Consider the following 53,385-nt stretch of genomic DNA (forward strand, 5'->3'; position numbering starts at 1 on the left):
ATCCCCGCACTTCCAGCCGCTGGAAAAGCCCACATGGTCCCCGGCTCGCTCCTGCGCCCGAAGTTGGCCGTGCACGACCTTTGGGAAAGCTCATTTTGCTGTGAGGGGGTTAACAACTGAAGTTCAGTCCTTGTGTGTCACCAAAATACGTGAAGTGTTTTATCCCATTTACTCAGGTTAGCCTATTTTTGGTAGGTGAAGCACCCTTGTTTCTAGAGTAGGCTAAAGGTTTCTGTACGGTTGAAATAGACAGGCCTATTGAGAAGAACTCGTGTAACATTGTATAGGCCCTACCTAGTCAAAGTTAATTTGACCGCTTGGCTGTTGAGATGTTTATGTCATCGCTATAATTTCAGAAATATGGGTAGGCCTCGGCTATATTCACCTGGGAGTGGTTGGATGTGTTGTCTCCGGTCAGTTTGGACCATTCCTCTTTGACCTCGTCAAACACATTGATGACGATCCGCTGCAACACCTGGGCTATAATAAGGCAAGTGTATTATTGCAATATAGGTTAATATGGTACATTTGGGTCTAGAAAGGATAGCCAATAGACCTGTGTCGGTTACCTCTCTCTGAGAACGCTTTCAGCAGGTTGCCGCAAAACCAACCCAGCTGCTGCATTGATGACCTGCAATAATAACAAAATATTTATCTATATAGACCTATACTGCAATTTTAACTTTTAACTGCGAATGTGTTGCCTACAAGATTAAATGAACTATTATTATAGCCTAAGCAGCAAATTAACATTATCCCCAGGTTATTTATTTAAGAAAAATATATAAATTACAAGAAAAACGTTCTAATGAGATGAAATGTGAACCAAAAACATGGGGGAAAGAATTGTGACATGGACATAACCATATGATATTTATATGAAACATCCTACATGTTCTAACCTTGCATGTGTCCCGGGTGTTCAACACCAGAAGAAGAAAAACAGCGAAATAGAATAACAACGCACATAACATAAAGAGATGACGTCCATCTAGATGTCATAGTGGACAGTAAGCTTAGTGGACCTACGCAATGTGTAGGTCTACTCATGTTTAGTAGTGGGATGAGTCTACCAAAAAGAGTCCAATAGCAGTATTGCAATAGATTTTTAGCCTATTTATTTCACAATTTAAATTGTCAGGGGAATGGGAACAATAGCAAAACCATGGCAGAGTCTGTCAGCAGGCCAAGCTTCCTACAGCCCTAGCCCCACCCATTGTTGCATGGTCATGGTGATGTTATTTTAGTTTGCACTGATCAAGGCACTGTCCATGGTAGGCTACTGAATGTTTGTGCCTGGGGCTAGTAAACTGCTGTTGCAGCCCTCCTGGCAGCTACATGCTTAAATAAATTATGTTCTTTGGCAATCTATAGTGAACAAAAATATAAACGCAACCATTTCAAAGATTTTACTGAATTACAGTTCATAGAGGGAAATCAGTCAATTGAAATAAATTCCTTAGGCCCTAATCTATGGATTTCACATGACTGGGCAGGGGCGCAGCCGTGGGTGGGCCTGGGAGGGCATAGGCTCCCACTGGGGAGCCAGGCTTAATCCCTGCGGAGTCAGGCCCAGCCAATCAGAATGAGATTTTTCACCACAAAAGGGCTTTATTACAGACAGAAATACTCCTCAACCCCCCCCCCCCCCCCCCCCCCCCCCGCCCCGGTTGGACGTACTGCCAAATCCTCTAAAACAACGTTGGAGGCAGCTTATGGTAGAGAAACAAACATTCAATTATCTGGCAACAGCTCTGTTGGACATTCCTGCAACTGAGCAAGAGGACAAGTACATTAGAGTGTCTGGTTTGAGAAACAGACACCTCACAAGTCCTCAACTGGCAGCTTCATTAAATAGTACCCGCAAAACACCAGTCTCAACGTCAACAGTGAAGAGGCGACTCCGGGATGCTGGCCTTCTAGGCAGAGTTGCAAAGAAAAAGCCAAATCTCAGACTGGCCAATAAAAAGAAAAGATTAAGATGGGCAAAAGAACACAGAGTTCCTCTGCCCAGTGTCTGTGTTCTTTTGCCCATCTTAATCTATTCTTAATGTGCATTTCTTTCAATAAAAAATAACATTTCTAAGTGACCCCAAACTTTTGAACGGTAGTGTACATATGAGATGAGTAATGCAAGATATGTAAACATTATTAAAGTGACTAGTGATCCATTAAATAAAGTGGCCAATGATTTCAAGTCTGTATGTAGGCAGCAGCCTCTCTGTGTTAGTGATGGCTGTTTAACAGTCTGATGGCCTTGAGATAGAAGCTGTTTTTCAGTCTCTCGGTCCAAGCTTTGATGCACCTGTACTGACCTTGATTTCTGGATAATAGCGGGGTGAACAGGCAGTGGCTTGGGTGGTTCTTGTCCTTGATTATCTTTTTGGCCTTGATTACCGTGGGTGATGGAGCCGCTTGCGCTGCCTTACGGAAGACATCCTCCTTCTCCTGAAGATAGTGGCATTTAACTACTATGGGTCTGGACAGCTCCCCGTTCTTCAGTGCGGACTGTATGCTTCTGTCCGCATGGTCAAGGGTGGGGGTGTAATCGAGGCCTAGACTTTCCTGTAAAAGTTTAGCTATGGACAGGCTAGGCCGCATTCCGCCTACGGTCTCGAGTCCCTCTCTCATGCCGAAAATGTGACCGTTCCCCCGGCGCTGTCTGTTCTCGAGGTCCTCAACCTTGGAAGTGAGTTTGACGACATCTGATGATAGCCGGGTGACTTGCTATTCCAGTGTCACCACTTTGTCGGAGTAAATATTTGCGCCATCTTCCAGGCTATTCAGACGGATGTCATGTCTCGCTTCCTTAACAGAGTTGATCTTTATGTTGACCTCGGTGGCGAGAATAGCTATTTGTGTGGATAGGTCAGTGAATAGTGACTCCACCTTAGCCAGCAGTCTGTTCAGATTGAATGATAGGCGCCATTACCATGGCTTGGTCAGGGGGATCAGAGTCCATGTCAGGTGAGCTGAGCTGTAGTCAATGAACAGCATTCTTACATAGGTATTCCTCTTGTCCAGATGGGATAGGGCAGTGTGCAGTGTGATGGCGATTGCATCGTCTGTGGACCTATTGGGGCGGTAAGCAAATTGAAGTGGGTCTAGGGTGAAAGGTAAGGTGGAGGTGATATGATCCTTGACTAGCCTCTCAAAGCACTTCATGATGACAGAAGTGAGTACTACGGGGCGATAGTAATTTAGTTCAGCTACCTTTGCCTTCTTGGGTACAGGAACAATGGTGGCCATCTTGAAACGTGGGGAAGGCGGAGGGAATAACTACACTGTTTGTATTCGGCCATATTCCCAGTCACCTTTCCATGGTTAAATGTGGTGGTTCACGCTTTCAGTTTTGCGCGAATGCTGCCATGTGGAGATCATCTGTTCACCTACTCTGCGTCTCACAAAGACACGACAGTTGGAACAAAACAATCTCAAATTTGGACTCATCAGACCAAAGGACAGATCTCCACTGGTCTGATGTCCATTGCTCGTGTTTCTTGGCCCAAGCAAGTCTCTTCTTCTTATTGTTGTCCTTTAGTAGTGGTTTCTTTGCAGCAATTCAACCATGAAGGCCTGATTCATGCAGTCTCCTCTGAACTGTTGATGTTGAGATGTGTCTGTTACTTGAATTCTGTGATGCATTTATTTGGGCTGCAATCTGAGGTGCAGTTAACTCTAATGAACCTATCCTCCGCTGCAGAGGTAACTCTGGTGCTTCCTTAGCTGTGGCAGTCCTCATGAGAGCCAGTTTCATCATAGCGCTTGATGGTTTTTGCGACTGTACTTGAAGAAACTTTCAGTTCTTTAAATTTTCCAGATTGATTGACCTTCATGTCTTAAAGTAATGATGGACTGTTGTTACTCTTTGCTTATTTGAGCTGTTCTTGCCATAATATGGACTTTGTCTTTTACCAAATAGGGCTATCTTCTGTACACCACCCCTACCATGTCAAAACATAACTGTTTGGCTGAAACACATTAAGAAGGAAAGAAATTCCACACATTAACTTTTAACAAGGCACACCTGGTAATTGAAATGCATTCCAGACTACCTTATGAAGCTGGTTGAGAGAATGCTGTCATCAAGGTAAAGGGTGGCTACTTTGAAGAATATATTTTGATTTGTTTAACGCTTTTTTGGTTAGTACATGATTCCATATGTGTTATTTCATAGTTTTGATGTCTTCACTATTATTCTACAATGTAGAAAATAGTAAAAATAAAGAAAAACCCTTGAATGAGTATGTGTGTCCAAACTTTTGACTGGTACTGTATATTTTAGTTCAGTGTAGTTTCAAGCCCAAATAAATGGCCCTATGATGTGATTAAGACACCAGGCTTCCATTTCCCTGCCAGGCTATAGCCTATAGAATAGTGCAATGCCAGGCTATAGTCTATAGAATAATGCAATGCGATTTCAAATTCAAACTAAAGAGGTGACAGTACACACAGAAATCTTGGTTTCTTTGGGAAGGGTGATGGTTCAATGTGGAACCATAATGCCTCAAATAACCCTTTGAGCTCTTCAATGGTGCTTAGCAGTCCACCAAAGGGTTTTTAAACTTTTTGTGATAATTAAAATGTAGGGTAGGCGGCTCATTAGAATATTTTGGAGCGTGGTTTACTCATAGCTCATTCCGGTTGATCTAATCTGTTGTGTTATGCCATGACATATTATATATGACTATGACCAGTGAATGGAATTGTGTCAATTGTGAACGGTTGACTAAATCAGTCAGTGGTTCTCAATGACCTCCTCAGGGACCCCCAGCTGTTCCAGAGGTAGCTCACTTGATTCACCTTAACACAATAATACCACCTATGGAATTTTAACAATATAATATGGCTGTCCAGAATAAAAAACCCTGTATGGTTCTTCAAAAGGATCTACAAAGAACCTTTGAGATTGAGAAAGGTTATTTATAGAACCCTTCTCCATAAAGGTTATATAAAGTACCATAAGAAAGGGTTCTGTATATCCCCAAAATGTTTGTAACCATAGTGAAAGCCTGTTTTGGTGCTATATAGAACCTTTTTTAATGTTTCTTTCTAGAACCTTATGAACGGGTTATTTATAGCACCATACAGTTTCCATTTAGAACCTTATGAGCATGGTTCTTTATTGAACCTTAAAAAAAGGGTTCTATATACTGTAGCACCAAAAAGAGTTCCGCTATGGTTACAAGACAAAGAACCCCCATCTGGTACTATTTAGAAGAAAATTTAATTGTTCCTTTGAAAATCGAATCCACATATTACCAGCCAATTTCTCACCACAAAGGAGCATTATTATGCTTCGAGTTGAGAGTGATCGACATAGTTGTACTCTATCGCCCTTTGAATAGCAGAAGTCAGTGGTCCGGGAATTTGTGTGGGGGGCATATTAATATGCTCTCGTGCGTGAATGATCCTGTTTTCTTCTGCTGACCTGCAGTAACCTCCGATGCACGCGAATAGAGCCACAAGCCCTTATGTGACGCATTGCATTTCATCAAGACATGACAAATGCCCAAGGTAACATAAAGCTGAGCACAATAATAACTAAGAAATTAAATATTATAATATGGTAATGCAATTCACAAACGTAGGCATGCACAATCAAACAATGTTGAGTTATAGATGTTATTTTTAGGAGAGTCATGTCATGGAAAGGTAGGTTAATAGGCTCTTAGGATTTATTTGGTTCCAGACAAGGGCACATTTGGTAAGCATTCCAGTGCAAAGTATACGACTGTTTCTTTTGAAGGCATGAATATAAAATAGAAAACATTATTCGCTATGTCAGTCATAGTGCAGGTCTGAGTTCACCAACTCTGTCTGAACCCTGTTCTTCTATGCAGAAGACTGTGTTAGCCCACTAAGCTAAAGGCTACTTATCGCGCAAGCTGAAACACCTGCATTACACTTCACCCCCCGCTTTGACCTCTTGTTCCTCGCAGAGATCCATCCAAGTCAGAACACCAACGTGACCCTGGGCTCGAACAGTGTTAGCCCGCTGAGCTAAGGTGCAAAGGCATTTGCTCTGGGAGTCAATGCAAATCTTCAGGTCTCACTTAGGCAAGATGCTCTTCACATGAGCGTGGTTCACCGAACAACCCCTGTTACATATAGGCCTAATGGCTACCCCCAAGCCATTAGACTGCTGAGCAATTAATCAAATGGCCACCCGGACTATTTACATTACACTGCTGCTACTTGCTGTTTATTATCTATGCATAGTCACTTTACCCCCATCTACATGTACAAATTACCTCGACTAACCTGTACCCCCGCACAATGACTCAGTACCAGTACCCCTGAATATAGCCTCGTTACTGTTATTTTATTGTGTTACTTTTTATAATATTTTTTACTTTAGTTTATTTAGTAAATGTTTTCTTTACTCTATTTCTTGAACTGCATTGTTGGTTAAGGGCTTGTAAGCATTTCACGGTAAGGTCTACACCTGTTGTATTTGGCGGATGTGACAAATCAAATTTGATTTGATTTGTCTTCATGTCTGTCCCCCTGAGGGAACAACCCCATTAAGATCCTGGGGTTTGTCCAAAGGGGACGCTACCTACTGCACATAACTCATTAAAAGTGAGAGGTATTGACATGTTAAGTGCACCGAGCTGTCTGTTTGAACTACTGGCACACAGCTCGTACTCTCATGCATACCCTACAAGACATGCCACAAGAGGTCTCTTCACAGTCCCCAAGTCCAGAACAGACTATGGGATGGGCACAGTACTACATAGAGCCATGAGTACATGGAACTCTATTCCACATCAAGTAACTGATGCAAGCAGAAAATTTTGATTAAAAAAACGGATAAAAATACACCTTATGGAACAGTGGGGACGGTGGAGCTACACAAACATAGGCACAGCCACATGCATACACACACACTTTAACACACACACTATACACAGGTACACATGGATTTTGTATTGTAGATATGTGTTAGTGGTGGAGTAGGGGCCCGAGGGCACACATTGTGTTGTGAAACCTGTGAATGTATTGTAATGTTTTAAAAATTGTATAAATTGCCTTCATTTTGCTGGACCCCAGGAAGAGTAGCTGCTGCCAATGGGGATCTGTAATAAATACAAATACTACAGTATCACACTGCATCAATCAATTAACACCAATTGTTCCATCGACTCAAGCTTAATTAGCATATATGCCAGCTTCAACACTGCTTCATTATCATGACATTATCACACCGTTATCATTCAATTACCATACCATGATCATGTCATTATCATTGCATAATGCAGTGTCTTGGTGTATAGACCCTATTGGCGATCATGTCACGACTTCAAGAATTGCAAGTCAATTCCATACATTGATTGGGAGAGTAAATTAGCCTCATTCATTATACATGATCATAGATTGCTGAGAGGCGCAATGTTGGAATAGACAATTATCTTGCAATCACTATATTATTATTGTGAGAATAGAGCGGTCCAGTGTTTGTCACTTTGTCGAAGTGACATGTTTTAACGATAATCCCTCCTAATTTAGCTTCTGTTGGATTTATTTGTGTTCACAGACACTGAATAATGCAAATCAAAGACCATGTTGTCAAACCCAATCACTTGCATTCATTATTATCAGCTGGAATAATAAGAATAAATAAGATTAGGTCAACGAACGGGCGAGTTTTTTTTATACAGACTATGGAGGAAACAGTGGGTGTGTTGAGAGGGCCGCGTAGAGTGTGAACATAACAATGCAATTTGGGCTGCGCGTCATTTGTGGACGTGTGGTGTTGTTGGCGTGTGTGTGTGTATGCACTGTAAGTGTGTGTCTAGTCTTTGTTGCTGAGTCAGGCGAGTCCACTCTCCAGGTCTGTTGCTCTTTTCCATTCTTTCCCCCTTCTCCCTCCCCCTCTCTCGCTCTCGGTCTCTCTCTGTACATTATCTCCCCACTTTTCTTCCTCTGCCCAGGGGACTTTGTTTTATAAGGTGACGTCAATTTTCATTGGATCGAGCCGTGGCACGAGCCTCATGTTCTGCTTTCTCCGCCTAGTTTTTTATTTTCATTTTTTTTAACCAATTTACAACTTGTTTATTTTTTTAGCGCATTGGTAGTCCATGTCGCCGGCTAGATCCAAGCGGTGTTTACATTCTTGCATGCCTGGACACAGCGTCTCTATGCGGACAGGACATTACCGTAAACTGTAGGAGGTTGTGCTTTATGAATGAACAACGAGAAGGAAATACAACAATCCAAACGTGATCGCGGTGAGCGAGCCACCGATATGAGGGATTAGCGTCCCTGTACCAGAGACTCATTGCGGAAAAGCCTTTCACTGCGGACTCATGTGAAAACGCATCGGGGGAGAACGTGTTTAAGAGGCATTGACCAGCGGAAAACCGTGGTGACCATGTAAGTTGCTCTCTCTACCTCCCCTTGCATGTATGTGCGTGCACCACACGTTTTGCCAAAAATAGGTTATAGGATTAGGCAATAGCCTAATGATAATAATAATAATATTTATAGTAATAATAATAATAATAATGCAATTCTCCAATTATTTTCTAATCTAAAAAATTCAGACGGAGCATCGCCTGTCAAGTGTCATTCGCTCAATGACACAACGTGATGCATTGTCTCCGTGATAGACATGTATAATAAGGGAAAAATGCACTTCTTAATTTCCTCCTTGCTGCATCCCTCACAGGTACAGCATTAGAGACATGTTCACCACACTTTCCCCCTAAATTACATTCCCTCCTTTGCTGCATTCAACAATGCATTTGAGAGACACATGACATTCACCCCCATGGTGTACCAGGTTCCGACTTTCACTGTGTCCCCCGCTGGTGTGCTTTGCTTACAGGTCCATTCATATTGTTGCGCTGGGCAGCGAGTGCCCTGGGGGAGTGAGGCCCGGGGAAGAGGCCATGGGTCAGGGCCAGCTCCAGGGGGGCCTGCTGTGGAGCTACTTGGGCCATGGAGCTGTGGCTGGAGGACCTGAGGAGAGCAGTCTGTCCAACTCGGCCTTCATGGAGTACACATCCCGCGTGTTTGGAGACGTCACTGTGGTGGTGCAGGACTGCCCTAGCTGGGTGTGTGTGTGTGTGTGTGTGTGTGTGTGTGTGTGTGTGGTGAGTCAGAGGGTTGTTATGTAGGTTTGGCCCTGGAGCTGTTAGGGTGGGTGAGTGTGTGGGGGGCTGTGATAGAGTAAAGGGAAGGGGGGCTGGAAAAGGGGGAGTACAAGAAATAGGGTTTGAGAGTGTTGCAAGTGAGAGACCAAATGACTTGCACAGTTCTGTAATGTGATAAGAAATTATTGAGAGTTAAAACAGACAAGCGTCGTCCCCTATGGGAGTGTTTTATTTTTTTTGCAAATGAACTCAGTCCGGCATTTAACTTACTCTTGAAAGTTGTAATAGTAGAATGCACAAGGTGCAATTTCGAAATTGGATAGTGCATCATCAGTTTTTCTCTTCTCATTTGCATTTTAGTCATTTAGCGGACGCTCTTATCCAGAGCGACTAACATTTAGTGCATTCATCTTAAAATAGCTAGGTGGGACAACCACATATCAGCAAAATCCCAGCTAGAATGGGGGGGGGGTAGAGTGAAGTGCAAGTGTTGGTTTAGGAAAAAAATTAATAAGTGGGGGGGGTGAGAAAGGGGATTATTTAAGAAACTCTTTGAAGAGTTAGGGTTTCAGGTGCTTTTGGAAGATGGGAATCTGCTGTCCTAGATTCAGGGGGAAGCTGGTTCCACCATTGGGGTGCCACGACAGAGAAGAGCTTGGACTGGGCTGAGCGGGAGCTGCCTTCCTGTAGGGGTGGGAGGGCCAAGAGACCAGAGGTCGCAGAACGTAGTGCTCGGGTTGGGGTATAGGGTTTGTGGGTGTAGGGGCAGTTCCTCTGGCTGCTCCGTAGGCAAGCACCATAGTCTTGTATTGGATGTGAGCTTCGACTGGTAGCCAGTGGAGTGTGCAGAGGAGTGGGGTGACATGGGAGAACTTGGGAAGGTTGAAAAGCAGGCAGGCTGCTGTGTTCTGGATAAATTGCAGGGGTTTGATGCACAAGCAGGGAGCCCAGCCAACAGCGAGTTGGCAGAAGTCCAGACTGGAGATGACAAGTGTCTGGATTAGGACCTGCACCGCTTCCTGTGTGAGGTAGGGTCGTACTCTACGGATGTTGTAGAGCATGAACCTGCAGGAGCGAGTCACTGCTTTGATGTTTGCAGAGAATGACAGGGTGTTGTCCAGGGTAACGCCAAGGTTCTTTGCACTCTGGGAGGGCGACACTGGGGAGTTGTCAACCGTGATGGAGAGGTCTTTGAGCGGGCAGGCTTTCCCTGGGAGGAAGAGATGCTCGGTTTTGTGAAGGTTGAGCTTGAGGTGGTGACACCCAAGCTGAGATACCTGCCAGGCACGCAGAGATGCATGTTGCCACCTGGGGGGGGGGGGGGGGAGAAAAGTAGTTGAGTGTCATCCGCATAGCAATGATAGGAGAGACCATGTGAGGATATGACAAAGCCGAGTGACTTGGTGTATAAAAAGAAGAGGGCATAGAACCGAGCCCTGGGGGACACCAGTAATGAGAATACGTGGTGCAGACACAGATCCTCTCCACATCACCTGGTAGGAGTGGCCTGCCAGGTAGGATGCAATCGAAGAGTGTGCAGAGCCTGAGACGCCCAGCCCTGAGAGGGTGGAGAGGAAGATCTGATGGTTCACGTTTCTCGAAGGCAGTGGATAGATCTAGGAGGATGAGGAAAGAGCGTCAGCTTCGGCAGTGCGGAGAGCCTCTGTGACACAGAGAAGAGCAATCTCAGTTGTGTGGCACGTCTTGAAGCCTGACTGGTTAGGTTCAAGAAGATCGTTCTGAGAGAGATAATGAGAGAGTTGATCAGAGACAGCATTCTCAAGTGATTTGGAAAGAAAAAAAAGAAGGGATACAGGATAAAGCATGCCTATCTATATAATGAATAGGAATTGGGTGGGTTGAGGTTATTAAATATAAAAGCACTACACCTCTCTCTAAAAGCTTCACTTATTCAAACGTTTTACTTGAACCCTAAATGGTTCTCAAGTAGATTACTAAGAAAAGTTAATCCATTGTTTAAAAATGGCCTTTTTGCCTTTGTGCAGATTACCATGTCACATTTTCGATTAATTGAAAATGCTACTTTTTCAAAGTTTCTCTCTTTTTCAAACAAGCATTGCAGAGCTGGCTACAATTTCAATTTCATTCCAATGAAAAGATAGAACAAATATTACAACAAATATTATGGCTGAACTCAAATGTGCTGGTTGATAAAATACCTGTATTTATGAGAAAGATGTTTGTAAAGGTATATTGTTCTTAAATGATATTGTAAATTGGAATGGTAGAGTTATGTGCTTCATGGAGTTATCAGAATTGTATGGGAAGGTCTACTCAATCCAAGAGTACAACCAATTGATTACAGCATTACCCCCAAAATGGAGGAGGCAGGTGGCAGGAGGAGGAGGAGGTAGGGAACTGGTCTGTCTGCCCAATATAAAGGATCAAAACTGGCGAAGGAATAAAAATGGCATAAATAGGAAAGTATACCAGTTTCATTTGATGACCAGGATGTTGACAACTGTGCCATACAGATTGCAAAGTAGTTGGGAAGAGATTTTTGATGTACCGATTCCATGGTACAGGGTGTATGAGTTGATATATAAAACGACACAAGATTCAAGACTTGTGCTTTTCAGCTAAAATTATTATATAGAATTATTGCCACCAGCAAAATGTTGAATATTTGGGGCATAAAATCATTGAAGCTCTGCAGATTTTGTTTTAAGAATACAGAATCAATAGACCATTTATTTTGGTATTGCCCTCAGGTAGCCTGTTTCTGGTCTCAGGTTCAGGAATGGCTGAAAATGCATAGCATTGATCTAAAATTGACCCTAGAAATAGTACTGTTAGGAGATCTGGAGAGACCGGGTCAGTCAATTACTAATATACTAATACTCTTAGTAAAAGTATTTATCTTCAACAACTCTGTGGATTCTATTCAATTAGATAGATTGAAATTGTACGTTAAACATCACAGCACAGTTGAAAGATATGTTGCGTAGAAATCCGAAGAGGGTGGCCAGCAGAGATAGGTGGGATGGGCTGAGGGAAGCTGAGGGTTGGGATGTGGGTGGAATTGGAGACAAGTGGGAGTGGAGTTGCTGTGAATGATGGTCAAAGATAAAAGTCAAAAATAAAGTCAAAATAAAACATAATAAAAAGTAAGTTTGAATGACATTGAGAGGCAGTGTTTTTACAGCTAATGCCGGTTTGCCTGAGGCTGATGCCGTGCAGGTGTTTGTACACATGCATATACACACACACACTCATTCAAATACACACATACACGAACACACACACACGTAATAGTGCCAGACATGCATTCAAACATATACAGTTGGCATCGCTGTTATGATTTTAGTCGTCCTTGATGTCCTTTGTTTATTTTTAATATTTGTAAATGTTTTTGCATTGTTGTTTGTGAGAAGTGAGAAGATCTCCAGAGATGGTTTGGAGAAGGGAGGAGGGGATGGGATCAATCTGGCAGGTTGTTGGGCGGCCAGACCTCACTAGTCACAGGATTTTGTCTGGAGAAAGAGGGAGAAAGAAGTCAAGGCGTACGGTAGTTCTGTGTCAGCAGGACCAGTGGACTCAATAGGCTGAGTGAATGAGGAGCAGATGTCGTCAACCTTTTTTAAAAAGTGGTTGATAAAGTCATCCTCAGAGAGGGAGGAAGGAGGGGGTGGAGGATTAAGAAGGGTTGAGAAGGTGTAAAATAGTTTCCTAGGGTTAGAGGAAGAACCTTGACATTTAGAGGGATAGAAAGTGGCTTTAGCAGCAGATACAGAGGAAGAGAAGGTAGAGAGGAGGAAGTGAAAAGATGATAGGTCCTCCGGAAGTTTACCTCCATTTTCGCTCAGATGCCTGCAGCCTTGTTCTGTAAGTTCGCAATGAGTAACTCAGCCATGGAGCAGGAGGGGAGGGCCAAGCCGGCCGGGAGGAAAGGGGGCAGTGCGAGTGACTCATAGGATGCAGAAAGGGAGGAGAGTAGGGTCGAAGAGACAGAATCCGGAGAAAGGAGGGAGAAGGATTTAGCAGAAGGGAGAGATGATAGGATAGAAGAGTAGTGGGAGATAGAGAGCGAAGATTATGACGGCGCATGACCATCTGGGTAGGGGCTGAGTGGCTAGGATTGGAGAAAGGGAGACAGAAACGGAAAGAAAGTAATGATCAGAGACCTGAAAGGGGGTTGCAGTGACATTAGTAGGAGAACAGACTCTAGTAAAGATGAGGTCAAGCGTATTGCCTGCCTTGTGAATTGGAGGGGATTGGGAAAGGGTGAGGTCAAAAGAGGTAAGGAGGGGAAAAGAGAGATCTGGAAATGTCAGGAGGTTGAAGTCTCCAAGTACGAAGAGTGGTGAGCCATCGTCAGGAAATTAGCTTATCAAGGTGTCAAGCTCATTGAGGGACTCTCCAAGGGCACCTGGTGGGCGATAGATGATAACAATGTTATGCTTGAGTAGACAAGTAACAGTGACAGCATGGAATTCAAATGAGGAGATGGACAGGTAAAAGAGGGAGAAAAGAGAAAATCTCCACTTATGAGAAATTAGTAGCCCTGTGCCACCACCGCAACGACCAGATGCTCTTGGTCTATGAGGGAAAACGTAGTCAGATGAAGAGAGAGCAGCTGGAGTAGCAGTGTTCTCTGGGGTGATCTGTCAGGGCAAAAAAGTCAAGGGACTGGGTAGCATAGGGGTAGCATAGGCTGAGATGAACTCTGCGTTCTTGACTGCAGATCGGCAGTTCCAAACACGGCCAGAGACCTGGAGTTTCACATGGGTTGTGTGCATAGGATACACTAAATTACACTGAACAAAAATATAAACGCAACATGTAAAGTGTTGGTCCCATGTTTCATGAGGTGAAATAAAAGATCCCAGAAATGTTCCATATGCACAAAAAACGTATTTCTCTCATATGTTGTGCATAAATTTGTTTACATCCTTGTTAGTGAGCATTTCTCCTTTGCCAAGATAATCCATCCACCTGACAGGTGTGGCATATCAAGAAGCTGATTAAACAGAATGATCATTACACAGGTGCATCTTGTGCTAGGGACAATAAAAGGCCACTCTAAAATGTGCAGTTTTGTCACACAACACAATGCCACAGATGTTTTGAGGGAGTGTGCAATTGGCATGCTGACTGCAGGAATGTTCACCAGAGCTGTTGCCAGAGAATTGAATGTCATTTTCTCTACCATGAGCCGCCTCCAACGTCATTTAGAGAATTTGGCAGTACATCCAACTCGGCTCACAACCGCAGACCACGTGTATGGCGTTGTGTGGGGGTGAGCGGTGTGCTGATGTCAACGTTGGGAACAGAGTGCCACATGGTGGCGGTGGGGTTATGGTATGGGAAGGCATAATCTAAGGACAACGAACACAATTGCATTTTATCGATGGCAATTTGAATGCACGGAGATACCATGATGTGATCCTGAGGCCCATTTTTATTAAGGTATCTGTGACCAACAGATGCATATCTGTATTCCCTGTCATATGAAATTCTTAGTGTAGGGCCTAATGAATTGATTTCAATTGACTGATTTCCTCATATGAACTGTAACTCAGTAAAATTGTTGCATGTTGCGTTTATAATTTTGTTCAGTATAGAAGGGTTGCAGCCAAGGGCTGGGGAGTGTCTGTAAAGCCTGCAGGGAGAGGAGCAAACAGGGTATAGATAAAACGCATACAGTTGACAAAGCTACAAAAGAACAAAAGGAAATCATCAGAAAATACACTATATAAACAAAAGTATTTGGACACCCTTCAAATTAGTGGATTCGACTATTTCAGCCACAAACAATGCTGACGGGTATAAAGTCGAGCACACAGCAATGCAATCTTCATAGACAAACATTGGCAGTAGAATGGTTGTTACTGACAATGGCATTTGATATTTTCAGTGGTATTGTTAACAAACACACCACCATAAAGAAAATGAGAATTAAACAGGTTCAGCCCCTGGTTCGGCCGTGATTTTGCAGAGTTCTCCACCTCAAGAATTGGATTTGGTGAAAGGTTCGGTACACGCATACTCAGGCTGACTGACTATCGTTCAGGCAAATTAGAAATAGGTGCACTCAGGCTATACGGAAGGCCAAAGTTAGTTACTTAAAGGAGCAGTTCTTTCTCTGTGGGTCTAACCCCAAGAAGATCTGGAAAACGGTTAATGACCTGGAGAATAAACCCTCCTCCTCACAGCTGCCCATGTCCCTTAATGTTGATGATGTGGTTGTTACTGACAAAAAGCACATGGCTGAGCTCTTTAATCACCACTTCATTAAGTCAGGATTCCTATTTGACTCAGCCATGCCTCCTTGCCTGTCCAACATTTCCTCATCTCCCACCCCTTCTAATGCGACTATCTCTGATGCTTCTCCCTCTTTTCCCCCTGCCCTGTTACAAAGTTTCTCCCTGCAGGCAGTCACTGAGTTCGACATGCTAAAGGAGATCCTTAAACTTGACCCCAAAAAGCCATCTGGGTCAGATGGTTTAGACCCTTTCTTCTTTAAGGTTGCTGCCCCTATCATCGCCACGCCTGTCTCTCCTTTCTGGGGAGGTTCCCATTGCTTGGAAGGCAGCCACAGTTCGTCCTTTAAAAGGGAGATCAAGCTGATCCTAACTGTTAAAGACTTATTTCTATTTTGCCCTGTTTATCAAAAGTGTTGGAAAAACTTGTCAATAATCAACTGACTGGCTTTCTTGATGTCTATAGTATTCTCTCGGGTATGCAATCTGGTTTCCGCTTAGGTTATGGATGTGTTACTGCAACCTTAATCAATGAAGCCACCATTGCCCTTGATTCTATCTAAGCAATATTGTGCTGCTATTTTTATTGACTTGGCCAAAGCTTTTGATACGGTAGACCATTCCATTCCTGTGGGCCGGCTAAGGAGTATTAGTGTCTCTGAGGGGTCTTTGGCCTGGTTTGCTAACTACCTTTCTCAAAGAGTGAGGTGTATAAGGTCAGAAAATCTGCTGTCTCAGCCACTGCCTGTCACCAAGGGAGTACCCCAAGGCTCGATCCTAGGCCCCACGCTCTCCTCAATTTACATCAACAACATAGCTCAGGCAGTAGGAAGCTCTCTCATCCATTTATATGCAGATGATAGTCTTATACTCAGCTGGCCCCTCCCTGGATTTTGTGTTAAATGCTCAACAACAAAGCTTTCTTAGTGTTCAACAAGCTTTCTCAATCCTTAACCTTGTTCTGAACACCTCCAAAACAAAGGTCATGTGGTTTGGTAATAAGAATGCCCCTCTTCCCACAGGTGTTATTACTACCTTTGAGGGTTAAGAGTTTAAGGTAGTCACCTCATACAAGTACTTGGAGTATGGCTAGACGGTGCACTGTCCTTCTCTCAGCACATATCAAAGCTGCAGGCTAAAGATAAATCTAGACTTGGTTTCCTCTATCGTAATCACTCCTCTTTCACCCCATCTGCCAAACTAAACCTGATTCAGATGACCATCCTACCTATGCTAGATTACGGAGACATAATTTATAGATCGGCAGGTAAGGGTGCTCTCGAGCGGCTAGATGTGCTTTACCATTCGGCCATCAGTTTTGTCACCAATGCTCCTTATAGGACACTTCACTGCACTCTATACTCCTCTGTAAACTATACCCGTCGCAAGACCCACCGGTTGATGCTTATTTATAAAACCCTCTTAGGCCTCACTCCCCCCATCTGGGATATCTACTGCAGCCCTCATCCTCCACATACAACACCCGTTCTACCAGTCACATTCTGTTAAAGGTCCCCAAAGCACACACATCCCTGGGTCGCTCGTCTTTTCAGTTCGCTGCAGCTAGGGACTGGAACGAGCTGCAACAAACACTCAAACTGGACAGTTTTATCTCAATCTCTTCATTAAAAGACTCAATCACGGACACTCTTACTGACAGTTGTGGCTGCTTTGACGGATGTATTGTTGTCTCTACCTTCTTGCCCTTTGTGCTGTTGTCTGTGCCCAATGTTTGCACCATGTTTTGTGCTGCTACCATGTTGTGTCGCTACCATGCTATGTTGTTGTCTTAGGTCTCACTTTATGTAGTGTTGTCTCTCTTGTTGATGTGTTTTGTCCTATATTTATATTGTATTTATTTTTTATCCCAGGCCCCCGTACCCGCAGTAGGCCTTTTGGTAGGCTGTCATTGTAAATAAGAATTTGTTCTTAACTGACTTGCCTAGTTAAATAAAGGTTTAAAAAAAAAAAAAAAGACCCGTACTGAAGAGCTCAGTGACTTTCAACGTGGCACTGTCATAGGATGCCACCTTCACATCAAGTCAGTGTTAGAGCTGCCCGCTCAACTGTAAGTGACGTTATTGTGAAGTGGAAACATCTAGGAGCAACAACGGCTCAGCCACGAAGTGGTAAGCCATACAAGCTCACAGAACAGGACTGCCGAATGCTGAAGCACGTAGCGTGTAAAAATCGTCTGTACTCAGTTGCAACACTCACTACCGAGTTCCAAACTTCCTCTGGTAGCAATGTCAGCACAAGACCTGTTCGTTGGGAGCTTTATGAAATGGGTTTCCATGGCCGAGCAGCCGCACACAAGCCTAACATCACCATGTGCAATGCCAAGCGTCGGCTGGAGGGGTGTAAAGCTTACCAGTTACCAGCTTACCGGGGCAGTGGAAACGTTCTCTGGAGGGATGAATCACACTTCACCATTTGGCAGTCCGACGAATGAATCTGAGAATGGCAGATGCCAGAAGAACGCTACCTGCCCAACTGCATAGTGCCAACTGTACAGTTTGGTGGAGGAGGAATAATGTTCTGGAGCTGTTTTTCATGGTTCGGGCTAGGCCTCTTAGTTCCAGTGAAGGGAAATCTTAACTTTACAGCATACAATGACATTCTAGACGATTTGTCTAGAACTTTGTGGCAACAGTTTGGGGAAGGCCCTTTCCTGTTTCAGCATGACAATGCCCCTGTGCACAAAGCGAGGTCCATACAGAAATGGTCTGTCGAGATGGATGTGGAAGAACTTGACTGGCCTGCACAGAGCCCTGACCTCAACCCGATCAAACACCTTTGGGATGAATTGGAACGATGACTGCAAGCCAGGCCTAATCGCCCAACATCAGTGCCCGACCTCACTAATGCTCTTGTGGCTGAATGGAAGTAAGTCCCCACAGGAATGTTCCAACATCTAGTGGAAAGCCTTCCCAGAAGAGTGGAGGCTGTTATAGCGGCAAAGGGGGGACCAAATCCATATTAAAGCCCATGATTTTGGAATGAGATGTTCGACGAGCAGGTGTCCACATACTTTTGGTCATGTAGTGTAACTAGGTACTAGGCAAGATAAGTGAGAGAGTGGTGTGGAGCCTTCCTCTCTTTCCTTCCTCAAATAACTTCACAGCGCAGTATTTGTTTTCCCAACGGTCTTAGTATTTCCGATGAGACCGCCTCTTACAGCTGCTGCTGAGCAACCAGGGGAGACTGAAGTACTAACACTAATTGCTAATTGCCTAGCAGAGGTGAAGAGCAAAGCTCCCAGTATTAATTGATGATTGCCTAGGAGAGGAGAAACCACTCCCCCTCCAATACAGCAACTGATTACCAAAACAAGTCACAAAGTGCCCTGCACCTTATTCCTGGTTGATGTTATGAGCGGTCAGCAGTTCACACATCAAGTAGGCTACTGTGAAGTCAGGCAGCAGTTAAAGTGGATGGCCCTTGCAAATGAAAAGACAGTACTAAACAACAACAGATAAAGACAAAAAATATACTTATCACTCCTGGAGATGTATCCTAGAGATATTAGGAGTCCTCTAGCTATAGAATGAAGCACCTTAGAGAGCTATTTATAACTTGTCATAAATGTCCAGATCAACTAGGCATTGTCAGCTACGTTTTGTAGCTAGGTTTTTTAGCCCATAGATTTTGTAGTAATGTTCAAGTCACTCAAATATCACGAGTACACATTAGACATGGTAAAATGTATAGAATTGCAAGAAAATATGTTTTAAAACTGCAACATTTTCTCTGCACCCCATGACAAAATGTTTAGAATGGCTGGAAATAGGCAGACCATTGTCTTCTCCACAACGATGGCTAATCTTTTCCCTTTCAGGATAGATTTGATTAGTGGAGACAGACGGAGGTTATCAGGGGCCAAGCCAAGCCAGTCCAATAAGCAGGCAGGGAAGAAAGGCCTTTGTTTTGTCACAAGACCATTGTCATCATAAAGGAGTTAGTGAGTCACTCTGCCAGCCACTGTTGATGTTTGTTTACCCGGCTGGCTTGATTGTGACGCGTGCTCTTGAGATGTAACCGCATTTTGAATTCCAAAACCGTTTTTAGCAAGGGCAGCGGAACAAATCTAACCACTTCTCTGAGGGCGTAGATGAGATAGCATGTAATTAAGCATACCACAGCTACTGTTACTATTTTCAATCTTTTTCCAGTATAAAACCTTTGGGGCCTGTTTGGTTTAGGCCAGACCTGGGTTCAAATTCTATTTGAAATCTCTTAAATATGTGAGCGTTGGCTTTAGCCTGCCTGCAGTATCAGATGGGTGGGGTATAACTTTTTGAGGCCACTCTATTGGTTCCTTTAAGACAGGCAAGCTGAATCAAGCACAACTAAGGAAATTGAAATGATTTCCAAAATATTTGAACCCAGGTCTGATGGAGACTGATTGCAAGTCTCAATTTGCATTTCTTTTTAGTCCAGGATGAGGCTTAATCTGGGTCCGGGAAATGTCCCCTATAATGTTCATGCATTACTAATGAGATTGGTGTGTGTGTGGACAGGATCTGTTGGACAGTGACTGGGCCAGCGTGCGGAGCGTTCTAGAACAGGCTGACATCCTTGTTATCAAGTACTCGGTCAACGACAAGCTGGCCTTCCAGCAAGTGCGCAACGGATACGCCCCTAGACTTCGCCCCCTCCTACACCACTGGGGCATGCCTGTTATTCTGGTTGCTGTGGGCGCCCGCCTAAACGGTGAGATAACATTGGTCTATCCTCGACCACAACACCATTTTGTCCTGTTGTGTTCTTGTGCTATATTTTTTATTGCCGTGTACCAGTGACGGTCAGTGCCGTTTCAGATGAGGGAGGACAATTTTTTTCATGAGCATGGCCTTATTTCTATTACAACATATTGGGTGACTGTCATCATATTCCATTCACCCAGTTAAATGTAACAGCGATAGGTTTAGGCTACTACACTACATAAAATGTTCCCTATACCCATCATGAGGTTGCAACAACCTAGCCTATGAATGAAAGTTTACAACGTAGTTGCACACAGGTTGAGAGACACATTTGAGGTGACAAACAGTGACACATGGACAGACAGTGACATTCAATACCGCCTTGCACACTCTTGCCTGCATCTAGCTGATCTAGGGTGTAATCCTTAGCCCTACAGTTGCAAACAAGAGTTTCTATTGGACAAATTCAGGTATGTTTATCCCCGTTTTGTGCCGTTTGCTTCTGTCGAAGAAACGTTTTTCAACAGAATTGGCGGAATGAATACACCCCTGATCACACGCACACACAGTTCACAGTTTCATAGCAGCCACGTTGTATTCCTTCTTGCGTCTACATTATGCACTCTCCTCCTTTCACCTCTTCCCATCGCCTGTGGACTTCAATGCACAACACATCAGCTTTATGGGACCAAGCGGAAAATCTTTTCCAAGCCAAACCGCTACACACAGCCTAGATCGTTGTCACCATATTAGCTAAAGTAACGTCATAGTCAGCTAGGCTAATAGAACTAACGTGAACTCGCTACAATCATGCAGTAACGTTACAGTGTACAGTCAGTAAGCAGTTACCCCGGCAGGCCCCGGTGGCAATAAATTAGTTAAACCAAAAGCTTTTGTTGGATAGTCATAGCCAGCTAGCTAACATAGCAACATGCTCTGTTTGAGCAGGGTGTTTTTGTAGGCTAAACTAGCTAGCTGCATTAGCTAGCTAAGTAAGTGAAACTGAAAAAAATGACACTCTCTCTCTCTCTCTCTCTCTATTTCTCTCTTGCTTCTCCTTCATTTAGGAATAAATTCATTTGTTAAAAACTGTTCAACTATTTTCTTTATCTCCCCTGAGTCAACTACCCACCACATTTTATGCACTGCAGTGCTAGTTGGCTGTAGCTTATGCTTTCAGTACTAGATTCATTCTCTGATCCTTTGATTGGGTGGACAACATGTCAGTTCATGCTGCAAGAGCTCTGATAGGTTGGAGGATGTCCTCCGGAAGTTATCATAATTACAGTGTAAGTCTATGGCAGGGTGTGAGAAACGTGAGCCTCCTAGGTTTTGTATTGAAGTCAATGTACTCAGAGGAGGACAGAAGCTATCTGTCCTCCGGCTACACCATGGTGCTACTCTGTAGAGTGCTGTTGAGGCTACTGCAGACCTTATTTGGAAAATAGTGTGTTTTAATCAATTATTTGGTGACGTGATTATATTTAGTATAGTTTTATCTAAAAAGTTGAACTTTTTAAATGTTTTAAAATGTGTATTTTTTATTAAATTCACTGAGGAGGATGGTCCTCCCCTTCCTCATCTGAGGATCCTCCACTGCCATGTACTTACCACATGCCAGGTTGTCATTGTCTTTATTAATCTGCCTGGTTAAATAAAGATTACATTTTGTATAATGAGTCGAGTGGGGAAGTTTTGCTCGGCAGTCTTACAATCCATTGCAGTCAATGGTTCACTCAAAGCACTTTTAGAAACACTGACATTGACTGGGTATGAGGCCTCTCACACCAGTCATAATAGGTTATGGCTTCCAACCATGTTAATGCCATCTGACATAACTCTGTTACGATGCAATAAACTGAAACTAAACTAATATCATCCAAAAATATAATCTATAGCATTTTGTGTCTTTTGAAAGTATGGCTACATTACATACTGTAGGAGCAGAGGAAATGGCTGAAGGAGTGGATTTGTCTTTTCAGTTAAGAGGATGATTCTCATTTTATGATTAAATCTCAAACAGGCCCCAGGCTTTTGCATCTAAGTAATGTGTCTTCATGGTTTAAACAACAAACAGTCCAAACCCTGACACACACACCCACACAAACTTTGTGTGGTACAGTGACACCTGGTATCACCCAGGTCAGTGGTGTTAAACTAGCAAAGTATTAACCATCATGCCCACTTTAATGTCTATGCTTCTGTGTGTCCCCATCTTTTTTATTTCAGTGGTGTAAACGAATACACCACATTCATGATGGGTTATTTTTAGCTTGGTGAGATGCTTTAAGATCTTGCCAGAGCTTCATTGCAAGATCATAATAGTATTTGATAACTCTTTGGTGGTGAGAGAGGGGGCTTGTGGGATGGTGGTAGATCTGACACCCTGTTTTTGTATTGTTTTGTCACTGCTTTATTGTCTGTGCTAAAGCTATCCCCAAATGAATGTGGTGGATGACAGCTGTGTGCAGTTGTTTCCTGTTGCCTTGGTTAGGTGACTTAGGGCAAAATCATTGCAGCACACATCACACACACACGCACAAACGCACAACAGACAGTGTCTACCTTTCACTCTATGCCTGCAGTTTTATTAGCAGAGTGATTTATTCCTTGCATTTGGCACTGAGCAGACCGCCCCACTCTGTCTCGCTCTCTAGCTCCTTCACCGCGTCTTTTTACTTCTCCCTACATTTCCCTCTTAAATGTAATCCAGAGTTCACAGACGCAGAGATGCGATAATCCGGCTTCCCATTGTGACATAGCTGTGTGGCTCTGAGTCCACCATCCGCAAGGGACTCAAAAGCCCAAATGCACACCTCCCCAAAAATCCCAACCAACACGGCTCTGCGTACGTGTCCTCTATTAATTTGAATGGGGTGACTGTTGGAGAAATTGCTACACCGCACTGAGAATTCAAAAAGTATGAACGGTCCAATATTCTAGAACACTGCTGTGCTTACAAGTACACATTTAGGATTCTGATAGATGCGTAATTTTTTCTTTATATTCTCGCTCTCTGACTTTGTCTCTCTGCATGTAGGCTGAAGTATGCATATGCAGGGTATGTCTATGCATACATTGTAAATCCATCTGAATGTCAGTATGTGCTTATATCTATGATGGATAACATATAATCGTGAGATTTTCTGCTGGAAGTTTTGTGGGTGGTACCGTGTTTTTGTGCACTGAGTGTGTGTACATCACAGGAAGTTGGTGGCACCTTAATTGGGGAGGACGGGCTTGTGGTAATGGCTGGAGCGGAATTTGTGGAATGGTATCAAATACATCTAACACATGGTTTCCAGGTGTTTGATGTCATTCCATTCGCTTTGTTCCGGCCATTATTATGAGCTGTCCTCCCCTCAGCAGCCTCCTGTGGTGGACATTTAGAGGAGGTACATTTCATCCTGTCTCACTCACCTCTCCTGTCCTCTCACTGTCTAGATGAGGGGCCCCCCTGCACATGCCCCCTATGTGCATCAGACTGGAGCAGCTGCGTCCCCCACAGCGAGGGCCTGCAGCTCTCTAGGGACCTGGGGGCCACTTATCTGGAGCTACCCTCCCTCAACCATGTCTTTGTGAGCCGCTACTTTGGCAGCGTGGTGAGTGTCGGCATCTGCCAGTTATGAAGTGATCATTGTTTGATGGTGTGATTTATGACTGGTGTGTGATCAATGTTATCATTCATCATTGATGATGTAGAGCAGGGATGCAATGCCAGGCCTCAGGGGCCTGATTGGTGTCAAACCTTTGCCCCAGCTAACTCCATTAATCAACTAATCATATGATCTTCAGTATAGAATGCAATTAGCTGTGTTTGCTAGGGGTCGGGAAACAGTGTCACACCACTCCAGCCCCTGAGGACTGAATTTGCTCATCCCTGATTTAGATGCCAGAGTATTATGTTATTGGCCATAGTGCTAGTGGAGATAAGAATGGGACTGGATGCTGTGTGATTATAAAATGTTTTAATTATGTCACAATTTTATCTTGGTGTGTATGTTTATGCTAACTAGGGTGTGTTTGTGTATGTATTCAGCTGGAGTACTTCATGATTCAATGTTTGAAGCAGAAGGCCAACGACCGTCCAGAAAAGAGGCGTGGCAACAAGCTGAATGAGCCCCGCCCCCCTCATCTGGAACAACCAGGTGAGAGACTGTAATACTAGAATAGGGGCAACTTTAAATCAGTTCTATGTGTATATTATATCAACTTTACTTGTGGTGTTCCTCAGGGTATAATTCTCAACCCTTTCTATTATATCAACTTTACTTGTGGTGTTCCTCGGGGTTTAATTCTCAACCCTTTCTATTATATCAACTTTACTTGTGGTGTTCCTCAGGGTATAATTCTCAACCCTTTCTATTATATCAACTTTACTTGTGGTGTTCCTCAGGGTATAATTCTCAACCCTTTCTATTATATCAACTTTACTTGTGGTGTTCCTCGGGGTTTAATTCTCAACCCTTTCTTGTTCTCCCTGCACATGCTACTGTTGTTATAAACATGCCACTAGATGTTTTGAATTATACATATATTTTTTCTTCTGATAATCACCCAACTATATGTGACTACATTTTAACCAATCAATTACACAGTTGGGTGTTTTAACCAAATGTATAGTAGACACAGAATAGTCAAATTACAAAATGTATACAGCTGGACCAATCTAATAGATACCTTACTTTTGGGGGATTTATTTAGCATGGATTCAAGATCTGTGAGATCTGAGATGAGAATATCAGGACTATTTTTAGCTCATGAGATTAATTAGGAATTATGAAAAGAGAGTAATTGCGCATATCCAAACATGCCAGAGGAGCTGAATAAATAATTGGGGAGTTTCCTGCCCAAATGGGATCTTCGACTGAAGGTTAGTGAAAATACATCATTATACAGGTGACCTGACGAAGATCATATCATGCTGGTTGAAACGTTGTTTAAACTTTGTCGCTGTATCTTAAGCTTCAGTAGATGATCACATTTTGGTTGTAGCAAACTGTGATTGCACATTTGCTTCCTTTTCTCAATATAGAACATAAACTTTCACTGCTTTATCAAAGTTTAGAATGATATTTTAGTCAGCCCCTCACCCTATAGGGTTCATTCTTTGTTTGTTTATTCCTGTGAATGTGTAGTACAAATACTACACCTATCTGTGTTCATGTACAGAGCACACGGCTAAGCTACAGTAAACATACTAAATATAGCAGCCTTGCCATTTAGCCACTATGTTTGATGAACTTTGACTTGGTGATTGACAGCGAAGAGCAGCACTGTCAAAGTAGGTGGGTGGGTGGCTTGCCTGGGGCCCGTCCAACTCTACTTAACTCTCTCTCGCTCTGTAGTGCAACATCCATTAAATATGAAGTGCATTGATTCCTGGAGAAGCTTTCCTGTAAACCAGGCTAAAACTGAGTGGCAATAAAAAAGTGATGAGGTGCACAGGGGTGCAGCGTGGATTAAGCAGAAATAGGATTATAATAGGACATTGATTTACCTTAACACTGTCTCTGTTTACCTTCCAGCTAATACTCTGCTTTTCCCTCATCCCCTCGCCCAACTCTCTAATCTCTCTCTTTCTCTCCCTCTCGCCATCCATCCATCCAGCACGTCTTCCGCCCATCCGAGTGGAGGAGTCCAGCTTCTCTCAGGACCTACAGTGGCTGCTGGAGCGCGGCGTCCAGTTTGCCGATGTAGCCTTCTACGCTGGGGACTCTGGGAAGGAGCTGGGCTGGGGGCATGCCGCCGTCCTCTGTGCTGTCAGCCCCTACTTCAGACAGCTGTTGCTGGGGCCCAAGGCCAGGGAGAGGCCCATCTCTCGTTGCGCCTGCCGGGGGGACGGCCGGGGAGACGGGGGACCCCCATCACTGCTCTCCACCTGGGATGGGGGTCTGGGCAAAGAGGATGGGTTGCGGCCTGATGGGCATCTGGCTGGACGGCTATCACGCCTGGTGGTAAAGGACCCGCTGCTGTGCCTGTGCCTGTGGGAGACGCTCATGTTCCTATACCGAGGTAAACTACTGGTTCAAGTGCTGTTTGCTATAAGCACATGGAGCAGAGATAGAAAGCGAGGCTGTAGCTACAGTGGGCTCCAAAATTACTGGCACCCCTGACTGGCAATGCACAAACAATACTTAAAAAAATATAAACAATATAATTATAGAGATAAACTCAAAATACCAACATGTGAGAAATACTGTACTTTAATGTTTCAATGGAACCCACCAAAATCATACAATTATTTAATACAAAATACATTTAACCAAAATCAAGGTTTCATAATTATTGGCACTCCTCATTTAGTACTTAGTGCCACCACCTCTGGCAAGGATAACAGCATGGTCTTTTCCTGTAATGTTTGACAAGGTTAAGGAACACATTTGGAGGGATTTTGGACCATTCCTCTATGCAGATCCTTTCAAGATCCTTCACATTCTTGGATTTGTGCTTATCAACTGCCCTCTTCAACTCAGCCCACAGGTTTTCGATTGGATTGAGGTCCGGCGACTGAGATGGCCATGGCAGAACATTGATTTTGTTGTCACAGAACCATTTCTGTGTGGATCTTGAGGTATGTTTTGGGTCATTGTCTTGTTGGAAAGTCCACCTACGGCCAAGTCCCAGCCTTCTGGCAGAGGCAACCAGATTGTCAGCCAAAATTGCCTGGTACTTGGTGGAATTCATTATGCCATCAGTCTTAACCAGTGCCCCTGGACCTCTGGAATTAAAACAGCCCCAAAACATCACTGACCGCCCTCCATATTTCACCGTGTGTATGAGGTGCCTCTCCTTGTATGCATCTCTGTTTCGACGCCAAACATGCTGATGCTGTATCTGACCAAAACGTTCAATTTTGGTCTCATCTGACCAGAGCACCTTCTTCCAATCATAATTTAAATTACGTTTGGCAAACTCCAAGCGCTTGCGTCTGTGTCTTGGGGTCATTAAGGGCTTTCTTCTGGCAACCCTTCCAAAGAGCCTGTGGTTGTGGAGGTGGTGTCTGATAGTGCTTTTTTAAATCTGGTGACCCCAAGACGCCACCAAGGCCTGCAATTCTTTCACAGTGATTCTTGGGGATTTTGTTGCTTTTCTCACGATCCCCCTTGTCACGCCCTGGCCTTTGTTATCTTTGTTTTCTGTAATAGGTTGGTTAGGTCAGGGTGTGACAGGGGGGATGTTTGTGTGTTTTTGTCTCGTCTTGGGTGGTTGTATGGTATAGGGGGTTTAGGTAGAGTAGATGGGTTTGTGTTTGAGTGTAGGTGTCTAGGTATGTCTATGGTTGCCTGAATGGTTTTCAATCAGAGACAGCTGTCATTCATTGTCTCTGATTGGGAGCCATATTTAAGGCAGCCATAGGCAGTAGGCTTTTGTGGGTAATTGTCTATGTCTATGTTGCATGTTAGCACTTAGTCTTTTATAGCTTCACGTTTGTTGTTTTGTTTTAGTTCGTTTTCGTCTTCCAAATAAAAGAAGATGTATTTTTCACACGCTGCGCCTTGGTCCACTCATTGTCCTCAAGACGATCGTGACACCCCTCCCTATCCTGGGGGGCAAAATGCATTTGCGTCTTCTACCCGTGAGGTTTTCAACTGTTCCATATCTTTTAAAATTTTTAATAATTGCCCCAACACTGCTCAGTGGTATATTCAGTCGTTTGTGGATCTTCTTGTAGTCATTACCAGATTAATGAAGGTCTACGACCATCTGTCTTTTTTGAACTGCCAGTTCTTTTGTTTTCTTCATGATGTTGGATGACAAAGGGATATTGCATGCGTGTTACCTCATTTTTATAACCTAGCAAAAAAGGAAGTGATGTAATGGCTCAATATACGTAGTTCCTTGACACTTAGATACACTTAAATAAGTGGAATTTAATTCCTGGTTTAATTTTGGTAGATGTTATTTACAATAATATTTAAGGGTGCCATTCATTTTGAAACCTTGATTTGGAAGACATTGATTTTTAATTAAATCAATTAATTATTTTGTTGGGTTCCATTGAAACATTAATAAAGTACAGTATTTTTCACATGTTGGTATTTTGAGTTTCTCTATAATTATATTGTTTATATTTTTTTAAGTATTGTTTGTGCATTGCCAGTCAGGGGTGCCAGTAATTTTGGAGCCCACTGTAAGTGAGATAATGTTGTCTTCTTTTACAATGGATCATTTACCATCACTGTATGAAACCTACTGCTACGACTATCTGCAGTCTCCATTCTGTGTGTTTCTAATTTTATTTGTCACGTGCCGAATACAACAAGTGTATACTTTCCCAACAATGCAGTTAAAAATAAAATTATCAAATAGATAAAAATGAAATAATAAAATACACAATAAAATAACAATAACGAGGCTATTTACAGGCTGTATACAAGGAGCACTGGTACCGAGTCAGTGTACTGGGGTACAAAGTAGTTGGGTGAATGATTGAGGTAATATGTACATTTAGGTTAGGTGATAGTACTTTAATCAATGTACATGTACACTATATATACAAAAGTACGTGGACACCTCTTCAAATTATTGGATTTGGCTATTTCAGCCACACCTGTTGCTGACAGGTGTATAAACTTGAGCACACAGCCATGCAATCTCCATAGACAAACACTGTTAGTAGAATGGCCTTACTGAAGAGCTCAGTGACTTTCAACATAGTACCGTCATAGGATGCTACCTTTCCGACTGGTCAGTTTGTCAAATTTCTGCCTTACTAGAGCTGCCCCAGTCAACTGTAAGTGCTGTTATTGTGAAGTGGAAAAGTCTAGGAGCAACAACGGCTCAGCCACAAAGTGGTAGGCCACACAAGCTCACAGAATGGGACCGCAGGGTGCTGGAGCACGTAGCGTGTAAAAATTGTCTGTCCTCAGTTGCATCACTCACTACCGTGTTACAAACTTCCTCTGGCAGCATCGTCAGCACAAGACCTGTTCGAGCTTCCTGAAATGGGTTTCCATGGCCGAGCAGCCGCACACAAGCCTAAGATCACGATGTGCAATGCCAAGCATCTGCTGGAGTGGTGTAAATTTTGCCGCCATTGGACTATGGAGCATTGAACACACGTTCTCTGAAGTGATGGATCACTCTTCACCATCTGGCAGTCCTTCGTACAAATCTGGGTTTGGCAGATGCCAGGAGAACCCTACCTGCCTGGATGTCAACTGTAAAGTTTGGTAGAGGAGGAATGATGGTATGGGGGCTGTTTTTCATGGTTCGGGCTAGGCCCTTTAGTTTCAGTGAAGGGAAATCTTAATGCTACAGCATACAATGATATTCTAGACGATTCTGTGCTTCCAACTTTGTGGCAACAGTTTGGGGAAGGCCCTTTCCTGTTTCAGCATGTCAATGCCCCCGTGCACAAAGCGAGGTCTAGACCTTGACCCCATCGAACACCTTTGGGATGAATTGGAACGCAGACTGTGAGCCAGGTCTAATCGCCCAACCTCACTAATGTCCTTGTGGCTAAATGGAAGCAAGTCCCCGCAGCAATGTTCCAACATCTAGTGGAAAGCCTTCCCAGAAGAGAGGAGGCTGTTATAGCAGCAAAGGGAGGATCAACTCAATGTTACTGCCCATGATTTTGTAATGAGATGTTCGACGAGCAGCTGTCCACATACTTTTGATCCTGTAGATAGTAGTGAAAAACTGAAAATCTGAGTAGCCATTTAATTAATTGTTCAGCAGTTTGATGGCTTGGGGTAGAAGCTGTTCAGGAGCCTTTTGATCCCAGACTTTGCGCTCTGGTACCGCTTGCCGTGCGGTAGCAGAGAGAACAGGCTTTGACTTGGGTGGCTGGAATCTTTGAAAAATGTTAGGGCCTTCCTCTGACACTGCCTGGTATAGAGGTCCTGGGTGACAGGGAGCTCGGCCCCAGTGATGTACTGGGCCGTACACACTACCCTCTGTAGTGCCTTGCGGTCCGATGCTGAGAAGTTGCCACACCAAGTGGTGATACAGCCAGTCAAGATGCTCTCAATGTTGCAGCTGTAGAACTGAGGGCCCATGCCAAATCTTTTCAGCCTCCTTAGGGGGAAAAGGTGTTGTCGTGCCCTCTTCACGACTGTGTTGGTGTGTTTGGATCATGATAGGTCCTTAGTGATGTGGACACCGAGGAACTTGAGGCTCTCGACCATCTCAACTACATCCCCGTTGATGTGAATGAGGGCGTGCTCAGTCCTCCGTTTCCTGTAGTCCACGATCAGCTTCTTTGTCGTGCTGACGTTGAGGGAGAAGTTGTGTGTGTGTTGTCTGTGGCTTTTCTCATTCATTATGGAAAGTGATTACTGTAGTGCTCAAGTTGGCAAGCTGGGACCTGGCTGATTCATGCCTTTACATACATGTGAGGAAGAGTGACTGGCTGAGCATGTGTGTGTGTGTATGTGTGTCTGCAGCTAAATATATTTGTCTAAATGGCATCGCTGTGAATTGCTTGTGTGTGGGCTCACATGCACACCTGTGTGTGAGAGAAAGTGGGGATATTTGAGAAACAGAATGGAATGGAATAACTACACTTATTAAAACACCCGTCTCAACGTCAACAGTGAAGAGGCGACTCTGGGATGCTGGCCTTCTAGGCAGAGTTGCAAAGAAAAAGCCATATCTCAGACTGGCCAATAAAAATGAAAGATTAAGATGGGTAAAAGAACACAGACACTGGACAGAGGAACTCTGCCTAGAAGGCCAGCATTCCGGAGTCGCCTCTTCACTGTTGAAGTTGAGACTGGTGTTTTGCGGATACTATTTAATGACGCTGTCAGTTGAGGACTTGTGAGGCGTCTGTTTCTCAAACTAGACACGCTAATGTACTTGTCCTCTTGCTCAGTTGTGCACCGGGGCCTCCCACTCCTCTTTCTATTCTGGTTAGAGCCAGTTTGTGCTGTTCTGTGAAGGGAGTAGTACACAGCGTTGTACGAGATCTTCAGTTTCCTGGCAATTTCTTGCATGGAATAGCCTTCATTTCTCAGAACAAGAATAGACTGACGAGTTTCGGAAGAGAGTTCTTTGTTTCTGGCCATTTTGAGCCTGTAATCGAACCCACAAATGATGATGCTCCAGATAATCAACTAGTCTAAAGAAGGACAGTTTTATTGCTTTTTAATCAAAACAACAATTTTCAGCTGTGCTAGCATAATTGCAAAATAGTTTTCTAATGATCAATTAGCCTTTTAAAATGGTAAACTTGGATTAGCTAACACAACTTTCCATTGAAACACAGGAGGGATTGTTGCAGATAATGGGCCTCTGTACGCCTATGTAGGTATTCCACGAAAATCTGATGTTTCCAGCTACAATAGTCATTTACAACATTAACTATGTCTACACTGTATTTCTGATCAATTTGATGTTATTTTAATGGACAAGGACATTTTCTAAGTGACACCAAACGTGTGTGTGTGTGTGTATATATATATATGTTAATGTTTATATATAAGTCTGTCTGTTTCTGTGGTATATATGAGTGTTTGTGTGCCTGTGGTTCTGGTGTGATCCAGGGGCGTGGGAGTGGGAGCACCTCCAGGAGGCCATGGGGGAGAAGCTTAACAACTCTCTGGCCGTGGCTCAACTCATGGACCGCATCCGCTCCTTCCTGGGCAGAGACAAGGTGACCCAGAGGCTTGAACAGATACAAATGCACGCACGCACGCACACACCATAACCCCGATATAACACAATATGTGGCTCTGGTCAAAAGCAGTGCACTAAATGATTCATTTGGGATAGGGTAAACTCTCAGATTGAGCCAAGGCAATGTGATGTGGGACTTAACATCAGGAGACACGTGACATGCAGGGTCATAATTAGATCTGGTGATGAGGGTTGAGTTCATTCTTTTTCAATTCCATCAAAAACGAAGTGTCACTTTTGCACTAGTTCTTATCAAGGAGCATTTCATATGTTTGGTTTCAAACCATCAGTGGAATTGAGTAAGCAGCTGAAAATCAATGATCCATGCGATGTTATAACAAAATGCAGCATAATGAAGCCATGGGTTTGATATGCAGACTGCTCTGGAAGCGAGCCTGCCTGCCAGTCTGTTTCAGCATTAGCCAGCTCCATTGAGGCGGTCTTGGCAGTGAGGCCAGGGACAGTGGAGTTACCTGCTGCTGAGGCAGGCTGTTAGACAGGCTATTTTGATGCCACGGGGGAGCTGGATGTGGAAGCTCAGAATGAAATGGCACTTATGCTTGTAAACACCAACAGTGGCGGAATTCTCAGACTTAACCCACGCTGTGTGTGTGTGTGTTGGTTTGTGTGTGCGTGCATGTGCGCGTCTGTGTTTGTAGGGTCCCAGGGACACGCCCAACGCCCGAGCCGCCCAGCTTTGTCCTCAGTCTCTGGTCAACCTCTTCAATTCTCCTCTCTACTCTGATGTAATTTTTATGGTGCAAGGCAAGTTCACACACCCCAGACAATTACATGTAGTGCCAGGTCACTTTTTTTATTAAACATGATTAGCTGATTCCTTCATTGGGGGCTCTCAGGGAGTCAGTCCATTTCATTATTGCACCGAATAGAGAAAATGCCGTCAACATAATTCAGGGTGCTTCGTATGACATACACTTGCTATACAATAACCACAGTGCAAGAAGGTCCTTTAGAAATGTATGTACAATTCATGTCTTTATGTGCAATTATTGTATCTTTTTTGGGGTATAAACACTCAGTAATGTTAAAAATCCCCTGATATTATGTTACAGATGTGTGTGTACATTTTTGTAATGCCTTTGATGCAGCAACTGTACATTTTTCTTTTTAACAATGAGAAACTACTGCATGGTGACGCCAGGCTCCAAGTGCATTAGCAATCATCTACAATAACCCATATAATGAAATGTATTTCTTTTCTGCTCCTGACACTTCAAAATGTCCACTTTGCTTCACCTGTGCTGCATCCAACTGTAGAGAGCACTTTCATGAGTGTAACAATGCCTGTCATTAGATGGAAAATACTTCAAGACAACCATTATGTCATGCGTTATAGCGGTCATAAGGTCTGGGTTAATTAAAATGACCCATTCCTGAAAGGCATCAATTCATAACTATGACAGTTTTAGATTAAATTCACCTTGCACCTAGACTGTGTATGAGAAGATCATTCAGTAGATATGATTGGCTGATGTGAAGCTGTAATGTGGAAGCTTGTCAGAAAAGTACAAGAAACCGACAATAGCTGTAGCTATTATCCTCAGCTGTATCGTGAAAACCTTCCGTCTTACAACTGGGGTCTGTCAGGGAAACGATTAGCAGCATGTTACCGAAAACCACCATTCAACCCCTCTCCTCCAGCAACCTCTCCCGGAGGTCTTGCTGTGAAGGAGACTGTATAAAGGAGAATGGATTCTAATTCTCAGTAAGTTGGTCAAAATAAGGATTCAATTTAAAAACAGACTGTGTTTCAGGGAGTGTGTTACCGGCTCACCGGGCGGTCCTGGTGGCCCGCTGTGATGTCATGGCGGCTATGTTCAGCGGGAAGTATGCGGAGGCACGGAGTCGGGTGGTGCCCATCCACGGAGTCTCCTCTGACACCTTCCTCTCCTTCCTGGAGTACCTTTACACTGACACCTGCTGTCCTGGTGGGTCCACTGCAGTGCAGGAACAAAAACAGGCTCATTATAGGCCGGGGCCCACCCACTTTAGACTGCTGTATCTGAAAACGCTACTACCGGTAGCTGTCAAATCCTTTCTTCCTCCGCCAATCTGTCAAATCCTTCCTTCCTCCGTTTCCTCAATTCCTCACCTCACTCTCTAAGTTCATTGGAAGAGGAGGTCCGAGGGAGGGACCGTGGATCCTCTCCGCCAATGTGCTATTATGGGAGTGTGTGTAATTGAGGAAACAAGGACGTGTGAAGCAAGAATTTGAGGGCTAGAAACGTTTTTGCACACAGCCCAGGGGTGGCTTACCCTCCTCCTGGACAACTACGGAGTATGCAGGCTTTTGCTGCAGCCTTGCTCTCACTCAGTGTTTCAAGCTTGATGAGTTGGTTATTTGAATCAGCTGTGTAGTATTAGGGCAAAACAATTTAACGTGCACCCAGGAGGGGACACAGGACCAAGTTTGGGAAACCCTAACTAACACTTGGATTCAGCAAATGAAGGTCATTATTATGAGCAGCTGATTCTCTAGAAGCAGGTGTGATTCAGCAGGGCTGGAGCAAAAGCTTACAAACCCAGGAGAACAGAATCCTAAACTTAAGATAAAGATGTATTTCTATCTGCAACCTGTCAGTGAACATGCCCCAGGTCCTCAGTGCTGCTCAGTACAGGCTGGGAAAATGAATGGCGGTGGATTTACTCTCAGATGGAACTAACAGTATCTCATAAGCCCCAGAGGGATTTGACTGACAGCTCCCCCAAAATGATTGACAGGCTGGGGGAAGATCAAGAGCAATTGGAGTGGACACCGTGACACTACGATATGAAGGATAGTACTGTAGGCCGATTTGTTTGAAGCGGGAGGGATTTTGTGTGTTTGTGATGTTATCTTGGGGTTGATATGTTTCCCAGCTGGTTAATGTGATATGACAGTACAGCGACGTGTGTGTGTGTGTGTTATAAATCACAAGTGTGCATTTCAACCACAATTTACAATCAAATTTGTGCATGAGTATGATCATTTTCTAAACGAGGTTCCAGTATGTTTGACTGTGTGTGTGTGTGTGTCCAGCCAGTGTATTGCAGGCCATGGCCGTGCTGGTCTGTGCAGAGATGTACCAGGTGAAGCGTCTGCAGCACCTGTGTGAGGTGTGTGTATGCGCCTACCTCCAGAGCATGCCTAGCCGAGAGCTGGCATCAACCAGCATCAGTGTGATCCGCCTTCTCCGCAGGGCTAAGGTTAGTGTGTGTGTGTGAGAGATATACAGTTGAAGTCGGAAGTTTACATATACCTTAGCCAAATACATTTAAACTCAGTTTCACAATTCCTGACATTTAATCCTAGTCAAAATTCCATCTTAGGTCAGTTTATTTTAAGAATGTGATATGTCAGAATAATAGTAGTGATTTATTTAAGCTTTTATTTCTTTCATCACATTCCCAGAGGGTCAGAAGTTTACATACACTCAAATAATATTTGGTAGCATTGCCTTCAAATAGTATAACTTGGGTCAAACGTTTCAGGTAGCCTTCCACAAGCTTCCCACAATAAGTTGGGTGAATTTTGGCCCATTCCTCCTGACAGAGCTGGTGTAACTGAGTCAGGTTTGTAGGCCTCCTTGCTCGCACACGCTATTTCTGCCCACAAATGTTTTATAGGATTGAGGTTTATTTATTTATTTATTTTTACCAGAGGACATTTCTCCAAAAAGTACGATCTTTGTCCCCATGTGCAGTTGCAAACCGTAGTCTGGCTTTTTTATGGAGGTTTTGGAGCAGTGGCTTCTTCCTTGCTGAGCGAACGTTCAGGTTATGTCGATATAGGACTTGTTTTACTGTGGATATAAATACTTTTGTACTGGTTTCCTCCAGCATCTTCACAAGATCCTTTGCTGTTGTTCTGGGATTGATTTGCACTATTCACACCAAAGTACGAATCTCCTTCCTGAACGCGTCTCCAGAACGCGTCTCCTTCCTGAGCGGTATGACGGCTGCGTGGTCCCATGGTGTTTGTACGTGTGTACTATTGTTTGTACAGATGAATGTGGTACCTTCAGGCATTTGGAAATTGCTCCCAAGGATGAACCAGACTTGTGGAGGTCTACATTTTTTTTTTCTGAGGTCTTGGCTAATTTCTTTTGATTTTCCCATGATGTCAAGCAAAGAGGCACTGAGTTTGAAGGTAGGCCTTGAAATACATCCACAGGTATACCTCCAATTGACTCAAATGATGTCAATTAGCCTACCAGAAGCTTCTAAAGACATGACATCATTTTCTGGATTTTTCCAAGCTGTTTAAAAGGCACAGTCAACTTAGTGTATGTAAACTTCTGACCCACTGGAATTGTAATACAGTGAATTATAAGTGAAATAATCTGTCTGTGTACAATTGTTGGGAAAAATTATTGTCATGCACAACGTAGATGTCCTAACCGATTTGCCAAAACTATAGTTTGTTAACAAGAAATTTGTGGAGTGGTTGAAAAACAAGTTTTAATGACACCAACCTAAGTGTATGTGAACTTCCGACTCCATTCCAAATCGACCCCTACTCCTTAACCTCTCCAAAACATTGGAAGCAATATGGTGAAGATTCTCACAACCATAAACTCATATTCAGATATACAGGAGTGCCTAGAGCAGGGCTGTTCAATTCCGGTCCTTGTGGGCCAAATCACTTCTGGTTCATGTTTTTAACTGGTAGTAAATTGCACTCACCTGGTGTCCCAGGTCTGTATCAGTCCCTGGTTTGAAGGAGGGCATGAAAACCAGATGTGTTTTGGCCCTCCAGGACCAGAATTGAACAGCCCTGTCCTAGGGGAAGGATTTGGTATTCAGCAAGAGTATGTATGTGTTCTCTTTTCTGTGTATGTGGCTAGCTCCCACAATCCTCAATGGTCTCCTTTCCTTCACAACCTGACAAAGACCATGGGTCTATCATCTGACCATGGTTCTAAATAATATTCCTCTGCTTGTATCCATTCCTTATCTGCACTGACAAACTTCTCCAGCAGCATCCTCCACATTGCTTTCCAGAGAGATGAGACAAGGAGAAAACACTTGACTATTGAGATGCACCCCTTGGTTTCAACAAGGTTTATAACTCTGTGCCAATAAAGAGAGAAATTATTAAATAATGCTAGTATTTTTTATATATTTTTTTACAATCCTTACCACAAACCTGAGAGGATGTGGTTGGTGAAAGCCACTTGTATCCTAAGCTGTGAAGCGTTTCTACCATTGTGCTGTCACCTATCCAGCTTTCAGGTCATTAGTTAAAAAAGCTTGAGGCAAGGAGAGCATATGCATGCATGCACATTTCACAGGGTTGGAAAATGACATTTCCATGTGGAAGTCATTGTTGTATTCTGTCTTGTAGTTTCTATTTTAAAAGCTACAACATAGCTGACTTACCTCCTCCATATCCCTCTCTTTTTAGTGACAGTACATATTTCCTCAAACAGCTGACACGTACCACATTTACCACCAATGACCCATTGTTATTCGGGATACTCAAGTATTCTGTTTTGAGTTGATGCATATAAACATCATATCCCTACATTTAGTTAAAATCTCAGTTATGAGAAACTTGGATAAGAAGCCTGGGCTATGCCGATTTTAGACTTGATACTATGGCATGTAAACATCTTAGCCCGTTTACTGTTTTTCGCAGTCTGCGGAGTCCGTTTTGCATATCATGGATGTTGTGTGTTGATGTTTTCATCTGATTGTGAAACAAATAACTTAAAGTAACCTATCTGAGTAGTTTGATCCACCATAATAATTAATTTGGCTGATAGTCCGTATTGGACCATATAGCCTACTGGCTACTTTCACCCCTAATTTCGACAAGTTTCTGTTTATAATTCCCGACATTTGGTAGGCCATTTATTTATCAACTATAGTTAGATACATGCATCTTCTCTTCTGTTATAACTTGTTGCCATAAAGTAGTGCTCCACAGAATATTGTCTTAACTAGATTACTAATGAATTATATCGATGTAACAACGGTAAAGTTGTCTTTCGTTTAGGGACCGGGGAGAAAAACGCATTAACTCAAACAGTGAAAAGATTCCTGTGCAAAATGTCATCAGTTTGACTGGTTTTAAGAGAATGAAAAGCTGAGAAAACGATTTAACACATTTCTGATAAGATTTCAGTTGGTCTGGTGTGCATATTTTATGCGGTTGAAATACTGTCTGCTTGTAGAAGTGTCAAATGTAACAAAAGTTACAGTACATTTGCATTTTCTCATGAGATGCTGAAAGAAATTATTTATCCACTCCTGTTCGAGATAAAATTAATATTTGTTCGATCATTTTAATGCAAGAAATGCATACTTCTGCAGGAGTTAATATTACGGTACATATGAGAGGTTATAAGCCTACAGTCAGTGTCCATACTTCAGTAACTAAGCCATTTAAACATTTGGAATATTCGGTTCATGGATACAGGCATACTCGTGAGTGGGATATCAAATAAAACCTGAAGCGGGATATGAGCTACTTACTATCAGGAATACTGTGAGTATGTAAACATGGTCACTGTTCCCCTCTCTCACAGTGCCACAATGCAGAGCAGCTGTATGTATGGCTACTCCACTTCATAGCCAATAACTACCTAATCTTCAGCCACAAGCCTGACTTCCTGGAGCTCTCAGGTGAGAAACCATAGGGCAGATCACAGGGCATATTAATAAGTCAAAGCTACTTACTAAGTACAACTGGTGTTGCAAGCCCCATGCGTCAACCAACTGAGCAATTGGACCTGCATGACAGTCACCATAAGCTATGGCTGATGCAAGCTGTTGTGAAAGCTAATGGGTTTTTGTATATAATTTATCATATGATAAAGTGAACTGTAAACCCATTCAGTAGACATACTGTCAGTTTTAATAGCACAGATTATTATGTAGAGGACAAATTCTGAAAGGGGACATATTACAAGTGACATTAATAATTATGACTGCCGATGTAGTGGAATAGTGGATTGCTAAAGCGTGTAAAAAAACATTTACACCGTACAATTTTGTAAATAGGGCTTGCACACCTACGACGCTAAATTGGCGTTTACCTTTCCTAATGCCTGTCAAGCCACGGGGTCCCTGGTTATGACAGATTTAGAAGACACACTGGTTAATAAGCACACAATGCACGTTTAGTAGCATCTACAACAGGTTTATTTCCATTAACAATGTCATCGTACACAAGTGCATATATCAGGTCAAATGGACGGGTCTGGAAGGGCACAAGTGAAGAGATACAAAGACTAGACAGTAGGCCTACTACACATTATTCACACTGGTGCAGTTCTCAGGTGTATGTAAGCACAGGGGTATCAGGCAGAACACTTAGTCAAAACAGAAAATGTGTGTCAGTCTGTTTCTAGTGAAAACAGTGAACAACTTGTGAACATTTCTGAATTATATTTTCTTATATTACATTTCTGAATTATAATATAATAATTATAATATATACTGTGGATGGCTTCATTGAAAATGTTTGTTTAGGCAATGACAGAAAAATGTATCCTGGCACTGTTTGTGTGCGAGAGCGAGAGGTTAACATGCCGCCATGGTGATATCATCACGGCAACCTTGTGTTTTTGTCGTCTCGGTTGACAGAGGAGGAGCGGGAACAGGTGGAGAGACTGCGCTGGCCGTCCCGAGGCTACCTGCAGGAGCTGAGCGAGTATCAGCAGCGCCGACGCAAACTCAAGAAGTCCCGCTGCCTCGTCATGTGACACCCACCCGCCGCCACACCCTGGAGAAATAGTGAGAGACCGAGAGGAGAAGGTGTGGGGCAAGAGACAGAGGACAAAGAAGAGGGGGAAAAGGTTGGCAGGGAGGACTTGAGAGAGAAGGAGAGAAGACGCTATAAACAAACCAGACTTTAATTCCAAGCTATCTGCCTGAATTGGACAGTGAATAAGGGGAACAGAAAGCTAGGCAGCTTGGGAAAAGAAGACCCAGAGGGTTGAGCGTGGAGCAGAAAAGGTCAAAAGGCGACGTCAACGGGAGGTGAAATGCAAGACTGACGCACCCTGGTCCTTTAAGATCAACACCTGACTGTCTTTGGGACAAAATGACTGATCTATTTAACCAGGGAGAATTTCAAAATGACATACTAGGGTGGAAAAAAGAAAATGGCTACATTCCAGGTTTATCTTTGCAGTCGCGGTGGCTGCATATTTCAGAAGATTGCTATAGCATACTTGTGGTTCCTGAGATGTAAAGCCTTCTTCAGGCACTGTGCAGCTGCAAAAACATAACCTGTCCATAGAGGATGCATCTATGGCCCGGAGATTATTGGTAGAAAAATGGCTGTGTCCATGGCGAACCCTAACCCTTTTCAAGGCAAATTAACTGTGTATCCATGTAGAATGGACAGTGATCATCTTTGCCATCTCCACACAGGAGATGCATATATTTTTTATTTAAGTGAAGATGGTGCTCAAATGAACATATATGCACGGGAAACGTTCAAAGGAACAGGCTGAAACGCATCTAAAACGTTTGGGAGTGTTCTGTCTAATGAACGTGACCATTGATTGTGCATCTATAGAGGATGTCTATTTAATCTATGGACACAATCCTCCAGTCCCAAATCAACCCATGGCACTACACCCTACACACTTGTTAATGTCCCCTTCCTTCATATCCATAATGGTTCATCCAGAAATGTCTAGGGCTATAGGAGTTGATTTGGGTCGAGGCCACCATAACTGAGTACATAGTGGCCCTACATGGTTGTCTTACTGGGTTCTTCTGCAATGCTAAATCCTCAAAAAGAGAGCACCCATGTTTAACAGCATTGGGGCACCTGGAGACTTAACACACACACGAGCACACACGATCATTGAAACCCTAGCCAAACAACACCTCTGGTTTGACCACACCTCAAATGTGTATTTTTTTTGCCATGAGATTATAATTTGATGGTGCTGCAACTATTTTTGTACTGTGTACTGCCTGTACCAGGGGGTGTTTTGTAACGTCTGGAGAAGAGCTAACTGCATGTGGAGACTAGAGGGTGTAGGTGTTTTATTTGGTGACCAGCCGGCCATGGGGGATGGTTGTGTACAGTGATAATGGTGACCTGAGTCACTCGGAATAAAAACACGTTTTAGAAGTACACGTTGGCACACCGCCTACTGAATCGTTATTGTACATCTGAAGACATCTCTTACTGAGCAGTCACGAGTGTGTTAGTATGCATTAATAATGCACATACAGTACGTCATGTGTTGAAGGTTAGTCTGAAGCTTAGTTGCTTCTCTTGAATTTAAACTGTATAAACTCACACATAATATGACTTGAAACAATTTCTAACCCCCCCATGCTACATACACACACAAATCAAATGTATTTATACAGCCCTTCTGATATCTCAAAGTGCTGTACAGAAACCCAGCCTAAAACCCCAAACAGCAAGCAATGCAGGTGTAGAAGCAGTGGCTAGGAAAAACTCCCAAGAAAGGCCAGGACCTAGGAAGAAACCTAGAGAGGAACCAGGCTATGAGGGGTGGCCAGTCCTCTTCTGGCTGTGCCGGGTGGAAATTGTAACAGAACATGGCCAAGATGTTCATAGGTGACCAGCAGGGTCAAATAATAATAATTACACAGTGGTTGTCGAGGGTGCAACAGGTCAGCACCTCAGGAGTAAATGTCAGTTGGCTTTTCATAGCCGATCATTCAGAGTATCTCTACCGCTCCTGGTGTCTCTAGAGAGTTGAAAACAGCAGGTCTGGGACAGGTAGCACATCCGGTGAACAGGTCAGAACAGTTCAAACTGGAGTAGCAGCACGGCTAGGTGGACTGGGGACAGCAAGGAGTCATCAGGCCAGGTAGTCCACACACAGGCAGTAATTGCTACATGACATAGGCAGTACATCAACTACTATTTGAGAAGGTCCGGGTCACACATTTCTTAGATGGCAAAGGTCTGGATGTATATTGTCATTTATTGGCTCAGTGAAAAAAAAACACCTCGCGACCGATGCGACACAAAACTGTTCCCACCCCTTTTTAGAAATGTTGCCATTTTGAAGCAAATGTCCTGCAATTCTAAACATTTTGCCATGTCTTGGGTGTGTTGGGATACCTGAGTGACTCAACAAAATCAATGTGGGCCCTCTGGGGGTTGAGGCCCCTGGCCATGTAAACTGGCAATGATAACTACAATACTTAGATAGAAATGTCCAGTTCCACTACTTAGCTGACACGTTAAAATTAGCTCTAGGTTCTGTCAGTAAATGATATAAGAGGAAATATACCCACGCACTACCAAATTCATTTCGAAATGAATGCTTGTGCATTGTACTATTACAATTCTCAACAGCAGCAAGTTAAAAGTATTATTTTTTTAAGCCGGGACCTTCGGTCTATATTGACCCCGTTCGTTGAGTATGGCTGCAGTACACTATAGTACAGCGTTTCTCAACATTTACTGTACCAGTGAAAGTCTTCCTCGTTTTTTAACTAGCTCATGTTTAAGACACATACAACATGTAAAAGCACCACTGGAGATGCAACTCACCACTATAACTGTGCCTCTGTTACCTCCCTGTGTTAATTGCTATTCCATATAGAGCCAACATATTAAGGAACTGGCAGTACATCTGTGTCTCTGTTTTCATCCTACCTCCACTGCACTGACCTCTGAGCTGTCTCTGCTAAGCTTAGCATACTTTCCCACAGCAATGGTACCAGAAGACCAGGGGAACACAATGCTTGTGCTGGGCCCAGCAACATCCTAGTGAATGAATAAACACATACGATGAAGCAGAAAAACTACTGTATAAATGCCTTATAGATTACCATTGGCTCATAATACCTTAAGAAAGCCCAACTACTTATATTGCAAATATAAATGCCGGGCTGTTATGTCTCTCCCTATCCTAAGGGTTAATTACTATTACAGTACCAGTCAAAAGTTTGGACACACCTACTCAAGGGTTTTTCTTTATTTTGACTATTTTCTACATTGTTGAATAATAGTGAAGACATCAAAACTATGAAATAACACATGGAATCATGTAGTAACCAAAAGTGTTAAACAAATATTATATTTGAGATTCTTCAAAGTAGCCACCCTTTGCCTTGATAACAGCTTTGCACACTCTTGGCATTCTCTCAACCAGCTTTGAGGTAGTCACGTGGAATTTCAATTAACAGGTGGGCCTTGTTAAAAGATACATTTGTGGAATTTTTCTTTCTTAATGCGTTTAAGCCAATCAGTTGTGTTTTGAAAAGGTAGGGGTGGTATACAGAAGATAGCCCTACTTGGTAAAATACCAAGTCCATATTATGGCAAGAACAGCTCAAATAAGCAAAGAGAAAAAACAGTCCATTATTACTTTAAGACATGAAGGTCAGTCAATCCGGAAATTGTCTAGAACTGAAAGTTTCTTCAAGTGCTATCGCAAAAACTATCAAGCACTATGATGAAATTTGCTCTCATGAGGACTGCCACAGGAAAGGAAGACCCAGAGTTCATTAGAGTTACCAGCTCAAATAAATGCTTTGCAGAATTTAAGTAAGACATCTCTGAACAGTTGATGTTGAGGAAACTGCATGAATCAGGCCTTCATGGTCAAATTGCTGCAAAGAATCCACTACTCAAGGACACCAATAATAATTTGGGCGGCAGGTAGCCTAGTGGTTAGAGCGTTGTGCCAGTAACCGAAAGGTTGCGAGATCGAATCCCCGAGCTGACAAGGTAAAAATCTGTTGTTCTGCCCCTGAACAAGGCAGTTAACCCACTGTTCCTAGCTAGGCTGTCAATGTAAATAAGAATTTGTTCTTAACTGACTTGCCTAGTTAAATCAAGGTTAAATAAATAAAATAAGAGACTTGCTTAGGCCAAGAAACATGAGCAAAGGACATTAGACCAGTGGAAATCTGGTCACACACACACAACACAGTTGAAGTCGGAAGTTTACATATACTTCGGTTGGAGTCATTAAAACTGTTAGTCAGTTAGGACATCTACGTTGTGCATGACACAAGTATTTTTTCCAACAATTGTTTACAGTCAGATCATTTCACTTATAATTCACTGTATGACAATTCCAGTGGGTCAGAAGTTTACATACACTAAGTTGACTGTGTCTTTAAACAGCTTGGAAAATTCCAGAAAATGATATCATGGATTTAGAAGCTACTGGGAGGCTAATTGACATAATTTGAGTCAATTGGAGGTGTACCTGTGGATGTATTTCAAGACCTACCTTCAAACTCAGTGCCTCTTTGCTTGACATCATGGGAAAATCAGCCAAGACCTCAGAAAAAAAAATTGTAGACCTCCACATGTCTGGTTCATCCTTGGGAACAATTTCCAAACGCCTGAAGGTACCACGTTCATCTGTACAAACAATAGTACGCAAGTACAAACACCATGGGACCACGCAGCCGTCATACCGCTCAGGAAAGAGACGCATTCCGTCTCCTAGAGATGAACGTACTTGGTGCGAAAAGTGCAAATCAATCCCAGAACAAAAGCAAAAGACCTTGTGAAGATTCTGGAGGAAACAGGTACAAAAGTATCTATATCCACAGTAAAACAAGTCCTATATCGACATAACCTGAAACGCCACTCAGTAAGGATGAAGCCACTGCTCCAAAACGGCCCTAAAAAAGCCAGAATACAGTTTGCAATTGCACATGGGGACAAAGAGGGGACTGGTGCACTTCACAAAATAGATGGTATCATGAGGTAGGAAAATTATGTGGATATTTTTATTTATTTCACCTTTATTTAACCAGGTAGGCTAGTTGAGAACAAGTTCTTATTTACAACTGCGACCTGGCCAAGATGAAGCAAAGCAAGTCGACACATACAACAACACAGAGTTACACATGGAATAAACAAACATACAGTCAATATTACAGTAGAAAAAGTCAATATACAGTGTGTGCAAATGAGGTAGGATAAGGGAGGTAAGGCAATAAATAGGCCATGGTGGCGAAGTAATTACAATATAGCAATTAAACACTGGAATGGTAGATGTGCAGAAGATGAATGTGCAAGTAGAGATCCTGGGGTGCAAAGGAGCAAAATAAATAAATAAATACAGTATGGTGATGAGGTAGTTGGATGGGCTATGTACAGGTGCAGTGATCTGTGAGCTGCTGTGACAGCTGGTGCTTAAAGCTAGTGAGGGAGATATGAGTCTCGAGCTTCAGTGATTTTTGCAGTTCGTTCCAGTCATTGGCAGCAGAGAACTGGAAGGAAAGGCGGCCAAATGAAGAATTGGCTTTGGGGGTGACCAGTGAGATATACCTGCTGGAGCGTGTGCTACAGGTGGGTGCTGCTATGGTGACCAGTGAGCTGAGATAAGGTGGGGCTTTACCTAGCAGAGACTTGTAGGTGACCGGGAGCCAGTGGGTTTGGCGACGAGTATGAAACGAGGGCATACAGGTCGCAGTGGTGGGTAGTATATGGGGCTTTGGTGACAAAACGAATGGCACTGTGATAGACTGCATCCAGTTTGTTGAGTAGAGTGTGGGAGGCTATTTTATAGATGACATCACCAAAGTCGAGGATCGGTAGGATGGTCAGTTTTACGAGGGTATGTTTGGCAGCATGAGTGAAGAATGCTTTGTTTGCGAAATAGGAAGCCGATTCTAGATTTAATTTTGGATTGGAGATGCTTAATGTGAGTCTTGAAGGAGAGTTTATAGTCTAACCAGACACCTAGGTATTTGTAGTTGTCCACATATTCTAAGTCAGAACCGTCCAGAGTAGTGATGCTGGACGGGCGGGCAGATGCAGGCAGCGATCGGTTGAAGAGCATGCATTTAGTTTTACTTGCATTTAAGAGCAGTTGGAGGCCACGGAAGGAGAGTTGTATGGCATTGAAGCTTGTCTGGGGGTTAGTTAACAGTGTCCAAAGAAGGGCCAGAGGTATACAGAATGGTGTCGTCTGCGTAGAGGTGGATCAGTTAAACACCAGCAGCAAGAGTGACATCATTGATGAATACAGAGAAAAGAGTCGGCCTGAGAATTGAACCCTGTGGCACCCCCATAGAGACTGCCAGAGGTCTGGGCAACAGACCCTCCGATTTGACACACTGAACTCTGTCTGAGAAGTAGTTGGTGAACCAGGCGAGGCAGAAACCAAGGCTATTGAGTCTGCCGATAAGAATGTGGTGATTGACAGAGTCGAAAGCCTTGGCCAGGTCAATGAATATGGCTGCACAGTAATGTCTCTTATCGATGGCGGTTATGATATCGTTTAGGACCTTCAGCGTGGCTGAGGTGCACCCATGACCAGCTCTGAAACCAGATTGCATAGCGGAGAAGGTACGGTGGGATTCAAAATGGTCGGTAATCTGTTTGTTAACTTGGCTTTCGAAGACCTTAGAAAGGCAAGGTAGGATAGATATAGTTCTGTAGCAGTTTGGGTCTAGAGTGTCTCCCCCTTTGAAGAGGGGGATGACCACGGCAGCTTTCCAATCTTTGGGAATCTCAGACGATTGAAGCAACATCTCAAGACATTAGTCAGGAAGCTTGGTCGCAAATGGGTCTTCCAAATGGGACAATGAACCCAAGCATACTTCCAAAGTTGTGGCAAAATGGCTTAAGGACAGCAAAGTCAAGGTATTGGAGTGGCCATCACAAAGCCCTGACCTCAATCTTATAGAAAATATGTGGGCATAGCTTAAAAAGTATGTGCGAGTAAGAAGGCCTACAAACCTGACTCAGTTATATCAGCTCTGTCAGGAGGAATGGGCCAAAATTCACCCAACTTATTGTGGGAAGCTTGTGGAAGGCTACCTGAAACGTTTGACCCAAGTTAAACAATTTAAAGGCAATGCTGCCAAATACTAATTGAGTGTATGTAAACTTCTGACCCACTGGGAATGTGATGAAAGAATTAAAAGCTGAAATAAATCATTCTCTCTATTATTATTCTGACATTTCACATTCTTAAAATAAAGTGGTGATCCTAACTGACCTAAGACAAGGAATTTGTACTCGGATTAAATGTCAGGAATTGTGAAAACCTGAGTTAAAATGTATTTGGCTAAGGTGTATGTAAACTTCTGACTTCAACTGTGTGTGTGTGTGTGTGTGTGAGAATGTGTGAAATATATATATATATTATTTCTTTTTTTGTGAATTTCGACCAGCCCAGAATTGCCAGACGACCAATCCGCCCATGGCAGCAGTTGTGACTGACAGCTCAACTGGTGTATATTAGACATACTGTATGTACATAGGGATCTCTATGTGTAACGGATGTGAAATGGCTAGCTAGTTAGCGGTGGTGCGCGATAATAGCGTTTCAATCGGTTACGTCACTCGCTTTGAGACCTTGAAGTAGTGGTTCCCCTTGCTCTACAAGGGCCGCGGCTTTTGTGGAGCGATGGGTAACGATGCTTCGTGGGTGACTGTTGTTGATGTGTGCAGAGGGTCCCTGGTTCGCCTCCGGGTCGGGGCGAGGGGACGGACTAAAGTTATACTGTTACATATGCATATACAAATATTTATTTTGCTACAGCAAATACAGTGTCTTATAAGCCTATGTGGGCTGGGCATCCTGAAAATGCATGTTGTGATGCATTTTATTTCATCCAATAAATGAAAATCATAGAAGCACAGAGGCTGAGGGATACCTTGATGCAGGTAAAAGAGCTTGTTTCACTCTTCACTTCATTCTGCCTTATATACTGCGTATGACACATGCATTGCAAACAATCTAATCTTGCGTTGCCAGACTCACTAATCTCACATTTGCTCTGAAGGGGGAGGGCTGGACCCATGCTACCAACAATTCAACCCATGCATTTTTTATTCAGTTATTGGAGAAGAATATCCATATGCTGTACCTTGGTGGAAGCTTATGACAAAGAAAATATACAGAAGTTTTGCCTCTGGGGGCAATCCTGAGCCAAAAAGGGTAAGCTAAAAGGACAGAAATATTATTGAAATCTACATTAGGGCCTTAGGCTATGTGTTGTCCCAAGGTGGTTGTAGAGGACCTGTTTGGCCAGCAGGTGGTGTGGTTCTCTGGTCCCTGAACTCTGGTCTCCAGCCTCCTGAAGCACCACCACGGCTCCACCCAGTCTGGGGGCCTACCAAAGAGACAAATAACTCCCTCATACTCTCTCCCCATCTTCCAGCTCTACCCCATCTTCCAGCTCTACAAATGAATCCTTTGCGCTTCCCTCTCCTCACTCCCTTTCGTGTGTGTCTGTGCACATACCTGGGGTAGTGTGTGTGCGTCACTGCAGAGCGCCAATGGACTGCAGCATCCCCTCCAATTTCCCACTCTCATCCAGCTCTGCCACTTCACTGCACCCTCCCACATATTCCTCACCGATAAACACCCGTGGGACCTACAAACACACACACACAGCAAAATGTCATTAAGAATCGCAAAAGCAGAACCAGCATTTCTTAGCCCATGTAAAGTTCTTCATGAGATGCGGAATCCTCATAATGTCCATCAACTGGCCAGCATTAACAAAAAATGACCCTTAGGAGGACTAGAACAAATTGTTTGATGATCGCTGCCCTATTCATTGTTGATGGGATATGTAACAGACTGAAATCAATATATCAAATTACTGTGTAATGTATCCATGCAAGCATGACAATTCACTTGAGGACAGGTGAATGTGAAGCTGTGCATGAGCAAAATGCTACCTTCCTTACGGATTCAGAATTCAGTGATGACGGCTAGTGAAATGAATATGAATAGTTTATGAGCTTCAAGCCAATCAACGTTCATGGATTGCGTTGTCATTGAGATGGCTGATCAAAACACAAACAAAAAAATAAAAACATGTACAATATTCGTTTGCTTATTGTTGGAACGACAATACAAATGACATTGCAAAAAAATGAGACGTCGAGTTATTACGCTCGTCGTGAACCCCGAAAAGCACTTCTCAAAAAGCTTAAATTGAGCGACATCTATATTTGAACTCGCGCGCAACTGTCTAGATACAAATTTGCATGCAGTATTGCACCCACAACAACAAATGAATAAGGTATTGAAATACTGGCAAGACTCGAATAAGAAACTCACCGTCCGAGCCCCAGTTATCTCCAAAAAGTAGTCCTGTAAACTGCTCATATCTCTCCGTCCTGTGATGTCAAAAAATTCTAAATGCCCAGCTTTGAATGTATACTTTGACAAGATCTCTTTAGCCGTCACGCAATACGGGCACAATGGTTTTAGAAATATTGTAACTCTGTCTACCCTAAGTTTAGTTTCCACAAATTCCTGTGCCATTCTGACGTTGGTTAAAAGACAACAAATAATGTCTTGGAAATGTTATATGAAACGCTCGGGCAAACTATTGATCAGTCAACTTCGGTATAGCGTCAAAAAAAAGGTGTGTTTATATAACGAAGGATATCCCACTTACTAAAGCTGCAGTATGGTATTATTTTTGATACCCTGTCATTTTTTCCAATTAGAACACTGAAATAGCAATTTTGTTATCCGATTTTTTGGGGGGCAGTGTAAAAAAACAACAACAACAGATCATTCAACCACATCTAATGTAGGCAGCTGCAGTCATAAGGCTTCACTATCCCTACAGATTGATTTACTTCCCATTTACATGTTAGGCGTGTACAGTACCAGTCAAAAGTTTGGACCAACCTACTCATTCAAGGGTTTTTCTTAGGCTAGCTTTTTCAAACAGAAATTTGCATCCTGTAGTACTAACTCAAAAAAGTTCTGGGACACTGTAAAGTCCATGGAGAATAAGAGCACCTCCTCCCAGCTGTCCACTGCTCTGAGGCTAGGAAACACTGTCACCACCGATAAATCCACTATAATTGAGAATTTCAATAAGCATTTCTCTACGGCTGGCCATGCTTTCCACCTGGCTACCCCTACCCTGGTCAACTGCCCGGTACCCTCCACAGCAACCCGCCAAAGCCCCCACCATATCTCCTTCACCCAAATCCAGATAGCTGATGTTCTGAAAGAACTGCAAAATCTGGACCACTACAAATCAGCCGGGCTAGACAATCTGGACCCTCTCTTTCTAAAATGATCTTCCGAAATTGTTGCAACCCCAATTACTAGCCTGTTTAACCTCTCTTTCGCTTTGTGATGGCCACTCCAATACCTTGACTTTGCTGTCCTTAAGCCATTTGCCACAACTTTGGAAGTATGCTTGGGTTCATTGTCCCATTTGGAAGACCCATTTGCGACCAAACTTCCTGACTAATGTCTTGAGATGTTGCTTCAATCGTCTGAGATTCCCAAAGATTGGAAAGCTGCCGTGGTCATCCCCCTCTTCAAAGGGGGTGACACTCTAGACCCAAACTGCTACAGACCTATATCTATCCTACCCTGTCTTTCTAAGGTCTTCGAAAGCCAAGTTAACAAACAGATTACCGACCATTTTGAATCCCACCGTACCTTCTCCGCTATGCAATCTGGTTTCAGAGCTGGTCATGGGTGCACCTCAGCCACGCTCAAGGTCCTAAACGACATCATAACCGCCATCAATAAGAGTCATTACTGTGCAGCCGTATTCATCCACCTGGCCAAGGCTTTCGACTCTGTCAATCACCACATTCTTATTGGCAGACTCGACAGCCTTGGTTTCTCAAATGACTGCCTCGCCTGGTTTACCAACTACTTCTCTAATAGAGTTCAGTGTGTCAAATCGGAGGGCCTGTTGTCTGGACCTCTGGCAGTCTCTATGGGGGTGCCACAGGGTTCAATCCTCGGGCCGAATCTCTTCTCTGTATATGTAACGGATGTGAAATGGCTAGCTAGTTAGCGGGTACGCACTAGTAGCGTTTCAATCAGTTACGTCACTTGCTCTGAAACCTAGATGTAGTGTTGCCCCTTGCTCTGCAAGGGCCGCGGCTTTTGTGGAGCGATGGGTAACGACGCTTCGTGGGTGTCAGTTGTTGATGTGTGCAGAGGGTCCCGGGTTCGCGCCCGTGTCAGGGCGAGGGGACGTACTAAAGTTATACTGTTACATATACATCAATGATGTTGCTCTTGCTGCTGGCGATTCTCTGATACACCTCTACGCAGACGACACCATTCTGTATACCTCTGGCCCTTCTTTGGACACTGTTAACTAACCTCCAGATGAGCTTCAATGCCATACAACTCTCCTTCCGTGGCCTCCAACTGCTCTTAAACGCAAGTAAAACTAAATGCATGCTATTCAACCGATCACTGCCCGCACCTGCTCGCCCGTCCAGCATCACTACTCTGGACGGCTCTGACTTAGAATACGTGGACAACTACAAATACCTAGGTGTCTGGTTAGACTGTAAACTCTCCTTCCAGACTCACATTAAGCATCTCCAATCCAAAATTAAATCTAGAATTGGCTTCCTATATCGCAACAAAGCATCCTTCACTCATGCTGCCAAACATACCCTCGTAAAACTGACCATCCTACCGATCCTCGACTTTGGTGATGTCATCTATAAAATAGCCTCCAACACTCTACTCAACAAACTGGATGCAGTCTATCACAGTGCCATTCGTTTTGTCACCAAAGCCCCATACACTACCCACCATTGCGACCTGTATGCTCTCGTTGGTTGGCCCTCGCTTCATACTCGTCGCCAAACCCACTGGCTACAGGTTATCTACAAGTCTCTGCTAGGTAAAGCCCCGCCTTATCTCAGCTCACTGGTCACCATAGCAGCACCCACTCGTAGCACGCGCTCCAGCAGGTATATCTCACTGGTCACCCCCAAAGCCAATTCCTCCTTTGGTCATCTTTCCTTCCAGTTCTCTGCTGCCAATGACTGGAACGAACTACAAAAATCTCTGAAGCTGGAAACACTTTTGTCCCTCACTAGCTTTAAGCACCAGCTGTCAGAGCAGCTCACAGATTACTGCACATGTACATAGCCCATCTATAATTTAGCCCAAACAACTGCCACTTCCCCTACTGTATTTATTTATTTTGCTCCTTTACACCCCATTATTTCTACTTTGCACATTCTTCCACTGCAAATCTACCATTCCAGTGTTTTACTTGCTATATTGTATTTACCTCGCCACCATGGCCTTTTTTGCCTTTACCTCCCTTATCTCACCTCATTTGCTCACATTGTATATAGACTTATTTTTTCTACTGTATTATTGACTGTATGTTTTGTTTCGTGTCGAATTGCTATGCTTTATCTCGGCCAGGTCGCAGTTGCAAATGAGAACTTGTTCTCAACTAGCCTACCTGGTTAAATAAAGGTCAAATAAAAAATAATAAAAAAAGTTTAGATATCAAAATTATGAAATAACACACACACTGTATGGAATCATGTAATAACCCAAAAAAGTGTTAAAGCAAAATATATTTTAGATTCTTCAAAAGTAGCCACCCTTTCCTTTGATGACAGAATTGCACATTCCTGGTGTGTGTTAGAGCAGGGTTGGCCACCGCTGGTGCCATAAGGAATAATGATTTAAAAAAAGACTGTACAAAACATTAAGAACACTTTCCCAATATTGAGTTGCATCCACCCTCCCTTTTGCACTCAGAACAGTCTCATTTCGTCAAGGTGTCGAAAGCATTTCACAGGAATGCTGGCCCATGTTGACGCCAACGCTTCCCAAAGTTGTGTCAAGTTGGCTGGATGTCCTTTGGGTGATGGACCATTGTTGAAACACATGGGAAACTGTTGTGTGTGAAAAACCCAGCAGCGTAGCAGTTCTTGACCCTAACTGGTGCACCTGGCACCTACTACCACCATACCCCATTCAAAAGGCACTTAAATATTTGTCTTGCCCATTCACCCTCTGAATGGCACATACACAATCCATGTCTCAAGGCTTAAAAATCCTTCTTTAACCCGTCTCCTCCCCTTCATCTACACCGATTGAAAATGATTTAACAAGTGACATCAATAAGGGATCATAGCTTTCACCTGGATTCACCAGGTCAGTCTGTCATGGAAAGAGCAGGTGTTCATAATGTTTTGTACACTGTATATTTGTTGATAGCGTGTGACTGACTGGGTTTGAACCCATCTCATCTGCACAAGGCTGTGTTAGGGGAACTAATGCAAGTCCTCAGATCTCAGGAAAGGTTGGTTACTCATGAGGGTGGTTCACCAAACTACCTCCGCTACAATTCACCCTCTTTTGACCACCTCCTCGGAATCAACTGACTTAATCAAAGTTGCTGCACCAATGTGACTGGCTGGATTTGAACCCGGGTCAGTTGTGTGCCATAAGTCTGCTAGGCCGTAGAGCTAAAGCCTGTAGGCATTTTCTCTAGGAGCCAGCACATCTTCAGGCAAGGTTACTCATCCCTGTGGTTCACTGAACCACCTCAGTTACAATAGTTAAGTGAAATATATTATGGAAAATTATTTTCTCAGTCCTAGAATTTGAAATCCCTGGAACATGCATGCATTGCATGTGTGAAAATATTCAAGGACATTAAGGACAACCCCCCCAAAAATCCCTGTACAACCAATGTTGCTTGTAACTATTCAAAAAAAGACCTTTCCATGCGTGCACTAGTGCAGTATCTGCATACCTTTGCACAGATTAAGCCAGTGGGAGTGTCCAGTTTGCTGCTGTTCAACAGTCTACAATTCTAACCAGGAGACTGACTGTTCATTCCATGACAAGTATATTAAACAGTATGATTTTTCACATTAATCATGATGAAACAAAATGTGAAGTCTCGGTAGCCTGAAATGATCAAACAACATTCTAAAGTTTCCAATCATGCCTTCATAACCATGGGTTGTATTCATACAGAACTCTTAACCAGGGGTCAAGGCCCATAATCACACGG

At 43.4% G+C, this 53,385-nt stretch overlaps 2 protein-coding genes across 2 annotated transcripts; one reads left to right on the forward strand and one right to left on the reverse strand.

The window, feature by feature from the left end:
- Window positions 1-8,897: 8,897 nt before the first annotated feature.
- rhobtb3 (Rho related BTB domain containing 3) lies at window positions 8,898-39,371 on the forward strand. The gene is made up of 11 exons (XM_039015521.1): window positions 8,898-9,062; window positions 19,846-20,038; window positions 23,476-23,633; window positions 24,071-24,179; window positions 25,642-26,046; window positions 31,527-31,636; window positions 32,319-32,428; window positions 33,439-33,608; window positions 34,700-34,866; window positions 38,193-38,289; window positions 39,253-39,371. The coding sequence occupies exons 1-11, from the start codon at window positions 8,898-8,900 to the stop codon at window positions 39,369-39,371; spliced, it is 1,803 nt and encodes a 600-aa protein (XP_038871449.1).
- An 8,477-nt stretch (window positions 39,372-47,848) lies between these two features.
- Window positions 47,849-48,875, reverse strand: glrx (glutaredoxin (thioltransferase)). Its single transcript, XM_039015308.1, has 2 exons — window positions 48,669-48,875; window positions 47,849-47,973 (listed from the first exon to the last, which is right to left on the reverse strand). The coding sequence occupies exons 1-2, from the start codon at window positions 48,873-48,875 to the stop codon at window positions 47,860-47,862; spliced, it is 321 nt and encodes a 106-aa protein (XP_038871236.1). The 3' UTR covers window positions 47,849-47,859.
- Between the last annotated feature and the right edge of the window lie 4,510 nt (window positions 48,876-53,385).

Source organism: Salvelinus namaycush, chromosome 20, assembly GCF_016432855.1.
Source record: "Salvelinus namaycush isolate Seneca chromosome 20, SaNama_1.0, whole genome shotgun sequence".
In the NCBI taxonomy this organism is placed as follows: domain Eukaryota; kingdom Metazoa; phylum Chordata; class Actinopteri; order Salmoniformes; family Salmonidae; genus Salvelinus; species Salvelinus namaycush.

What these genes read in the sequence shown, in the direction of transcription:
- rhobtb3 (XM_039015521.1), top strand. Translation starts at nt 8,898, where the DNA reads ATGGGTCAGGGCCAGCTCCAGGGGGGCCTGCTGTGGAGCTACTTGGGC. An exon ending in TGTGGGCGCCCGCCTAAACG is followed by an intron (nt 20,039 to 23,475) that starts GTGAGATAACAT and finishes CTCACTGTCTAG; the next exon opens with ATGAGGGGCCCCCCTGCACA. An exon ending in CCCTCATCTGGAACAACCAG is followed by an intron (nt 24,180 to 25,641) that starts GTGAGAGACTGT and finishes CCATCCATCCAG; the next exon opens with CACGTCTTCCGCCCATCCGA.
- glrx (XM_039015308.1), bottom strand. Translation starts at nt 48,875, where the DNA reads ATGGCACAGGAATTTGTGGAAACTAAACTTAGGGTAGACAGAGTTACA. An exon ending in AGATAACTGGGGCTCGGACG is followed by an intron (nt 47,974 to 48,668) that starts GTGAGTTTCTTA and finishes GTGTGTTTGTAG; the next exon opens with GTCCCACGGGTGTTTATCGG.